Source organism: Homarus americanus, unplaced genomic scaffold, assembly GCF_018991925.1.
Source record: "Homarus americanus isolate GMGI-L3 unplaced genomic scaffold, GMGI_Hamer_2.0 scaffold50564, whole genome shotgun sequence".
NCBI lineage: Eukaryota > Metazoa > Arthropoda > Malacostraca > Decapoda > Nephropidae > Homarus > Homarus americanus.
This window is the reverse complement of record NW_024715014.1, coordinates 5,157,622-5,229,710: the sequence shown is the minus strand read 5'-3', so window position 1 is coordinate 5,229,710 and position 72,089 is coordinate 5,157,622. Positions and strand designations below refer to the sequence as shown.

At 37.5% G+C, this 72,089-nt stretch overlaps 1 protein-coding gene across 5 annotated transcripts; it reads right to left on the bottom strand.

Moving 5' to 3' along the window:
* Window positions 1-12,189: 12,189 nt before the first annotated feature.
* On the bottom strand, window positions 12,190-69,778 carry LOC121854017 (GATOR complex protein WDR59-like). Of its 5 annotated transcripts, XM_042348413.1 has the most exons (26): window positions 69,627-69,776; window positions 67,151-67,200; window positions 66,487-66,625; window positions 66,016-66,220; window positions 64,361-64,551; window positions 62,956-63,048; window positions 62,518-62,757; window positions 61,930-62,014; window positions 61,042-61,137; window positions 59,327-59,518; window positions 57,127-57,287; window positions 43,049-43,213; window positions 41,573-41,668; window positions 41,011-41,137; window positions 38,495-38,727; window positions 37,691-37,815; window positions 37,219-37,300; window positions 32,271-32,389; window positions 31,059-31,182; window positions 29,963-29,992; window positions 25,190-25,282; window positions 18,175-18,251; window positions 16,524-16,625; window positions 14,602-14,698; window positions 13,376-13,529; window positions 12,190-12,870 (listed from the first exon to the last, which is right to left on the bottom strand). In XM_042348413.1, exons 1-26 carry the CDS (start codon window positions 69,678-69,680, stop codon window positions 12,734-12,736), a joined length of 3,267 nt encoding a protein of 1,088 aa, XP_042204347.1. In that variant the 5' UTR covers window positions 69,681-69,776; the 3' UTR covers window positions 12,190-12,733. The 5 variants fall into 5 exon arrangements, with proteins under 5 accessions (XP_042204347.1, XP_042204356.1, XP_042204351.1 ...); XM_042348422.1 differs by lacking the exon at window positions 25,190-25,282; XM_042348417.1 differs by lacking the exon at window positions 29,963-29,992.
* Between the last annotated feature and the right edge of the window lie 2,311 nt (window positions 69,779-72,089).

Sequence of the window (72,089 nt, the reverse complement as noted above, 5' to 3'; positions counted from 1 at the left end):
GCAACTCGGCGGTTACAAACCCACTCATAACATACTCAAGATAACTTATAAAATTCTACACCTTTATGCTGTGTAAATCGTGGCCAAATCCCCACGGGGAAAAATCCCTGCGTCTCCCCTACCCCCTTGCCCTGGGATTCGTTACGGCCGATATATTTCATTTCAACGCAACTTTGGGCTGTAAGCGGTGCCGTCGGGTCTGTCGCTCGCCTAGTTGGCCATTTGGAGGCGTTTAATATATGTATGAGTTTGGTGCGCGCGACCACCCTGAAGGGACCATTTTTCATGGCCGTGTGGAAAGTTGCGCTATGAGGCTACGCCTGGCTGAGAACCTCCAGCTTATACCTCACTGCTAAACCGTCACAGCTTGTCCTGCCCTTCATCATATACCTTCTTAAGTTTTGTTCACAACGTAAGCCCTTCATCTTAATGCAATGTGTTTCTCCTGTACTTCTACCTTATCCCCATCCATAGCCGAACATTACCCAACTAGTGTGTTTTACATTTCCCGGCTCACCGCGCTCTTTTTCTCATATACTGTACATCACGAGGCACAAGATCGTTTTCTTCATTCCCGTGGTGTCACAATCCCCCACACTCGTACTTCAAGTGACCCTCGGCAATAGTGGCCACTCACGGCTCTTCTTCCCGTCAGCTTCACTTTTTGTGCATCGTAAGCCTCAGGAATGTGCGGGAGTTGAGAAGGTGAGCGCGCCGACACAAGAAACGGATGTGTGAATGAAACTCATAGTGGAGGAGGTCAATGTGTGGGGTCCGTAACACCTTCAGCGGTGGGTTTCAGACGCTGACAGGTTAGGAAAAAGGGTTTTTCTAAGGGCAAGGGTGGCAGTGAATGGTGTTCAAGAGGAGGCTACTGTTGTTGCTTGTTCCGGCAGTAGGGTCTAGGGTGGCGTCCTTGGGGGATATGTCTAGTAGAGTTTTCTTGACGGACCTTCATTGGACTTCCTTACAGTACTCCCTCCAGTCTCTCTCTCCCCGCTGATCACGAAGAACAGCTTTAGTAAACATTGGTGTCCTTGCCGGCCTCCAGTAATTGTCAGGCATTATTCCTCTCTGGGTAAGACTGAAACGGCAGGGAAACGTGAACCAGGATGGAGTGGTATATCCATTTGATGCAAATTGGGATCGCAGTGCAGTGACTCCTGACCTGAAACACCACAGAAGTTAGGTTTGTGTCGTGAGAGGACGGTTATACCTCAAACAGTGGATACTTGGCGGGTTCTGCTTACCGACTCACCATGCCTCCACACTCACTGGTCCCCCATGTTGTGCGTATATATATATAAAATCTATGGTATTGATCATTGCACTTTCTAAATTACGGTGTCCCTTGTCACACTACAGTTCGTTATCATGTTTTCATTACGCTAGTGTATCAATATTAAGGAAATATGTATAGTTTTACTGCAGCCCTTACAACGCTCACATTATCCCCCTTAAGTATACTGTGGTAATGTGATATACCCTATACTGTACTTCAATTAGAGAACACTGAGGCTGTATCACCTGACTATATCTAGCAGGGGATAAAGTTGTGACCTGAGATGGTCTTGTATGTAGAGCCAAGGTCAGAATCTTACCCATGTGAGTTAAGAAAAATCAAGAGAATCGTGTGAAATAAATGCAAAATGTGTAAAAGACAAGAATGGATTAATTACCAGTTACTGAACCACGGACCGGGCGAGTTATCACCCACCCACCCACCTTCCCTCATACAAAATAATACAACTAATTACGAAGAGGAGGCAGTAGCAAGGCACAACGCTTCCTCATACAGTAAAACGGTGAGTCACAGAGATCTTGAAACACAAGTCTAAAAAAAAAAAAACACAAAGAAACAAGTGAAAGAGAAACAACTGAAAATTCACCTTCCCAGGTTATTTCACCTTAAAATGAACCACTCTAAAGCTAATGCTAACCTAACCCTCACCTCTAGGTAGAGCGTTAGGGCGTTTTATTTAACACACGCTGTAATCATACCTGAATGGCGAAAGGCGAAACGAGGCCACCCAACAGGACTTTGTCACCATCTACAGAAGCGATGGCCACTGCGATGCACCTCCACTGTGTTAACCCAAGAGAAGCAGAGCATTAATAAGATAACAAAACTTGATAACGAGATATAACACTGAAATATCGCACACCTATAAAGTTGTTGAGCCCAAGCGTTCATGCACATACATACATACTGACATCACACTTACCTGCAAACATTCTTACAAGTCCAACCATATACAAAAATATTTAGTACCATAATACCTCGTTCACACACAAAAAACTTCCCTCACATACATACCAACACCTACACACAGACGCACATCCCTCACATCTGCACACGTACTATACCTTATAACACACACTCACACACACACACACACACACACACACACACAGGCTACAAAATTACAGTGCTGGATTTACTTTGCGTACTTTGAGAGTTGAAAGTACGGACGGACGGACTGCTGCTAATCAATATGCCATCTGCAGCACCCTGTTATACACAATAGCGACGTGAAAAAAAACACGTGTATTTTTGAGTTAACGGGATCAAGTGTGGGCAGTAGATAGGCAGTGAAGATCAGTGTACATCTATGAATAATGTGTGACAACCTCATGGACGCTTTTAAACAACACTTTACTAAAACCACCTTTATAGAGGCCAACGAACATAGTACACACATACTGCGGCCTAATGGGTCAGCATAAATGTTTCCCCAGCCATTATCGAGGTCTGATATATGAGAAGCTTTCGCAATACGGATAGACCGACAGACTGATAGGTGGAGGACTACACAGCTACGTATTTTATGTTGCGGGATAAAAAATATATATTCCTAATTTTAACACTCACAAGATCTAAAGAAGAGGCAGGAAACTCACATGGCATAGGGCAGAAGTGTTACTAAACGAAATGTTTAGAAAAGGATCAATATCTGACCGTCTTTTATACTGTGATAGGCGTTATAAATGGCCTGAGCGCTGAATATTGTGCGTCGCTTGTCATAAACCCTGACGAAACATGATGAGGAATACAAATCACAACAAGTCAAGAACCTGGGAGTAGGAGACAATTGCACTCATCTCTGTGCTTCTGCTCCGTGAATAGCGTAGTTTTATTAAGAGAGAGGACTTTAAACATTACATTTCTAAACGTTCACTCAAGGAAGCTTGATTTTAAAGTTGTGCGGGTGAGCGGCGTGTGTCTCAAGTGACCCCCCACACGACGGCCACCAGTGATGGCAGATAGGCCGTGACCCTGCCTCTCACCGCCCACCAGAGGACTCTTGCTGATGCTCCTTTGGCTCATCGCCTCTCAAAAACAACGGGGAGCCTTTTGTTTTATAACGACTTGGAAAATGTGTGGTCCTGTGGCTTGAACAATCGGTGGTCGGGTTCCAGTACACTTGGGGGGATCGTTTCCAAAGTGTGGAGTCTTGGAGTGGCGGTGTGTCGTAAGTTGAACAAGATAAGGTGGTGTGCAGGTGCTTCCAGCCAGCGTGGGGGGGCCTCCATTCTTACCCCATTGTTATTATTTATATATATATATATAAATATATATATATATATATATATATATATATATATATATATATATATATATATTATATATATATATATGATAATATCAGCTGCATCAATACTAATCCAACTCACCTTTTATTACATAACAATATTTTGACCTTTCCCTACCGCCTAGCATTAACCTTACTTCTAACTAATTTATTTTTATTATCTCCACTTATAATTTCTTCATATCCTTATATAACATATTCCTATTAGAAAAAATATATTTTTCTATAAGAAAAGTTACAGGAAATGTACTTGGCAACGCCCAATGGAAAATAGGGCAAGCGCCTTTTTGTTGTTTTTTAGCCAATATAAGACAATGTATTTAAGAATATATTGTGCCTAACCAGTTCACTACTGACAGTGACCACATTAGTGTGGCGTAAAGTTAAACCAGTTTATTGTTATGGCGAGGAAAGAGACACACTGCGTGGCATGGTGGAAGTTAAAGCTGGAAAAAATGGAACGGGAGTGAACGGGGTGGCCGGGGGTGAGTGAGGCCATCATCACTCACCCTGTCACTCCTCCCGATTGGCTATGCATCGACAAAATGTCCTGTGCTCTTCATATTTTGTTGCTTTAACATTTCTCGCCAAATTCTGCGTTGTACTTCCATCCATTTTAAATAATGATTTATGAACCCATTGTGTCTCACGAAAATAATTATCATCTTTTAAGAGAGGTTTCATCGGTGAGATACGCATATAAAAATAATAGACTGAGTTTACTGGAGGAAGGCTTCGGACCTGTATATGTATACCAATAAGATTGGTCACATGGTCCTCTCAGTGTTAATGGTTAGTGACGGGTGTTTACATGTAGACCGTCACAGCCCCTCATTATCCACTGATTGTTAGTGGTGGGACAGATGAGGTTGTCACAGAAGAGTCAGCCTCATCAGGGGCCTCCACGCACGAGACAGATGGACACTCACAACTGCTTCCCGGGCGCGATGCTCTCAAGATATTGTTTCCGTTGAGTCATTTACAGCAACAAGTTACCACGCTTGTTATTGATCAATGATATCGTTAAGGTTCTTGGTAGGTTCCATTCGTGGGATTATATGAGTGTTTAATGGCAGTGGTTATTTTGCCATGACCGGCTAAGTTCCTAATAACGCTATTTTACCGTTAGTGCGCTCTGATTGGCTAATCGTCCATTACCGGCGAACAACGCGAGAACTAGATGACAGTGACTGGCGGCAATTAGCATTTAATTCGCCTAGAGTCGATCGTCGTGTAACCACTGTAAACACATGCCCAACTATATTTCTGTTGTGCATGGAAACTTATCATTATAAAAGAGGCGACATTTACTAGAACCTAACCTGACCTAATTAACCAAAAAACCTACCTAACCTTACCTAAGTTCCTGTCATATTAAACAGAAAGTACTTAGCCGGTAACAGCAAAATATCGACTACGTTAATTATTAATAAACAAATAACATCTCCAGAATTTTTGGTGCAATTCTATACTTAATTTCTACTGCTAACCATCTCCTCCGCCTTTACCACTTTTTTTCCTACAATATACACCCAGTACAAGTTATCTAATACATTATTACATCATACAAACCCTTAATGTTGAGAAGATGGATTCCGCATTGTGTTTCCTCATCAGAAATCCTTGAGCCGTAGATAACTATCAGTAATTTTTGGCAGGATCACAACCTAAAAATTCGTATTTTAAATTTCGAATTTTCTGTTCACTACTAAAATGGGTCCAGTTATAGTAGATGACATGATAAGATATAGGGTTTTTTGTGCTTAATGATAATTTCGACAAAGACAATACGATTTTCTTCCATGACACTTTTGGCGCATTTTACCCATAACTGAGATATCGTGAGTTGAAAATCAGTAAACTACTAGAAAACGTATTATTGCATTTCTTGCCACCAACCAAATCTCGGGGATTTTATCTTTACAATCAGTAGCTTAAACAATTCTTAGACAGTTTCTTCTATCACGTTTCCTTCGCAAATGACCTAGAACATATATATTTAATGGTTCCATGACAAAACCCCAACGGACAAACCCCAACGGGGTTGTCATTTATCAACACTAACCTAACCTAACCTAACCTAACCTAAACATAAAAGTGTTTTATTTTATATATGAGACTGGGGTTTTGTCCGTTGGGGTTTTATCCGGTCACCATATTTAATATGCACGGGGTCCGTGGTGTTCGGTAAGGTTAGGTAGGTTTGGTTACTGTATTACTAATTAATTTATCCTAACCAACCAAATCTATCTAACCTTACATTATTTCCTAACCGTTTATAGTCACATGATTATGAGAAATATCAAGATTTGCACCAACTTACATTGGTTTCACTGCTTTAAATAGGAATATACCAGTAACACTATTTATGGTAAATTTGCATTGTCACACCGTTCACTTTTAGCAAGTAAAAAATATATTTTTCTAGTGTATTTCTGTGTGTTTAGACCAAATATGACCTTCATTTTTTGAGGAAATTAGCCGTTTTTTTTTTTTGCGTTTGACGTTTTCCGAAAAAAAAAACAATGGCTAAGCTACTAAAAAATACAAAAAACACTAGAAAAACCAAAACCTAACCTAACTTAACTGACTCACCATATGATGGAATCACTTATTTCTTACCTTATTGGCCTGGTTCTTGTTCGTCGTTGCATTCTGGGATTCTTACCCAACGCCACATATGTTGGTCTTTTCGATATTTACATTCCGTCTTGCTCTTAGTACACTTTACTGAGGTTGGAAGAACACCATGCGATCGAAAAAAAATGCTATAGTTTCTACGTTTTTTTTTCTCCAAAAACTCGCAATCAGCTCCATATAGGCTACTTTAAGTGACATCCATCCCAGACTTCCATGGTCGGAACTGAACTTGAATTTCAAAATATGAGACCCAAAATAAAACTCGAGTTTGATTGGGCCAAATATACTCTGAATTAGCAAAAACGCTTTTGATTGGCCGTGTGACGTGTACGGGTACGCTTGCACGACATGATTTATGAAGGCGATGGAAAGACACGCAGTGTTGGGTGAGAGGCAGACGATAATGGCGGGAAATAATGGAAAATAAAAATTTATTTGGAAAAGCTATCATCGTTATTATACATTTCCGGCGGTAATGTAATAGATGAAAATTATCTTATGATTAGACGTCTTATTCGAGTATGATAATAGATTAGTGGTAGGAATGAACGGTGTGTAAACGCAATAATACCCTGTTTACATTTGGAGTCGTAATTGACTGTTCCAATATGCGGCCGATCGTCTACTTGTCGAGTGCTAACTGTACCAAGAAAAGTATATCGGAGGAAGCCGATAGTGCGCCCTTAGTGCGCACGCCTGGCCACTAGATGGCACTGATTAAATGGTCGGAAAGTTGTGTGTGCCGTTTAATTCTTGGCCGCTGGGCTTGGTCTTGACCTGACACACAAACATGGCGAGAAAGAAAGGGCTTCACCCGTGTGTTGTGTGCGGCACGCTTAAAAACAACATTACAGATCTGAGGTTTCATTACTTCCCAAACAACAAAAAAGGTAAGTAAACTGAATAGTTCATCAGTTGTCAATCAAAAAGAATTTTAAAGGTTGGACATGGGCTGAGTCATAAACCCCTTACAGGCTGGCCCTCAATACTGTATGGACTTCCGTCCATGACCGGTACCTGCCACACAAGAGAAAATATGGCTTACTATGGTAATAGTTGGAGGAGACTGCCAACGCCAGACAGACTTCATGGATTTTCTTAATTTTTCTTGGTTTGTTTTTATGGTGGTTTAGAATAAGAATTTGGATATGAGAAATGTTATGTAAGTGGAAATATTTTTTCCTAATTTTTCCCACTCATGATATACGCGACACATGTGAAAAAGTAAACACGCCCAGCACATACAGTTCTTTGAACACAGTTAAATGACATTACCTGTCAACATTACCTTTGTGATATAAGTTGATGTTTCAGTTAGTGCAACTTTGCTTTAACATTAAGTTCTTTCTTCCGACATTAATGGTAATACTGAATTGACAATGCACAGCTGATTGCACCGATATCATTCATATTCAATATCATTATTATTAAGGTCTTATATTCACGTGGAATGTTACCGGCTTACCTAGCTCTCTCCGTGGTGACTAGCCGGAAACAACCATTGGTCAAACTATCGTCTAGCGTGTATTCGTTTATGTGTCGCCTCGTTGCCAGCACGCTGAGCAGTGTTTGCAAGGTCTACTCGGCCACATTTCCCTAACAGCGTCCTCAAATTTCCCCTTTTGACATGAAATTTCCCTGGGTGTCTCTACCATTCGCATTAAAATATTGTTAACACTTTTTGTCAAGAATTATTGATACATTCTAGTATATAAATGTCTAAACAATTAAAATTATCGACAATTAAAGAGGAGATACTCACATTTTAATGTTTGGGGTCTTTGGTCTTGTATATTTCATGTCATCCTCTTAAGAAGACTAGGACAAACTTGAAAGTCGTAGCATGAAGCAGTTTCAAAAGGTCTACACATTCAGGGTAGATGTACTCAACTGATTTCTCACTTTTGTTTTCAATTGAGATTAATTTGAGAAAACACTCGCACTGGAGTGAGGCAGACACAGCAGTTTCTTCATAAAGTTTCCAAGTAATGTAAACATTAGTAAGTTATCTCCCTTTGTCATGCTTCTCACTTTACCCCAAAACTTGCACATACTAATGTCACTTTCTACACCCAAATCCACATTGCGTAGCAAGCGCCACCAGGGCCGGATTCAGGAGTGGGCAAAGTGGGCAGCTGCCCAGGGACCTCCACATATTACAATATTTTATTTATTTGTTTATTCATTTGGATTATTTTTATTTTCATTCTTTAAAATTCATGTTTATCTATTCCATTACGTAAAACTATGTTCAGCAAGAAGCGTGATAGAAATTAGGCTAGCTACTTGAAATTTTTGAATACCTGGTTTTCCTATGAACCGTATATTTTTAATGAATGCTAGTGTTTGTGTTGCTAATAATATATTTAGAATTCCACAAACATATATTGATTAAAAATTAACTACATGGAATAACGAAATTGAGATTAAAAAAAACAAATAATTGTTTTTTTCATTATCACTTCCATTACGAATGCCAATTGTTCGAATTTCAAAATTTTCCCCGGGGGCCTTACAGCGCCCCCCGGGACTCCCAGATGTTTAGGCTCGCTTCACTCGCCACCCCACCCTCTTGGGTAGTTATAATGAGGGGGGCCTCCACAAAGAGGCTGCCCATGGGCCTCCACAGGTCTAAATCCGGCACTGAGTGCCACTCACTGTCAAGTCCACAGCAATGCAGCATACTTCCTCCACACAGCATCCTCCACACAGCATCCTTCCCACACACAGCATACTTCCTCCACACAGCATCCTTCCCACACACGGCATACTTCCTCCACACAGCAGCCTTCACCCACACAGCATACTTCCTCCACACAGCATCCTTCCCACACACAGCATACTTCCTCCACACAGCATCCTTCACCCACACAGCATACTTCCTCCACACAGCATCCTACCCATACATAGCATACTTCCTTCACACAGCATAGTAGGTAGTAGGCAGCTACCAAAACAGGGAGGTACTACCGCCTGGGAAGACATTGGAAGCATAATGTGTTGTCTAATGGTAGACCCTGCTGTCATATGTGACCAAGTCCCAGGTTGCTGACTTTCTGCCTCATTTACACACAATTGTAGGGTCTCAATTGTTTCTCTTACTTGACAACACAATATACAGTACATACCCGGTATATTGTTTCTCACTATTGATTTTTTTTTTCATTTATGTATTTCTTTATGTTTCTTTATTATTATTATTATTATTATTATTATTATTATTATTTTATTATTTTTATTTTTGTATTTTACTTATCTGAATTATTATTATTATTATTGTTACATTTTCACCCCCCAGGCCCAGATGTGGGTCTGACCTGCGCCCAGATGGGCTAATCCCCATGTAAAAAAAAAATCCCCACAGTCATGTCCTAAGTATCTTTGGTCAGGTTACCCTCCATAGCATTGCGCAACATTAGTCGACTGAGATTTGATGTGCGGTTATTATTGATTGCAATAAATCTGAAACTTTTATTACTCCCAAATTCTGACCGACTTCCAGAAACCGTGTAAGACGGTCTGTATCCAGCACTGCGAATTTTAGTTTTGTTCCTTTTTTTAACGTGCATGAAAATGCTTCATTGCCATTTTCCCTTAGTTTTATAGCATTTTTTATTTGTATTCCCTTTTTCCCTCAAGGTAATTTTTCCCTAGAAAAGGGAATTTTTTCCTCGACTTGTCACACTGGTGAGCCGCCGTCCAGAAAGGCCACCGAGCCTCACCTCCCATTCGAGAAGGGTGTCCTCTCCTCGTTATTATGACTCGTGACTGAACAGTGTGCCTTTTTAATTTAATGATGTTCATGTTCTTTGTAAATGGTTCCTACAGTTGCTGCCTGAACTGATAAGATATGTAACAAGTAAATGTAATTTTTAGACAATAAAAGTAGCATAGCTATTAAATTTAGTGTAATTAATTACTGTAGAACACATTTAAACAAAAATTAAGTGTTTTGTAGTTCGTTAGACAATTTATAAATATTGAATAAAATACTTAAAGGGACACAATAAAAGTTTCTCTTCAATCAATCCTTACATGAATAGAATACCCATGATATATAATACGTGTGTACAGATCAAATACAGTACAGTACACTGGCATAGATAATTTGTGATTGAAGAAGAGGTACTTAAAGAAATGTACCTTTGAACATAATCATAACAAAAATCATACTTTTTCCTGTTACTTTGTTCTGACCACAAAGAGGTTGACCTTAGCAGAAGTACATGTATTGTAGGGGGATGATTATAATTATAGGAAATACATTAACTTGATTATAGGGGGTTGCATTCCTCCAGGATCTGTGCTCTTACGACCTGCCTCAGTCATACCAAGATTTGGTCAAATTACGTATTTTCGAGTCCCAAAGTCAGTACACATACAAAATTTCCATCTGTAATTCACTTAATAATGGCTGGCAAGCTTAAAAGTGAGTGCTTTGTGGTGCTGAGAAGAAAAAGAGACCCCCATTTCGATTTTCTATGTGTTATTTAAGCATTTCCGACTTACGACCTGGATGTCGGTCCCTAACTCCGTCGTAAGTTGGGGAGCAGCTGTGTATATATATATATATATATATATATATATATATATATATATATATATATATATATATATATATATATATATATATATATATATATATATATATATATATATATATATATATATATATATATATATATATATATATATATGCAAGTAAATCACTGTAGGTGCGCATGTCTAGGTATATGCTGTAACCACAAGGAAAGAAGTTCCAAGCTAGTCTGTACTCACGAGATGCTTTCTTCTAGGTTATCACTTAATATATATATATATATATATATATATATATATATATATATATATATATATATATATATATATATATATATATATATATATATATATATATATATATATATATATATATATATAATCAAGTAGATCCACAATGGAAATGTGGATAAGATAAATCTTGATAAAATCACACAGAAAAAAGGGAAACAATGGAGAGAACCTTAGCTTTTGTCTTTATTCAAGATGTCTTGAATAAAGACAAAAGCTAAGGTTCTCTCCATTGTTTCCCTTTTCCCTGTGTGTCATGTCAAGACCAAGCCCAGCGGGCAAGAATTAAAACAAAGAGCAGACACAACTTTCCCACCATTTAATCAGTGCCATCTAGTGGCCAGGCGTGCGCACTAAGGGCGCACTATAGGCTTCCTCCTACAGGGGCTGTATATACTTTTCTTGGTACAGTTAACACTAGACAAGTAGACGTTCGGCCGCATATTGGAACAGCCAAGGTCAACAAAGAGACAGGCTATTTCCATTTGCAGAGAAGAGGACTAACAGCTGGGTAGAGGTGGAAGAGCTCTGCCAAGTGCAGCCCCAAGTATGTACTCTACATTTATAGTTGGAGTCTTTGTAGGGGTTTTGTTAATAAGTCTCTTCTTCAGGAAGAACTTTATGGTGATTTATGATGCAAACTTCTTGTTCCACCATGTACATAGTTGCTATGGGAACATGTATTACTATATACAGCTATGCTTTTGGGGGAGTATTTCGAGACAGGATTCTAGTTTTGTCTGAATCTCATACAATGCATGAATCAAAGAACCTCCTGGTGCTGAGAAGTTTGTGAAATTACTCATGGAGGATAGACTTAATATTTTTCCATTTGGATTTCATCAGTGATATTTGAAATCTTTATTCAAGGTTTGAATAAGAAGAGGGAAACACAGATTTGGTGTTAACTGTTTGCTCTAATGCAGAACTTTCATGAAGGATTTCCAAAGAGATTATACAGCAGTTGTAATTGAGTTTTTAATTTTGACTCTAAAGAATATATATATATATATATATATATATATATATATATATATATATATATATATATATATATATATATATATATATATATATATATATATATATATATATATATATATATATATATATATATATATATATATATATATATATATATATATATATTACAGTACTGTATCACATAGATGGTGCTATTTTCCCAGAGCACATTTCAGAAAAAATAGTTTAAATCAATACTCTATAGGTACCACTTTATCAACAAAATGAAGAAAAATAGAACACAGATAAAGTTGTGACCGAGTAATGACTGAATTCATCAGACATTCATTATATGGCTGAATTAAAGTTACTGCAAATTTAAGAGCCAATTATATATTGTCTGTACAGTTAGGCAAACATGAATACTTTAATTTAATTTAGTCTTAAGACTGCAGTACGGATTTACTGTAAATCCTTTCTATAATGTTACAATTTAGCTACAAAGAGGTTGTATCAGCTCTCACCTACAGCCGTACAACACTCATAAATGGTTACCAATATTGAAATAGAAATCAAGAGATAAGCTCAAGCCCAATGAACCCATACAATACTGTACTGCCAACTGACAAACCTCATTATAAAAATATATGAAAGATATGATTAATAAAGAGCATTTTTAGTCTAGATGCTTGAAGTTGTCAAATTGATCATCTGAAGAGGTGATCCATCTCCTTGATACAGTCACAACCACACCCAGTCGGGCACTCACTGTGGTCACGGAACCACTCCAGTATATGGTATGCATGACCACCGTGACCACACACTACACAGAAGTTACTGGCACCTGCAGGAAAAACACCAAATTTTAACAACAACATCTGAACATAGATACCTCAAAAGTAATTGATTAGCTCAACATGACAGAAATTTAAAAAAAAAGAGTTGCTCTTAAATGTCTAAGATGATACAATATGAAAAATGTCATTACACAGTAGAATCCCTTGTTATCCGGTATTCGGGCAACTGGTAGATTCAACTAAGTGGCACCATAAAGATACAATATATAATACAAAAAAAATCCTCCAAAATCAGCTAAAATCGTAAGTTTGAATACCACGCTCAACGGGGATGAACTGCCATATTTATTGTTATGATAAACAATGAAGTCGATACATAGCATATCATAAAATACAATAGGACATACCGTACAGTATTTTATGTAAAAAAAATTGCTTCTTCCATGCTTAAACCATCCTCTGGGTAATGTGACATAGTTCAGGAAGCCCCTCCCCTCACATAAAATAATAAATACTTATCATAGTAAAAATATCTCTGAAATCTTTACATACCCTTGACAGCGACATGGCATATTGCACAGCTGAAGGAAAAACGTCGACAATAGAGACATTGTGGGCCTTTAGCAGACTGACCACAGTGAACACAATCAGTCTGAAACTCAACTCCTTTGTGTGCTGGTGGTTGTCCTTGTAGATACTTTAAAATCTGTAAGACATTTATAAAGAGCAGTCTAGTCATTTAAGATATTGCATTAGTTTCTGGTGAACAGAGGAAAGTGATTAGTAAGAACAAGGTAGAATTTTGTCATATATTTATTAAATGAGGAAGAACAACAATGTTTTTTATGGGAAAGGCATCTATTTCTGTTGAAAAACAATGAACTATACACAACTGAGTATTTAAGAAGGCCTAAGAAAAATATCAATGATTTCAAAGTCTATAAAATGCTGCTGACACACTGTAAGGTACCATATACTTTATTGAGGGAAAAAAAGTTAATGCTCAGATTTTGTGAAAAGGGTAATACAGTACAGTACAGTACAGTATAATAGGATCTCAGAGTAAGTGCAAATTTACATATACAGTATTTGGGTTCCCCCTATACAGTACAGGTAAAGCTTGATTTACGATGTCTCAATTTTCGATAATTTGCATTAATGATGTTGATATATTAAGACCACTTCCCTATTCGCAATGTATTTTTTATTTTGTGTTATTTATGAGTACAGTATTAATTTTGTTTATTCCTCACTTTTACTGATACAGGTGTACATTACATATTATTTTATGTACATAGAATAGCTCTTTCTACACTCAATCCATCCACTGGGCGACGTGACACAGTTCAGGTACTCAGCCGGGCAGTCACCCAGCTGACTCACATCAGGAGAGGGAGGGAGGGAGCATGGCTGGAATGGTAAGTTGGCTACCTAGTTACAGCCCACTGCCTCCACACATACGATCACTTCACAAACTTACACACCCAAGCTCTTCATTTTTCTTATTTTATAGTTATATATCGTATTTTCTTAATTTCTAAGCCACATTTTATCTTGATTTTTTCTCAAAAGAGCAAGGGCAAGTGACAAACAGGCTGAGCTAGCGAGATATGCCGGGTGGGTTAGCGAGCGCAGGAGTGAGACCCAAGTGTAAGGACAGACGCGTATAAGTGGGGGTCTCTCACTATGGATACCCATACTATAAGACCCTACTGTACACTAATGGTGGTTAAAAATAAATAAAAAAGAGATATGACAGGAGATAGAGAAATGCTCACCATTGCACGCTGTTCTAGTAGACCCCAGCGATAGAGGATGTCAGCATATGCCCGTTTCATCTCATCAAACTGCTGACTTCGGTTACAGTCCAAAAACCTGGAAAATACATTTAGTTCACCATATTTTATCAGGCACAGTACAGTAAACTCTCGCCAACTCGGGCCCATTTTATCTCTCATCCCGGAATTCTCTGACAGGAGGTCGGTCTTGGACACGTTTTCATCCATCTTGGACAATATCCAAAATGGATGGGTGAGCTCAGACAACTGTAAATTTCCCTGAAGGTTTTAGAAGTTCCCAAAGATTCTTGAAGGTTCACGAGGCCCACTGAACATACATACCTACAGGTTGTGTAGTGTGAAATGAAGTGGATGTGTAGTGAATACGATGTGGATGTACATATATAAGATGATGTGGGCGTGTTGTGAAGATGAAGTAAATCTGTCGTGGATATCATTGGGATGTTTAGTGGAGATGATGTGGATCTGTTGTAGAAGTGTGGATGTATAGTCAAGGTCACGTAAGCCGCATCCATCATCAGTCTCACTGTATTTGTGCATCATCGTAACTTTAAAGGTAGTTTCATATACTGTATTGATTAGTTTTTCATAAACATTTCATTTATTTTTCATAAACATTTCATTACTTCCATATGTTTAACTAATTATTTCTCTCATTTACATTATGCTTCATAATTAGTAATATGTTTCCTATACACAATGCATTGTCGTTCGTCCACAGTGTCATGATATGGTCTTGGTATCCATGTGATTGGCAGACGATGAGCTGCTCATGTCGACCTTTATTGACAGGAATCTACGTTTGATATTTATTTATTAAACCTTTAAAACTTATTTAACAAAACACACAGTATTAATAACATTTAATGATTCTCTAAGAAATGAAACAGAAAAGACATAATTATTTTTTTACACTAAGATACACAACAGTATCTTAGTTACTTTAGACAAACGACCCATGAGGAATACATAAAGTAATAAACTCTTAAAACAAACACTTTTTCTCACTTCAACACAAGCAATATGCATTATCGTCCATCAATAATGTCTTCATAGTCATTGAGTCAGAACATGTGATATGGCAGCTGTGTTCATGTGATCATCTGGTGAATATTCTCAACAATTTTCTGTAGAAATTGGCTAAGTACAGTAGATTGTATCTATGCATTGCTCTCTATATTAAAATCTTTCAAGTACTTGATGAAGACTTTACCTTCCATCTCACACTATTCCCTCCAATGGTTTGTTGCCTCAGTGACTCAGTCTACTTCTGATTGTCCTCTGGGTAATACACATACAGTATTACAGTACAGTAAGTGGCTCTTTTCTGTTTCTTGATTTTTCCTTATTAGCCTACACCAATATGACTGCTTGGTCATATTGGCAGATTCAAAACATGCCAGACCACAGAATACTTGACTAGAGAGGTCCAGCCTGTACTAATATAGCAAGAGATTTGTGGAAATTGATGCTGCTGCCTTCTGGGCTGCAGATAAGCATATCCAAGATGGCTGGCAGAGGACTCTACCTAAAGTACTCAGACATGTATGAGATCTTTGTATCTATTAAAAATAAAAGTTCAGTTCAGTGCGTCCAACATTCATGAATCTTTAATTATCGAGTGGAACTTTTCCAGGGATCTATACCATACTTGTATGTGTATTTATACATTCATTGAAATACTGTACTCATTTATTTTTTTTTTTTTTTAAATGACCATATATTGGTTGTGGAATAATGTGGTGATTATGTTCAGTATTTTGCTAACTTATTACAACTCTGAAAATCCCCACAATGAAAAGTTTCTGGTCTCAAAGACTTTCAGGTTTGTAGGCTTGTATGTACTATATGAATAATTTTACGTTTAAATATGAAGGGGAAAGATAAAAATAAAATCATACTTGGCAGAAGTCTTCTGAAATGTGTCAGTAGCCTCCAATGCTGGCAGGTCCACTTCTTGGGAAGGTCTGGCAGCCTCTGACAGTGACCCCTCAGAGTTTGACCTGTAAACATAAAAAAGGTGATATGATAAACAGTCTGTTTCAAAGATTGTCCTGGGAAATTAACAATGAATAATTGATCCTCCGACCTCTGTATCACTTTGTATCATAAAAAGGCAATTAATCTTCCCATTAGCTGGAATAATTGATGCACAGCAGTTCTGGGTTTGAGATATTTCTGGGTATTGAGACAAATTTTCTGGAAAAAGATTTCTGAAAGTCTAAACTATGCATCTCACATGGAGCAGCTTAACTCCAGTCTGCAGTTGCTCATTGCATATACAGTATTTCATAACTACCCTGTACACTGAGTAGTTCTGAATTCATTTGGATAAATAGCTATATGGTAGCACCGGAAACACAGGGTTCTTGGTAGTGATTAAGTCTTGTCAAGGACTGTTCTCGATTCTACAACTTGAGCTGATAGAATGTTCCTTAGGTCTACTACCCTCTGTAGAAAGAAACAATCCCTTGTATTCATCTGACATAACATCCTACCGAGCTTGGAGCTTATGTTCCCTCATGTTGGTGGTTGTGTGACATCACAAAAAAATGGTCTGGGATTACATTTTCCATCCCTTTCAAGATTGTTAGTGTCTATGAGATCTGCCCTATGTGTCTTGTCTGAAGAGATGTTAGTCCTAAGGCCCTCAGCCTATTTGGATAATCAAGATGATATTGATCAGGAATCCTCTAAGTCAATCTGTGTTGCATATTTCTAAGAATGCTAAGTTTTTCTGGATGCATGGTTTCCTTGCCTGTATACAGTAATCCAAATTGGGGTGTCTGAGAGACTTATAAAACTGAAGAAGCATTTTCTTACCTTTGTATTTGAAGGTAAGACTTATAATTTCTAAATTCTGGTTGGCTTTTTTCACTGCTGCAGCTGCCTTCAGTGACTAATCTTTTTCCTTCTCAACAGTATCCAAGAAAGTGTTACAGAATGTAAGCGATTAGGGTTGTAGTATCCTATGTTATGTGCACAGTCTTACATTTTGTAATGCTAAAAAGCATTTGCCAGTCTTGCAACCATTTGAACAACTCATACAGGTCATTTTAACATGGTTGTGACATCATCTTGACTTGCTACCTTCCCAAATATCTTCCTGTTGCTCCTGCTTCACTTTATATTTGTAACTTCACTTTTAAGGCATGCTGATTTTTTTTCTAAGTAATATCATATAATGTATCTAATTTTTGTGAATATATTTTCCTTAATAACTTTTTCCAATAAATAAAGCCAATTTTCTTCTCATGAAATTTATTTTAGAAATCCTTCGTGGTTTCAAGAGGAAATTGCTGAATCTTCAAGTTTCCATTTTGGAAACTCTCAGCCCAAACACTGTTAAATTTGCAAGGTTATACTGTACAGGAGTCTTAAATCTAATTTTCTCTTTTAGAATAACTTTCATGCTTTACTCTTTTTATAAGAAATTACGATGATATTTTGCATAACTGCTGAATCAGCTGAAACAATAATTACAGTAAATTTCCAATATAATACATGATTGCCACAATGCTATAATATACAATACTTGCATTGATAACATACCTGTTGTGTCTCACCATGCTTGTGTCCCAACCTTCTAAATTCAGACAGTGAATTGTGTTGTACGGTGACCCACCCGTCTGAAATATAAAGTGTCAATCATTCTCTATTACAATAAATGAAGGAGTTAGTGTCTCACAACTGATGTAATATATACTCTTCAAATAGATCATCACTTAATTGAAGTAATACAAATTCAAACCATGAACCATCTACATACTGTGTGTAGAAATAAAAGATAAATATAAACCTTGAACTCGGGCTGAAACTAGTGATGTCAAAGCAAGCAAAACTGCAGCAACATTAGTGTTTAGGGCATAAATCTGCAGCCAGTTTAGGATAATCATAGCCTCATATTGAACTTTCTCAATTAACATCTTTAACACAGTTCAAATACCCCTGTACATCATATCAAATTTGAAACTCAATTTAACCATAACAAGCTAAAGCTGCTCATGAAAACTGAATTGCAAACATAATATAGTATTATTAATTTCATATAATTTGTAACACACAAGTCAGATTACTGTGCAGTATTTGAATTAAAGTACTGTAGTATTATACTGTAGCAGAATGAGCACCCTGTACATTATTTCATCCAAGTGATTGCACACACACATTCACTGGATTACAATCATGTACAGGTAACTGTTTTAGCCCAGTGGACGTTAGGTAGTTCGTCTAGGTAAAAAGTTAGCCTTGGCATTAGAATAGGTTGACTACTGCATCAAATAATCAAAAGGAATACAGTTTTCACAATTCAGGCTTTGGTTAAATAGTCAAAATTATATGTATTCTTTAATTTTTAATGTGAGCATACATAAACTAACAAGATAAACCACTTAGCCGAAAAGAATATGAATTTGAAATTCTTGATACATACTGTAATAATTAGTAAACAAACAAACACACACATAAGAAACTTTTTCTTTTTCAAAATTAAAATCCTCCTAGTAATATCTATGTTATTATACTGTACAGTATCTAACCACACACCAATGACAATTTTGTCTCACTCTCATAAGAACACTACGGGGTATTCTTAATTCCAGAATGGTACTTTAGATCCATTAATAAGAATGTCACTTAAATACGAGTAACAGAATTGTTGAAATAACAGAGAATTGATCCGAGAAATCCCATTTTATGACTGAGTCTGAACTAAGTTACTCGTGTATTATCTCATCATATCATGGGTCTAAACCCAGGCAACCATTAGACAAAGATGGTTAATTAGTTAACTGGGTATAGCATTCTGCTCACACAAGAGCCCATAAAAGGGGTCTGGGATTCAGAAGTTGTCATTCAAGACTGAAGGCTAGTGAGTCATGGCATCACATCAGCTGAGTGCACCTTATCTGTCACTTGTCATAAGTTGTGATTTCAGGATCAACTCGTCAGTTCCAGTCACGTTTTTCACATACCCCTTGTGGGAGGGAGGGAACTGAGTCACTTAGGTCATATATGGTCAGAAAATTGGATTTCCAGAAACATTCCATCAATTATGACCAATTATCTGTTCTAAGCAACCCACTTGACCAAAGCCAGCTAAACATTGGGAAGAGGTGGCAGTACAAGCTCCAAATGCTATTGTGACACACACCTCACTATGGGAGAAAAATATAGTTATAGCTCCCTAAAGCCACACAGCCTCACAGTGTTATTCAGGGTACAGTATTGGTTCATCATATTATTAGCCCCATTTTCATTATATGATGTTCCTGAGTCATGGTTGTGCAAGCCAGTTGTGACAGTTCATAGCTCTTAACAACCAACTCTGAGATATGCCTATCAAGCTCCATGTTTTGATTTATGAACCCAAACTCAAGACTCTGTATTGTTTATAAGAACTAACTTACTACAAACTTAGAAATGCTTCCAAAAAGTTACAAAAAGCTACTTGTCCTAAGAATGGGGCAACCTAACATTTCTGATCTACCCAGTACAAATATAATCAACAGATTAGTTCCAGCCACCACTGTCTCGGTGTTACCTGGGTTTGGACCCTATTAGCTTGGTGTGATAATACACGAGTTGTTTACAACAGGTGTAAGGTCATAAAATCAGCCTTGAACTTCAATTAAACAAGCATAATGCATTCATGAGTAAGAATTTCACAAGAATAAATCACACACAGAACACAAATAGTGTTGAAATAATACACCACATCTGTCAAGTAAGAGGGCACAACAGATTAACTTGAAACACACCAGGGTTTCGTTCATGCTAGGGGACTGAAAACAGGATTGACCAAGAATTATAATAAGCTGCATCCAACTTGTCAAAAAGTGCTCTCAGAATGTCAGTCAGTCAATTAGGATTAGCATTAATAGAGTTGGCCAACACTTTAAAAAATAAACAGTTGAACATTTTAAAAATTTTCCTCAAACTTCAAGGATGTTAAGGTTCTAAACAGCTTGAAAATTCTGTTAATAATAAGGAATATTTTTTCAGAATATTAACTCCTATGTTTTACCATCTCTTTACTAATCATATATTTGATATCTTTTTAATGTTGATACATACAGTACTGTACTATCATATGACAAGGCCTTTCCCCTTCGATGTAAAAGGTGTTAGTTTAAATAAATGAAGCCTTCACTTTCCTTCATTTCTCATTGAAAAAATAACTAGAGATCAAGAACTAAAATATGAAATTCCACTTTATAGAGCCTTTCATGTCCACGGAGCTTGGTGTTCTAATGGCAGGCTCCACTATCCAGCCGGATCAGTGTCAATTACTGTTTAAACATTACTGTATTTGCCTAATACACCCGGGTTAGTGAAGCAGCACTCCAACTATCACACCTCTCACACCACCACCCAAAACACAATCTTATATCACTATTGACATCACCACCCACAACATGACATTGGGCTGTATTCACAGTCAACATGCCCAACGGTGTGCCCGACCATCAGGAACCTGAGGCTCATGGTGGCAGGCCTTATTCAAGAATGTGCTTTGGGCACTACAATGGATCAGAATTCAGATCCATTGGGTAAGGCTACCAACATGAGCAAATTGGCAGGATGGCCGGTGTTTGGTGTGCCCCAAGTTAACTATCACATGTAAACAAATGGCATTTTATTTAAATCATTTCAGAATATTAATACATTCTGTTTTATTTCATTTGTGTTACAGATCTTTGATTCCTGTGTTTGTTTGGTTTTCAGCTGTAGAGTGCCACTTAAAAATAATTCATAAAGATTTGAATATAGCCTTTTCCTTTGTGATGAGGCTGACTGGGTTGATCTTAAGCATCATCTGGTGCTTTGTGCTTGCTATATGAATTATTTTTGGACCCTAACCATCCTTTTCAATAACTTGCCCGAGAATTTTATATCCCAGCTACTTGTACTAGATATTTATGGTACTGTTAACCTGTAGGGTAGCGGCCTTAAAACTGATTTAACGGAAGGCTGCTATAGACGAAATGTGATTTAGAATGTGTAAAAATACATTTCATGTATTCTGGTGTCCAAAGTTCAGACACCTACCTTCTGCAATGTACACAAGAGGGTGAGGGAAGGCAGGAGAAGCTTCCATTACAGCTCACACTAGGGATAAGACTGCCAAATGGCAATGCAGTATTTTTTCTTTTCTTTTATTTTTAATTATTATTATTTATATTTATTCCTCACATTTACTGGTATAGTATCCAATTACTATTACTATTATTATTATTATTCTGTACAAAGAATAACTTCTTCCACTTGCAAACCATCCACTGAGTGATATGACATGTTCAATTGCTTGGCCCAGCAATCACAGGGAATGGCTAGAACCTTCCACGCATCCCGTGGGTCACATGTGTTAAGTCTATTCCGATAATACGTCATGATATAGTATTGGAATATTGCGAGTTATTGCACATCACTTTTTAATAGCAGTGACAATGGAAGAAAAGCATTTGAATAGCGACCATTGTAAAACTGATCTTTAGCCATCGCATAGTGGTAAATTGTGTTAATTTTTTTACATTGTAAAACTGATTGTGCACATATTGATCATTGCCTGTACATGCCATCTCCATGGATATTATTCCTCATTATCCCTTTGCTCATTTCACTTAACGATCGATTTTTCAGAAACATCCCAATTGTTAAACGAGGGATACGTGTACTGTATTTTATTACACTTTAAATTTAGTTACAATTTATATTTAGTGGTGTACTACTGTACGTCATGGAGCCCCTGACAGCCACCACTAATGACGAGCTAAACAAAATGGGATCATTCGAGTCTATTTGGTGTGATTTGATTGCTTAAAACAAAAGCACGCTGACAGTAGGTGTGTGACTCAGCCTTGAGGTAACAGATCCTCATAGAGTCATCCTCATCACGGGAGACTTCAATAATGAAATAATAGACTGGGTGAATCTTACTACACAAGCCGAGGAAGAAGAATTCCTTGATCTCATTCAAGATTCATTCCTCACACAACACATGTCAGAACCCATGAGGGCGACAACATTCTAGATTTAGTCTTGATGACAAGGTTCACATCAGGGAGACACAAATTCTGACCAGCAACCATTACATACTAAAATGGAATACAATCTTTGATAGTTGAAAGAAAGTTGCTGAGAAGGAATACTGTGACCTCAACCATGGAAATAACCAACTCGTGAGAGATAAACTACTGTACGAATAATTAACTGGGAGGAAATCATTAAAGAGGAGCCAGACATAGATGAATCAATGCAAAACTTCATGGAAATTATTGAGTTAACAGTAGAGGAATGTGTACTCTGGAAAACAAAGAGAAGAGGGAATAAGACCAAGTGGATGAAACACAGATCTAGAAAGACTGCAAGAGAAAATACAAGTTATGGAAGAAACACTAGAGTACTACAGGGCATCATGTAGTACAATAACCCCTCGATAACTCGGAATTTCATATAACTCAGCATGAATACACTCCAGGAATGCATTAGTATAACTTGGGAAATGCCAAGATATATAAAATTATCTGGGAAAATCTCAGCATATCTGGCCACCTACATCACCTACCATGCCTCTGTGTCACCTACCATGCCTGTGTCACCTACCATGCCTCTGTGTCACCTACTATGATGCTTCATTCTTTGCCTGCAGTGATGGTAAGTGTTACTTTATTTACATTTAGTAATTACAGTACATGTACACATATGTGGGTCGATAATTTGTTATTGTTGTATTTTTGTAGGAGGGGGGAAAGTGCCTCAATAAGTCGGAATTTGGGATAACTCGGCAAGGCCAGAGCCCCATATGTGCCAAGTTATCGAGGCTTTACTGTACTGTACAGAGTGAAAACGGTGGATACCTGAGTCTACTGTACTGTACTTTGCTAATTTCTTCTTTTTTGGTACAATTTATTCCCTTAGGCATAATTTTCCTTATCTTTCCATGGTGTACAAGAACACACTATATTTTTTGTGTTTAATTACCAAAATTATATTTTTGTCATGGCGACGAATATTCACTTTGTAAAAGTTCTCAGTCCCTATCTTGCGAAATAACCCAAGCCAACTATAATCTGAAATAATATGGGGAGACAAATTCATCTTATTTTATTTCAGGCTTTTCTTAACTTCAGAAAACCTGGAATGACTTTCTAATATCAGGTGGACAAAAGAAAGTGTACCCCAAACTGTCTCCTCACACCTCCATCATACAGTCAACCCTCACTTTAGACGGTTAATTCAACCCACAGGGTACCGCGGAAAGTGAGAAACGCGTAAAGTGAACAACATAACATATGGGATTAATTGAAATAGAGACCGGGCCGACCCCCAAACTCCACTTTTTGACGACACACAACTATGTTGTAGTAAAAATATTATCTTAACTTTATGATGGTATACACACACAATTAATAATTAAGAGAAATATCAATAATATTAGGTTTTTAACACTTACATTAGTAGAAAAGATGGCTGGGCACACGGGGATGGGGGATTGGTTCCGAGGCAGAGGGCAGATTATTGGCCCTCACCTGTATCACTTGTATCAATTGTATCACTATCCACCACAGAGGCTTGAAGGGCCTCTTTGTCAAACCCCTCAAAGTCCATATAAGTCCATATCCTCACTATAATTATCACTATCACTGACTTGGGCCGGCTGTGGTGGGTGGCGGGTGATGAACTCGGTAATGTTTTGATGACTGGGCGACCTTGTGCGCACCATGCTCGCGCCGCTTACACAACATGGCGGATGGCGGGAGAGGGCGGGAGAGATGACGGGAGGTTTGGATCCAAAAATGGCGCGGCTCGCCAGCCGCTCTCCGCGTAAAGGGGTACACGCACCGCGGAATGTGTGACCGCGTAAAGCGAGAGTTGACTGTACTTTTATTTAATTAGTTTCTAAAGGACTAAATCAGTTACATGGAAAACAGTGCACAATAATTCCACTTTAGGAATTGAAAATACTTGTACCATATAACAATCATGTTCAGCTATGGTTATTATTAACATAGTGTTATGGCTAAATATCTATTGTACACAGAAACTCACAGTATTTCATGATTTACAGTTATAGAGAGAGACTGTTCAAGCCTTATTGGCACTGCAAGGGGGTATGTTAAGTATTATATAAACAAAAATTCTAAGGAAGGATTGAGAAGTGAAGAAAGTTGGCCATATAAAATTAAAACAATGAAAGAGGTAAAGACATGGAGTTGGGAAGAAGTGATTGATAAAGCGAAGGAAAGGCACCGAGATGTTTGGGGATGTTGAGTCAATACTAACACAAAGTTAACTACAGTGCATTATCTGACATAGTAAAGCAGCCCAATCCATATTATCAAATCACACATCTCAAATGAATGATATATTGAACTAGGAGCATAATGTTACACAGGTACTTCAACAATCTTTCATACAGCTGTTCTGACTTTCAACTGTGTTGCAATTGTAGTGCTTCAACTTTTAGTGATGATATGAAGCCCCTAAAATTAGCATAGCTGTTAAGCAAAGGTGGCTAACTTTTCTTTAGCATTATATTTCTACATTAGTTTTTCTGCAACATTACCTTACCACCCCGAAGAAGGCTAAGGCGATCCAACTTAGCCCATACAAACGATTGTCTCTGGTTTTGCTTCAGAGAACCATATTCAGGAATATGCTGTTAGGGAGACCCAATAATGAGGAGCATAAAAAAATTCATATACCCAATTTTTTATGCAATTTATAACCTGAAATACTTATTTTCTGCTACAATATATAAATACCTGTACATCACAAAATGTACTGTATAAATCAGCATAAATACACAGTACAATTATTTATATATAAATGAATAAGAAATCAAAGAATAAAAAATGTACAGAACATAAAGACTATTTCAGTTTCTAAAGTTCATAATGTATTTTTATTCAACTTGGATTTGCCAAGCCTAATGAGCTAATAGTCCAAGTTGGATCTAAATATTTTCTTATCTAAAGAAAACTATAACTCCATGTAAGACGGCTTTATTTCACAGATAAATCATATCTTTCTTCGGCATTTATGACCTTATACAGTAAGACCTCCCTAAGTTGGACTATATGAAGCTTGAGGCTGTCCGACTTATCTAGAATTCCGACTCATGTGTAACCTCCCCTCAGGTGCTTTTGACCATCATTTTGCTGAAAAATCCTTTCCCAAAACAATATCTAAGTTGACAGTTTACATTTACACTGTCCTCACTCATATTGTAGCAGGTGAATCTTGAAGTAGAGGACAACAGGAGGCTGTTTACACTTACAATACAGTGGGGGGTCTCATATTACGTGGGTCTCGCGTGTGCGGTTATAATTGATGTGGTTGGTTGAAATATGACCACAGTTATAACAACAGAAAAAACTTATGAATTATGAAGGATTTTGAAATGCGGGGGGACGAATTATGGGGGTTTTACTGCAGAAATCTTCAATAGCTGGAACAAATTTTTTAGCCTTTTGAGAAATGTCATAAAAAATCTTTCCATTTTGGGCATCGGAACAAGTTTCCATGGATGGAATTTTGTGCATTTCTGGAAACTTCTGAGAAAACCTATCCGTTCCAGGCAAGGGAACAAATTTCTGAGAGATTGCACCATGTTTCCAACGAGAGGATGTGTGCTAAACACGTGGGTGAGTTGGCTCAGAGTGCTTGTGAACTACTACTGGCCACTACTGTCATCTCATCTGCCTTCAGCACTTATTCAATAGTACTGTAGTGTTGTAGGGGACACCCTACAAAATCACGTGAGCATGCACTCTTTCCTGGTCCACTTGCTGATTAGGCATCAGCGTTTAGCTAACCACAGGGCCCTGTTCTTGGTCCCAGTGCGCTGATTGGCTATCGGACCAGCCGAGCATAGACCGCCACTGGACCAATCACAGACCACCATTGGTTTACCACACGGCACCTCACAGGGATAAATGGCGTGTGCCAGCATTCAACTCCATGCTCTTCCTCACTAGGCACAGAAAGAATAACAATCCACTGAACATTCTATAGAATAAAATTTATTTTTGAAAGATAAAGTTTTTCTTTCCCCATATCCTAGTACAAGAGCATCACTGAACCGTAGTGTGTTTTTGTAAAAAGTAGACAGAGAACTAAAGCAAATAGACCAAACAAACTACAGTAAATAATATTGTAGTGTATTATGACCCTGCATTTCCCTGGTTTATTCATTAAACAGTTGTGTAAGTGTACAAGTAGCTAAATTGAGCCATCCCATGTCACCCGCAGGTAATAAATAATGTTGTTAAGAAGGTAACTCCTTATCAAATACTATACAGTACAGTAGTCCCTCGCCAACTGCAGATTTGGGGTATCCACAGTTTTTACTCTGTACGTACACCATTTCACCAACTGCACCATTGAATTTCGAGTATCCGCGGTTTAGCACCGCATTATTTTCCCTCCATTTTCCAATGCATTTATCCATGCAGTGTCCAGCATCCTGCCACTGCTTTTGCCACTCTCTAAATGTCGTGATTCGTACCGTGCAGACGTATTTTACTGCTCCGGATACTGGAAATTTATTACATATTTTTTACTGTAATAACATTGGTTTTACCTTTAACTATGACCCCTAAGTGTGCACTGAGTGTTAGTGATAAAGGTGTGAAGAAAATGAAGAGGGCAAGGAACGTAATGACTGTAGAAAAATTAAGTTTAAATATTCAATAGACTAGTTCGTGATGTAAGTGTAGGATCAGTGGGACCCACCATGGGGATAAATAAATCCTCGATTCATACGATTAAGAAAAGTGAGGCTACACTAAGGGCTAGTGTCAACCTCATCCACCATTATCCTCAATGAAGGTAAATACCCCTTATACTATTTAATTTACAATATGCTATTTTACAGTATGTGTATTTGACTAAAACTTAATGAAATGTACAATACAGGTATTGTTTTGCAAAGTAACAGGGAACTTAGTTAGGCTTTGACGAGTGTTATCAGTGGCCATGGAACCTAACCCCCTATTTCCTGTAAGCCTTTAGTCGTTCCAACTGCTCATTAACCAAACACGAGGTTTTCTAGGACCCTAACTCCCATGGTTGGCGAGGGACTACTGTACATTATAGTGACACTGTTGAAAGCTGATTTGCTGCTCCAGGAACATATCCTGAGTAAACACCTTCCAATACAACTTACCTTTTATTTTCCATTTAAATTACAAATTATATATTTTATTTTTTCTTATTGAAGATGTTTTATTAATCATGATGAGTCACACACCATAAGACGCTGATCATACAAGAATATATTATTAAATCAATAAATAAACTCGGCGAATGCCAAGTATTCAGTGAACAAGTGTTGTTCTTTTCATAATCATTTTTTTTTAATTTTACCTATTACCTAAAATAGGTATTCTAAATATATTTACCCATTTCTAAATAGACAAGTATCCATGTTAAAGACAATATGTAGTACAGTATACATAAAAAGTTCATGTAAATGAGTACTGTACAGGTAATGAAATCTGGCACACCAATATGATATGTCTGAAGGCAGGACTCAAGACTGAATGATTAATTGTGGTAATTACATCCCTGGCAACTTTTTACTTTTACTTTTATCCTCTTCACCACTGATCGGCTCATTAGCCGGACTGATGTTAATTTTAATGGACCTTTTTTCTTTCTTTTTTCTGATTAATAGAGTGGTAGTCAAGAGCACCTCAGAGAGTCCAAAGAAAGTGAATTCCGGTGTATAGAGGTTTTCTTGTACAGTATACTATACTGCACTATATTTAAATAAAACTTGTAATCATAAACAATGGCAAATGAACAAAGAAAGAAATGTTTCTCATTTTCCAGGGGGTAGATGCCTCCCTTGTTCCTTCCTGTGGCTGCCCATGTCAGTTTGCTATGTACAGTATGTCTACAGTTTTGAAGATAGAGTTGAAATTTAGCTTGAATATATACTATACATGCACCCAAAAAGTATCACAAAGGTGAAGTTTTTGGGGTTTGGCCCTAGTGGTTGACCCCTACCTCCAAAGATGTAACCCCCTCACTGAAAACACATCCATTTTTTTGTTTCTTTGCTCTACATGACTACAGTTTTGGAGATAGGGAGTTATGAGTGCCTGTTCCATTAAGGAATGAGTATTATTAGCCTATCTTGCTCTGTATATGCCAACATCCCATGTCAACTTTCTTATACGTTGCAATAATACTCTATCTGTAAACAATCAATTCATTATTTGTTAATGAAAAGAACCTGGAAGAACAGATAGAACACGATGACTCAACTTGGTCACCATACTTGAGCAAGTCACAACAATTCTTCAAAAGGCAAAAAGGAATACAAAATGGAGGGGGTGGGTGAAACTGCACCCAAGAATATATGAGGCGCCGAGTGTGACAAGGTACCAAGCACCACCTCCCCAAAATTGAGTTATATTATTATCTGTACTTCCCCAATCTTTCCTCTATCTGTAGAAACACAAACTGTTTCAGTAGCACAATACTGTACTTGTAAGGCTGAGAGCCATATTAGTGAAGGTAGGTAAAATCGCCTCTACAGTACGTGATCTGCACCTCGAGGCGGACTGGGGGGGAGAAGAGGACAAGAGCCTGCAGCCCCTAATCGTAGCTCTCTCGCTCATAGCGACTCATTATTTTCTGGTCTATTAGCTAATGGGAGTCCATGTTTCTACAAAAATGTCCTAGGAATGCTATGTAATAACACTTGAACCTTTTTATTTTCCAACTGGCAGAAAGGAGGGAGTGAGGGCCATTGAGAGAAAAATAAACAAAACAGAGAGAAGGAAGGGCGAGGAAGGTGGGAGTGTGGGCTGGTAGCACGTGGCGTGTCATGTTCTGTGTCGTCCGAGTGACGAGTCTTATCACACTTTTTGGCGCTTGGCCCCCGGGTCAGAATATTGGTAATACCTGGTACAGTATTGTTTGCTTTTATACAAACAGTACAATGACGTTTGACTTTCTGGTGTGATCTTAATACATTATTGCTTCTATGTAATGAAAATTACAGTATACCTCAACAATGTATATTAATGAAACTACAAACACTACCCATCGAAAACAATGCAATTTATACTATAAACAATCGTTTCAATTAATATTATTACTTTTGTATCTGTGAAACCAGCTTTAAGAGCTCTACACACTGCCACTTGAATGAACTCAATATCTTCATTGGTTCAAAAGTTACATCATTTTGAATTTTTCCAAACTTTAAAGAATATTTTTCTTAATTGTGATTTTTGGCGCTTGGTACCTTGTCACACTCAGTGCCTCATATGAGAGGTAAGGCTGCACAGGGCATCAGTGGAGCAGAACAGGCAAGACATACCTTACGCCAAAAACGGTCCAGCAAGAGATGCTAAAAGAAAGATTTAGAAAGATAAATAATGATACTTGAGTGCTGATAATTGAAACTCAATTTCTTAATGCATACACAGTATAGTATTAAAAAAAACTGACACTGGTACCAGAGAAAAGTTCCCTAAAAACACAACTATTTCTACAGAACTCATAATCATTGAGAAGAAAATAATAATAATAACGGCACAGAACTATCTAAGAATTACACCAAAATACAGTTGTCTTTAAAATATGGTTAATACAAGTCATAACACTGAAAAGAAACATATTAATTTTATAAATAATAACGTATTACCAAGAGTATGTCATTTATTTAATAGTGTAGGTACAGTATGAGCCACAGTAATTGGATCTGCACTTAGTCCTTCATTCATCAGTAATAACATGCCTCACTGATGTAACACCAAGGCACCACCAAAATATTACTTAACTATTGCTTCATTCATAATTGGTTTTAATATAGTATTAATTACCTTAGAGATGTTTTCCCATCAATAAAATGTACAATATAGTGAAGCTAATATCTATTATTGTCATGTATAAACCAAGATCAAAATAGACCTTGTGTTTGAGTCATAAAGTCTATCTATCTATCTATCTATCTATCTCTTATCTATCTATCTTACTCTACTTTCTAATTAACCCTCTCAGCCTCACACGACGCCATTGTGGCATCAATCCTTACGGAATTATTCAGTGTCTGACTTATCTGAAGAAGACAGAATTCTTAATACTCTGTAATGTAATTATCCAATTTTTTTGGATTAAAATTGTAAGAAACAGTTGAGGGTGCAGTGAGCCCAATAAAACCCAATTTACTGGGAAATTAAGTTTGAGACACAATCTCAATGTGTCAATAAATTTGAGGCCCATTAGGACAGGATCACAGGGGACCTAATGAATCCTAAGTCACAACTGATACTTGCAAGAATGAAGACAAATATAGTAATCTTGTACCAAACAATACTCATAAAATCAATGATAAACCAGTAAACAGTCAGCATCCATTTCATATACTGTACACATAAAAAATGCAAACTCCCAATATCATAAATAATACTCACACTACTAGCCTCAGCACGCCCTTTCCTTGGATAAGCAGTACTCTGTGGTTCAGTTTTTGTGCCAAACACACAGCAGAGCATTGTTGCTGTTTGTACATCATTCAGAGTGAGGTAGTGATCCAAACTGTTGAAAAACAATTAGTAACTAGTTCAAAGAGAAATATCTTGCCAAAAAGATGATTAAAGAATAATTTAAAAATCTACAGCTTTGCTTTATGCAATTTTTAATGCATTACATATGGTCTTTCCGTGGTTTTAATATACTGTATTATAGTGTGTCTTCATAATATGTAAATCAGTACACTACATACCCAGTAATAAAATTTTCTTACCCAACTATGCCTTAAAAACCAACATTTGGTGAAGAATGATGTTATTAGAGGAAAGTTATTTTGTCATATATGGATCTTAGTGACAATATAGTACAGTGGGGTTTCATTTTTTATGCAGATCTTGAGTGCGTGGTTATTGCTTACGCAATTGGTTGAAATGTGACCATAGTTGTAGGTCACGCGGGTAGTGGTATATTGTAGTATTAATTTAGTGATCTTTTGCTTATTTAGGTTAATTTGACAAAAAGGAGGCTATGGATCACTCAAATTACCAAAAAATCCTGTGTTTGAGAATTAATGAGTGGTGGCAACATTGTTCGGGAGAGCAGGAACAATCAGCTGATACTGCTATGTTCTGTAAACAAGAGACCACAATAGCCCATCTGGGATTGAGTGTTGGATTTTGGGGGGAAAATTAATTATTTGTCAATAATGTTTTATTAACCCAGCACCAAATGAACCTGAATAATATGTGAATTATTGTGAAATTGCACGCTGTCCTTATAAAGGGATCTTGGGCTACCGAGCAGGAGGTGGTGAGTTGTCCATCTTCCCTCCCTCTTCTGCCATCCCTCACCGACTAACGCACCCAAACATAGTTTTGTACCTTAATATACGTAATTCAGATTTTATTCCTATAATTTCATAATACTGTATATTCCTATAATAATAATCAACTTTTTGGAACTGCACGGTTATTTCAGATCCAAATTAACAAAGGTACAGTGTACTGTATATTACTTTCGTCTTTATTCAAGGCATCTTCAGGCCATGAGATCCAATAATTCTCCACCCTAATAATGGTTTAGGTTACATCTATAAAAGACTAATAAGTTAATTTTTCTTAAAAATTTTAAACACATTACTGTACTGTACATACATAGAGTTAATCAGCTTGCGGGCAAAGGGGTGGTGAGTCCATGGAGAGTCCGTGTATTCAGAAGTATTTGTACCCAAACCAGGACCAAGTGAAGCTGTAGCTGCTGCAAGGGACCACACCTGTCATAAATAAAATTAGCTAACAAAGGAAATATAAAAAACAAAATACAAATCACAAGGTCCAAGATAACATGCATACACTACTGTACCTCCGCACAGTACACAGGACATCTTCTAATTGCTTTAGTCTCAAGGTAACAAATTTTTATATTTAGCAGACAGTTCTGGTTTACAATGAGAAGGACCGCAAAATATTAGCAGCAGATACAAACAAAAATACACTTATCTCACTGAAAACAAGTGCAAGCATACAGTACAGTACAGTACAGTACAGATGAACACTCACTGTCATATTTGACATAATTTTTAGTCAAATCAAACCACAACCTCTCAGTCATTTTTTATGCATGGGTGTAATAAGAGTCATACAAACACCTACATACTCCTACAAGACATTGAGTATATGTGTCTCCATTGTAAATAGTGCCTGTTATTAACTGGGAAATGTGATAAATTACAATGATATTCAGTCACTGATAGCAACAATATGTTGAAAATCAATACAGAGCATTTTACAGACCTGTATGTACTCAAGCACCTTACATCACTGATAGTCTGACTACATGTGTGTGTTGCTTGCTAAATCTTAACAATAACAATTATGTAGACTTTGTGATGTACGATAATAGTGTACAGAAAAAGCGTCACTGTGATCACTACAATATACCCTTATGTGTTGTGGGCTAAAAATAGAAAAAGCAGTGTCATTGAGAGTATACAGTACATGTACAGTATAGTCTTGATTTACACGGTCAATTGAACCCGTGGAGGTCTGCATAAAACGAGAAACGCATAAACGAAATAACAGAACATATGGGATTAATTGAAATAGAGACTTGGCCGACCCCCAAACTACACTTTTTCCAACACAATACGTACGTTGTAGTAAAAATAGAATCTTAATTTTATGATGGTATGCACACACATAATATAGAAGAGAAATATCAATAAGAGAATAATATACTGTACCAGGTAAAAGAAAAATCAAGGTTTAACACTTACATTAGTAGAAGAGATGGCTGGGCACACGGGGATGGGGCTGGTTCCGAGGCAGAGGGCAGATTACTGGCCCTCAGGTGAATCACTCTCACTATCCACCACAGATGTCAGGGCCTCCCTGACAAACCCCTCAAAGTCATCATCACTGTCACTATCACTGACTTGGGCTGGCTGTGGTTGTGGTGGGTTGCGGGTGAAGAAGTCGGTGGTGTTACGCTGACAGCTAGCGTTGATGTGGTCGTGATACATCTTGATATACGGCTCCATAGTTTGGTCTAGATGGTTATTGGAGACTTCATATCGGTGATTGAGAGTGTCTTTGGAAAGGATGAGCTTGAGTTTCTCGGCAAACTCGATGGCATCCTTTACATCACCATGTGTTAACTTCTGTTCTCGTTCTGCCGCACCACCTGCCTCCTCACTGATGTCATCATCTTCCAACATCTTCCTGATTACCTCCATGATGTCGTCGTTGGTGGTCTCGGAGAAGCCTGCAGCTGTAACACTCTGTACAGCCTCTCTTGCAAGGTCCACTACCACTGCAACAAACTGAGCTTCACCAGCCACAGGTTGCCTCTGCCTCCCACCTGGAATACCTTGCAACACATACCGCCACGTGTGACGAATCGTTGCCACAGACAGCTGCCCCCATGCCTCCACCAAGAAATCAACAGCTTTCTTGACGTTAAACATTTTCCAAAACTGTTTTACTCGCACTTCATGCTCCACCAACTCTTCTTGTGGATCCTCGTCCTCTCTCTCGCTATCTGTGCCACTCAGAAGGTTCCGCAACTCATACTTGGTGTTAGTGTAGTCGTTCAGGAGCTTAAACTTCTTTGCGGAGAAAGCAGCCTTAACGTTGCATATCAACTCCTGGTCCATGGGCTGGATTAACGACGTAGTGTTGGGAGGAAGGAAGACCACTTTTACACTGGGGTGACGATCCAACAGTAGGGGCAAGTGTCCTGGTGCGTTGTCAAGGGGCAACAAAATGTTAAATGGAACATTATGTTGCTCGCAGAATTTCTTAACGTCGGAAACGAAACAGTCGTCAGACCAGGAGAGGGACAGACCAGTGAACATGCACGCCTTACGTGCGGTTAGCCAGTGGACATTTAGCTTGGTCATGTCCATGTTTTTGTAGGCGTGCGGCTTGCAGGCTGTGTGGATCACCGACAACTTGAGCTTACAGGTGCCGGAGGCATTGGTGGTGAACAGGACGGTGATGTGCTCCTTCTGCAACTTCCGGCCCCGACACTTGCTGGCAGACTTGACAACGAAGGTCTTGGAAGGTAATTTCTTCCAAAACAGCCCTGATTCATCCATGTTGAACACCTGGTCATCGGTGTACTATCCTTCCTCCATAATTTCTTGTAAGAATGGAGGAAAATCCATCGCCGCAGCACGGTCAGCACTCGCTCCTACACCAACAATGTTAATGTTCGTGATCTTGTTGCGTTTTTTAAACCCTTGCAGCCACCCAGAGGAAGCAGTGAAGGGTTTGGGCTCTGCAATTCCCATCTTTCGCGCCACTGATTCGTAGAGTTCTCGGGCGTAGTCCTGCACTGCCCGCGTGTCGACCGCCACGTTCCGTCTTGCCTGACGAATCAAGTAGCTCACCAGTAAATTCTCAGTCTTGAGCAGCACCTTATTCTAACAATACTTCACCATTGAAGCACCTGCAGACTTTGTGATGCTCATGTGTTCTTTTATCTTGGCGGCATCCTTTTTGATTGTACGAATCGTAGATTCGTTAACTCCATGCTGGCACGCGAGATCAACTTGTCGGGTTCCCTTTTCTAATTCCTGGACGATTTTGTATTTTACTTCGTAACTTAGGGCGCATCGTATCTTCTTGGGCTTGGGGCGGCTTCGTCCAGGTAATTCAAGGTTTTTCTGGGGTGGTGGGGGTCCAGCGGAAGCCATTGTTGAACAGATTAGCGGGCACAAGAGAGAACAGTATACGCGGAGACTGAGAACAATGAAACTGGCCCGGCTGGGTCAGTGACTCCTTACCTCCCGTGGCTGGGCACGTCATATTACATAAGACCAATCACAGCTAGCGGCAGAGGGAGGTAAGGATAAGTGGCCCAATCACAGTCCGATACGTCATATGATGTCAGCGATAACGCAACAGCGACATACTGCGCACCCTCCCCGCGCCACTTCCTACGCATGGTCAAGAATGTACCGCGTGAATAATAATTGGCGCATCTGGACCTCTCGCGCCGCTTGCCGTGTAAATGATGCAATGAACCGCGTAATATAAAATTGTTATTCTGGCAAGGTGCCGCGTAAATGACCAAACGCGTAAACAAAATCCGCGTAAATCAAGACTATGCTGTACTCATATACAATACAAAGAAGGTGCATGATGTGGCAACAGTGTATTGAGTACTAGCAGGGAGAGGATAACAGCTGGCAGCCGTTCCCATGGTGACGGACATAAATCATGCCAAGAGGTCCCTATATTGGGCTACCAACGCTCAACAAGAAATTTTTGTTTTGTTTTACATAGATTGTTAAACATTCTGAGATGATTTCTGTAAGAAAAAAAAAACATTGTTTTGGCCGGCGCTGGCCTGTCATTTAACTATAATATCTTGTGGCAACGTACGGGTTAACACTTATTACACTCCATATAAACAATGTGGATCTGAGTTTGGTGATTTAGTGAGCTCAAGGGCAGCCTAATTCGAACAAACTCTAAATTGCATACATAAAAAATGAACAAAAATTGCTCTGATAAACAATAAGATTGACACATAGCTTATCAGAAAACAGAATAGCACACAATTACTTTATGTACAAAAAATGAGTGCCAGTGTAGCAGGCCAGTTCACACTCCTGCTAGTTTATACCCGGGTGTATTCTGACCTTTACCACGGATGTGTAATGAACTTTTGAACAGAACTGTACCTTTTCACTCAACTCCTGTGGTGATCTTTGATGCTGTGTCACTTGTAAGCAGATTATGACCAGTTACTGTAGTTTATCATATGTAACCATAATAGAGAAGCATTTAGAATGTCCTGAGATAATTTAATTAATTGATGTTTAATATACAATTGATGGTATATGTGGGAACAATCCAATCAAATTAGGATGGCCAAGACACACCATGACTGTCCTGACCACCTGTATCTCCACAACACTTACTTGCTCAATTATTTGCTACCGTTAAAAGCATAACTTTTGTTTGGTTACAGAAGTAGCATAAGGTCATCATAGGTGTGGGAGGTGGTGTTAGCAGTAGCAAGGTTGTGTTATGGCTGAGTGAGATCATACATCATCAAGACATCACAGCAAGGTGTGGCTCACTATACCCACCTGCCATGACCTTCCTGTTCACCAATAGCACCATCACCACAATCCACTGTATCAGATAATTTTTTAACTGAAACTATTTGTTTGTAGTGTAATTTATTTTGTTCCTATCATTTTAATGTAATTTTTACAGGTGCAAGGTGATAAAATTAGGTTACATATGTCTCAACCCAGATTATATGAACACACACCAACAAGGTTTACCTCGACATATTGATGCATAAAGTGTTTACTATTGAATATGCTGTACTGTACTGTACTGTACTGTACTGTACTGCAGTAAAGTTCAGATTATTATTTTTTATCATCAATATTTTTTCTTCTTTTTTATCTAATTTTACCACTTGCCTTGGGCTAACTGTGAAAGGTATGAGGGTACATGCATGGTTAATAAAATAACATTTAAACTGTTTGTGAAAATATATTCATGAATGGTAAATTCATGAAACACTCAGGAACTACTGTAGACAGATAGTAAATATGTTTCTTATTACAGTACTAACCTGAACAAGATCTTTTCGACCAACTGCAGCAGCCACATCCCTGTTACGTGTACATGTGCCGACAACATCATTTTCATCTAACCTGTCAACAATGATGACAATCAACATGAAGTCGATAAAAATAAAAATGACAAAATTTCTAAAAATATTAAAAGTTCAACCAATCACTTTTCACCCGAAACCAGTAATATGTCCTGAATTTTTCTCAGCGAATCGAGCATTGCTAATCCGAAATAAAGCTACACGAATGATCATTAAACGAGGGATAATTGCAATTTCAAACTCTACTTGTGGCTCTCTTTTATATTATCTGTTAACTTACCAGGTATACTACACCTCATTTTACACTATACTGTACTGTACAGTACAGATTTACTTTCATTCTTAATTACCAGTACCTTATCAATTTTTGTAAAGAAAAAAGTACAGTATAGTAGTTTAAAATATTGTAACAAAGAAGCAAGAAACTTACACATAAGATGATCCAAGATCTTTTGAAAAAGGCATCAGGGATTTAATATCATAAATTAACACAACTCCTGCCTTAAAGGATCGTCCTGCTTCATCCTCACTCTTGCCACGTTTGCTCTTTACTTTCTGAAATGAAGAACATTGAAAAATAATAAAATTGTTATCAAGGTTAAAGTCATGCAATGAATATGGTTACCTTGACTAGTTGCATGTTGAGGTTACCTGGTAAAACTTTTGTTGTCATAGCCCACAATATATATCCAAAAAATATATAACTATAATTAGTCAAAAAGGAATTAAACTGCCACCATTTAAGAAAAGCGGAGAATACAGCTGATGATCAACAAGGTGATAAAATATAACTGCTCATAATCAGGTCTAGTACTGTACAGTACATTCAAATGGCTATACTGTACAGATGTATTACTCAAATCACTAACTACTGTACCTGTAGCATACTGGCCTCTCATTATTGCATCCCAGGTCAGATTTAAGAAAGGTAATATTCAGTGTGACCTTACCAATCATCACAGGAGTCCTTCAGGCACTCTGGTTTCCTCTAGTAATAACAATGACTCCATGATTGAAGACAAAAAACTCATCGGGGACAATGGGGGAATTAAGCAAGCCACTGGCATCTTTCCCCAGTTACAACTAACTTAAGCCTCACTGAGAGAGCAATTTCCCTGTTCACTGATTACTGACATAACCAATGTTTGCTCATTCTGAGACATCTTATTGTGTATAACAGATGTTTTACTGAAAAAGGGCCTTATATTCTATAGATTATTAACAATAAACACACCTTGTCTTGGTAATAGTAATTGGAAATAGAGATGCTTTGCTCTGCTGATGGACTATGACTCATAGCAGGATACATGTAGTTGTACTTTGGAGAGGTTGGTACTGTGCCAGACATCTGAGGCATGAAATTGGTAATGTATGCACCCAGAGCTGACAGGGACCGTGGTGTAGATGACTCAGTACGAGAAGAACCTTTCTTCATAAATGTAGGTCGTGAAAAACACACCAGAATTCCTGTGAAGAAGTTAAAACTTCTAAATTTGGTCATGCATTTACTTTTTATCAAAATAAACAAATGTATTGATCAGTTATATGAAAGTGTGTACACTACAGTATAAAAGTTGTAAAAAAATCATTACAATGCTCAAATGTAGCTTAGAAATAAATAACATATAATATAAAACAAGAAAATGAAGAGCATGTATGGAGGTTGTTCTAGCCCAGCCGCCTCATATATTGTTACGTGTAATGAAACTTTAAAAGTTGTAAAAAAATCATTACAATACTCTAATGTGACTTAACCCTTAAGCCCTGGGTTAGGGTGCTGTTGGCAGTAACCCCCCAGCGAGGTTAAATCGAGAAAAAATCAACTTTTCCAAAAATAATAATAAAAAAATAAATACCAGGTTGACAACCCTTTATCCGAAATTCCGAAAACCGAAAAGCTCTGAAAACCTTAAGTTTTTTTTTTTGTGGAGATTAGCCCACCCGGCACAGGTCACTGACCCACATAGGGGCCTGGGGAGGAAAATGTAATAGTAATAATAATTATAATAATAATTATAATAATAATAATGATAATAATATAATTATTCTAATTATTCATAGTAAAAAAAATTTAAGAAAAAATACATACAAAAATAAAATAACAATGATAACAATAATAATACAGGTTGACAATCCCTTATCCGAAATCCTTGGGACCAGATGCATTTCGGTTTTTGGAATTTTTCGGTTTTCAGAATGGTTAGGTTTTTTTTTTTTTTTATACAGGGATCAGCCCACCCGGGCACAGGTCACTGACCCACATTGGGGCCTGGGGGCTAAAATATAATAATAATAATAATAATAATAATAATAATAATAATAATAATAATAATAATAATAATAATAATAATAATAATAATAATAATAATTCATAGGTGTAGGTCGTGTTTCTCACTTTTGATCTTTTTTCATTCTTGTATTTCTTTATTATTATTATTATTATTATTATTGTTATCATTCTTATTTTATTTTTGTGTATTTTTTATTAAAAATTTTATTCACCATGAATAATTATTATTATTACTGTATTATCATTATTATTATTATTATTATTATTACTATTACATTTTCACCCCCCAGGCCCCGATGTGGGTCAGTGACCTGAGCCCGGGTGGGCTGATCTCTGTAAAAAAAAAAAAAATTTTTTTTTTTTTTTTTTTTTATTGGGCACTCCCCTACATCCTTGTGTAAGGTGAAGCGCAGAAGCGTTTACAGCGCCCAACAGGGAAGCATGCTAAGTTCATGCTTGCCTTTATGTCTCCCTTTATGTCTCATGAGTTAAGGGCATAGAAGCCTGAAGAGTCAAGGGCATAGAAGCCTGAAGAGTCAAGGGCATAGAAGCCTGAAGAGTCAAGGGCATAGAAGCCTGAAGAGTCAAGGGCATAGAAGCCTGAAGAGTCAATGGTTTGTGTCATCAAGTTATTGGAAGCTCCAACAACTTGTCCCTGAATACGAATTCGCAACTTTCGACTTACAACAGGTACCTACTTTACTGCTAGGTGAACAGGGACTAATGGGGGCTAGGAAGTGTGTCCAAACAACTTCCACCGGCCCGGGAGTCGAACCTGTGACATCTCGCTTGCGAAGGCAAGAGCGGTACCACTCTACCACCAGCATCCCCTAATAACCATAATGAAATCCGAAAAATTTTGAAAACCGAAATGCATCTGGTCCCAAGGATTTCAGATAAGGGACTGTCAACCTGTAAATAAAAAAAATGGCGGGAAAATAGGCGGACGTTCTGGAACGTCACCCAGGGCTTAAGGGTTAACAAAAAAGGGATTAAACTTTCTGTGTGTTAAGAGGAGGGGAGAGTGAGGGATCTCAGCTGCTCTGAGCTGTCTCCCTGAGTAGTGAAACTATTGACAAATTATGTTGTCTAGCAGCTAAATGGCAATACAGTACAGTAATTTTTGTTGTAATTTATTTATTTGGTATTATCTGTAGTATTTATTTCTCACATTTACTGGTACTGTCGATATTATTTTAAGAAAACGATGACTACAGGAGGGAAACACACACAAAAACCCCCAATTAAACTTCTTTACCTACGTAGATGTTGACTCTCCCATTATAGGTGAGCCATAATACAGTACAGGTGTGAGAAAAATACTTCTAACCTATGTTCTCTTTGACAAGTTAGTAATATAATTAACCTCCTTAAATTATATAATTTACTGTATTGTAATGTAATAACAATAAACGTAACCATGCTATTCATATGTACAATATACTTCTTTTACTACCAACCCGCACTGGAAAATCGAGCACCAGACGTTCTAGGAAAGGGAACTCTGTGGTCTTGGTAGCTTCCATACACCTGCCCTGGGTAACCACTGCCCAATTGAGCCTCAACAGAATTCATTCTATCGTCTCCCTGTAATAAACACATAAAACACTGATACTGTACAAAAAAATTTATATGAAGCAATTAACATCAATGCAATAAATGAATGCTGGTCTTTTATATAACATGTGTGCCTTCATATCAACTGTAATATATGTACTGAGTTACCTTGTGAGGGTTCAACATTAGAGACCTTTTAGGACAGTTGAGGTTGTTTTGAGAATTTTAAGGAATGCAGTAACTTTCACAGTTTATATATCTCTGGTCAGGTGGTTAGTGCTGATGAACACGTAGCACAGGAAATGCCCAACACCTTGAAAGTTATCAAACTGGCCTTTTTGCTATCAATGTGCAAAAGAAAACTGACTTAATGACCACTTGACCAGCCAATAAGTTGAAAAAGAAGTGAAAAGGGTGAGCACTGAAGTAAATACAAGGCATTAATTGTATCATAGGTATACTTACCAATAAGGCCTTTAACTGAATCACAAAAACCCTTATGCAGGGTTCCAAGCAAGCTTTATGTTTCCGTTGGTACTGACTTGCTGTACTTTTCAATACCTGAAATAAAATCCACAACTTAACATACAGGATACAAGACAACAACAACATTTGTGTGGTTATGTTCCCAGCTCCATGCAGAAATAGAAATTCTAATGAAAATGGCTTAGCAACTACAGCACTACAGTAAAATCCCCTTGTTTTCAGTGGTTTGGGAGTAAATGCATTCCATATACTGTACAGTATAATCCCGGATATCCGGAATCCATGCAACCGGTAGATTTAACTAACCGGCACTAAAATAAAATAATAATAATAAATATCAAAATTCCTCCAAAATCAGCTAGAATCGTAAGTTTGAATCCCGCTCGCAGCGGGAATGAGCCGCCATATTTATTGCTATGATAAACAATAAAATCAATACATAGCATCTCATAAAATTCAATTGCACATATTATATGTAAAAAAAAAATAGCTCTTTACACACTCAAACCATCCTCTGGGCAGCACAACACAGCTTAGCCAGGCAATCACCCAGCTGACTCACAGACGTGTGGCTGCCACTCAGGGAGTGTGTAGGCCGTGACATCACATTGGGAGGGAGCGCAACCACACAGTTATAGCCCAGTAACCCACCACCTCCACAAATGTTCACTTCCTTGCATACAATCCCATGCGCCTCATTTGTCTAGTCCAAAAAACTCAGGGTGACAGTTGCAGTAAGGGATGATAGATAGACAAGGGCCACTAATGTCAGGTCTTATATGTGTAGACCAACTGGTGTAATGTGTATAATATGGACACGAAGTAGTACCTTAAGCTGTGTATTCTTATATTACTCTATTAATTATGTATAGTAAAGTATTACAGAACATGTATTAATCCTATGTAATATTTCCATATATTATGCACCATGTTATGTATGTGAATTATCATATTTACATTTTATGTATTCAGCTTGTGAATGCTGGCATCTGTACATGCCAGCGCGGAGTGATACAAAGAGTTGAGACCACCAGTCCTTAAGGTGTGGAAGCGCTCTGTCTTATTAGTTCCCCTGTATATCTCCCGTACAAGAATAAGAACCTATTTTCAAGATAACAAGTGTTTGTGTATACCCTCAGTAGTGTAGAACATTTTGGGGGTACCAAAGACAAACATAGATAATGAACCGCATTACATGAGCTGCCTAGTGTGGAATACTAGCAATAAAATGACTGCATACTGAATAATACTGAAAAGAAGATATAATTTATTTTGTTTTGTTTTAAATTTACAAAATGAAACAATTGCTGTATCACATGATAATGTGGAAGTGGTATCAAGCATTACTTTTGTCAGTTAATATATAAAACATACAGTAGTACAGTACTGTACTACTGTATTTACCTTACTTACTATACAGTATTACAATACGTAATTTTGAGACGATGATCTTACTTTTAATAGCTCTGCCTTGCAGGCATAATCAATAGTGGTTCCAAATGAGAACCTGAAATTGGGCGTGTGTTGTCGAGGATAAGTGAGAGGGAAGTTAATGGTGAGGCACACTGTATGGCTCCTGTGCTTCGCTGTTACCTGGCACAAACGCTTCTCTATCTCTGTCTGCAATAAATACAATAATTTATGTTAATCAAAAACAATATCATTAGTATTCTCTGAAATATAATATGAGAAAAACATATTTAACAGCTTCAAAATACCCTGTGCAAATCTGTCACATTCATAAAACAATTGATACAGTTTATATCAAGTTTTAATACAGTATTATGTCCATTAGGGTATATTATCTTTTTGTCTAAAATTGCACCCAATACAGGTATTCACAAGGACCTATTCTTCCATCTTGTAGATGTTAGGAGGCACAGTACAGGTGAATATACAGGGTGGTCAAAAAGTAAAGGAAACAAGTGTGAACTATTATAATCTTAAAGTAGTCAAAGATTTCTAATTATGAAGAACTAAGAAAAATATTTGAATAAATTTACTGTACAGGTGTATATAGTAATTTCAAAATCCTATACCGTTATTACAGGTATTATTATTTTTGAATGTACTTCAGAGAATCCCTGACAAATGCACGTCTCTCTTGAGGGCAGGGACTCTTAACCTTTCTTTCTGCTTTTTACTCCTTGGTTCCACATGACCAGTCCAATACCCCCACCCCATGACCTATTTAAACTCATTGACTGGCCAATGCAATTTGGGAAAAAGAAATGGAGAGTGAAAGAGAGGTAGAAAGGCACAGCATTTATGATGGTGGTATTGTATTATGCAATAAACTGTGACCAAAGAGAGAACATATGACACTCATGTTGATCAATAATACACACATTTAAAACACCAAAAACAAGAACATTGCTGATGCCTCGCCTCAATCACTTTATCTGCTCCAGGAGTTTTGTTGACAACTTAACTTGAATGTCATTGTCAGCTTTCAGGTAGTTCCTGGCCTTTGTCTTCATTGCTACTAGGAAACCTAACCCAGTCTCACAGGCATACTGTAAATGGTGACAAAGGGAACAACATTTCTGGAGGACACATTAAGTGAAAAGTAGGAATGAATTTGTCAGTTTCATCCATAAAAATCACTCCCACTATATCAAATTTGTTTTTCAGATTAGTCGAGTTTTTAAGATTAATCAGCTTTTCTTTAGTTGGGTCATCATCATTCATCACAGTCAGATCAGCGGGGAACATTCTCAAAATCCAACTTTCTGTAGGACTCATGTCCATTGCAGACACCTTCCCACACATGACACCACACAGAAAATTTTTTGGAGCCTAAGGCATTTCTGTTATTTCACCAGAGTGAGACTATAAATTTTCAGTCAAAATACAGATACAGTACTGTACAGTAATGCAATTTTGCCAGTGAAATGATTAAAAATTGCACTACAGGTATTTTGGAATTGGTATATGCTGTACGGTATTTATTCACCTCTAGCCATGAATTTTTTTACCTCATCGGGTAAAGATTTTCCGGAAAATAACCCTTCCATAACCTGAGGATGCCTGTATTAGAATAAAAAATAAATCTTATCTCTCTCTCATGCTCAAAAAAGTCCAAGTGGGAATACCCCGGTTATCACAAGGAATACATTCCTAAAAGCCATTGCAATTAATGAAACTATAAATATCGGGGCAATTTTCCCAATAAGAATTAATGTAAGTAGGGAGGAATGCATTCTCAGCCTGCAACTTTCAACATACTCTTCTGTATGAAGAGTGTGTGTGCATGTAACAGAGTAAAATTATGTAAAGTATATCTACCTAAAAATAGGAGATGAAAAATAGCAATTAACAACTCCTAGCACGGACGTGGGAAACTTCACCACTGCTCACAGACAGCCACACACCCAACCTCACACACACACACATACACACACACTCCAACACCACCCACACATCCCAACATCACCAACACACCCCAAAATCACACACACACACACACACACACACACACACTTTTACTTTTATCCTCTTTGCCACTGATCGGCTCGTTAGCTGCTTGGGCATTCAGCCACATCTTTGTTATGCGCTGGTGGCAAATACTGGGCTTGCACCGGCTCCTGAATGTATCTGAACCTGCTCCAGTGTTAGTCAAGTCTGGTCCTGAAAGAGTTCACACTCAGTGCCATCACAACACTCTCAGGCATGCTGTTCCAAGAGCTCACAATTGTCACTCCGAAAAAGTTTGCCCTCACAGTTTTCTGGACTTGTGGCTCCTTCAACCTTGAGCTCTGATTCCTTGTCATTTCCAGGTATGGAAATTAGGTCACCCCTTGCCCGGCTGTAGTATAAGCTAGGCAGTTGCAGGCGCTATAATCTCTCTGGAAAACTGAGGTGCCAAAGTGCAGGCACCAGTCTGGTGGCCCTCCTTTGGACATTTTCAATCAATTGACAGTCTCTAGCATATCTCGGGGACCAGACAGGGTAACAGTACTCCAGGCAAGGAAGCACCTCACTCTTGAAGATCATTACGAGAGACAGACCGTCTAGATATCTGAACTATTTTCTTATAATACCTACTAGTCCAGTTGCTTGATTCACCTTCTTCTCACAATGGTCCAAGAACTTCAGTTCATTGTCAACATACACACCCAGGTCTTATTCGCATTCGGTCTTTATTAATGCAGTTTCTTCATCCCGCTGGAACATGTGATACGCCTCCTGACCGTTGGAACGACCCAGGTGCATCCTCTTACACTTTGTGACATTAAATCTTAGCAGCCATTTCTTCGACCATTCTTGAAGCTCACAGAGATCTTTCTGTAGCTCTTCACAGTCTGTTTGGTTCTTAATTTCTCTGAATAATTTGGCATCGTCCATAAACATTTGTATGGAGGAGTGTATAGCTTCCAGCATGTCATTGATGAAACAAACAAAAACGGGTTCAATACTCTGTACCTCGCTTGTCACGGGTAGACATGAAGATTTTGTAACATTAATCACCATACACTGCTTGCAATCATGCAGAAAGTCCCCGGTCCAAACTAGGACACTTCTCCCAAATCCCATAACCTTCCAAAGTAAAGAGCTATAACTTCACTCTCCTGTATACAAACAACAAAAAAGGAGAGCAGGCCACAGAGAGAACACATTTCCTCTGACAACAATGCCATACTTACCATCTAATAAACTTTTACATTCATCACTATCATTTATCAATACAGTGACCCCTCTTTTAACGAACACCTCGGTTAACGTAATTTCGATTAAGCGAACTGCCTTCCATAAGGATCTTCAATTCGGTTAACGAAAAAAAATTCGGTTAACGAAGTTCTTACGAACCGACCTCAACATGTTTTCGCTTGCACTGACCGGGCAACCAGCTTTAGTATCAGTCCGCCAATACATTAATCGGTTCTAGGGCTTAAATTCCTTACTATTTTAGTAAATATCAAGAAGTTTATACTATTCAATAATTTTAAAAGTATAATATTCAATTTTTTAGTCATTTTAACAATTATTGAACATAATTGAAGGTAAAGTGACTAGTTTAATGGGCGGCATCCAGCCTCTTAACACAGCAAACAGGAGTTAGTCTCTCTCTGTTTTCACTGGAGGTAACATCTTGCTTGAGACTCTCTTCAACTAAAAGCTTTTTTTCTGTGTTTCCAAGCAAATTATTGGTCATTTTGAAATATATTTTACATATTGACAATATATAATGCAGTGCAGTGTTGATTTAAAGAAAATAATCTTTAATTACACCAAGAGAGCTAAGATTTTATGGGTGAAATGGCGCCATGGGGTGACTTCTCTTCCACCCCAATGCCTTCTCTTCTTCCTTCTCCTCCACCCCCATTCTAAATCCCATCATCATCATCATCGTCCAGGAGCCTTCTACAAACACACCTCAAAGTAAGTGAACTTTTCTACCATTTTTGTTGAATTTAGGAAATTTTCGGTGAGCTGGAACCAATTACCCAAAAACCCATTGAAACAATGGTTTCGGTTAACCAACTTTTCGGTTAACGAACGACCTTCTGGAACGGATTGAGTTCGTTAACGGAGGGGTCACTGTATATTCGAAAGCATCATTCTCATGGTGAAATAAAAATGACCTTAACTTTGTTTCAATGAAGACTTTATTCATCTACAGTATATTCAATATTATGTGTTATATACAAACATTGGAGGCCCAATTGATACCTTACACAAATAACAGAGGCATACACATACTGTACTGTTAATCAATTTATATCTGTTCCTGTAACACTCATATACCATCATTTACTCTAGTACAGTGCTCTTCAATATCTTTAGTGCATTGCAGGATTTATTGGGGGATCCTAAGAGTGACTTTCAACTCACCGGAAAACTCTTTATCCGGCACCTCTCAATCCTGTAATTGAATGTCCTGAAGCATTCTTGAAATACCCATTTAGAGGAAAATAGAAACATAAATAAATAAATACAGTAAGTAAGGCCAAAATCATACAGAATCTGCCATACAAGGAATATCCAATTATACATATCATCTTCATCCTCATACTGAGAGTAAGTGTACTGTACTGTACTGTACTTACAATTTCAGGGTCTCTACAATATTTTACAACGTAATGTAATTTATAAAAGTAAACATTTCTTTTTCTTCAACAGATTCGATCATTGCTGCAAAATGTGTTACCTCGTGTTCCTAACCTTAGTACTGTACTGTATTTAAAGGCCTCCAAATTATTTCCTCTTCCTTATTTGCATACTTTCCTTTACTGTAATCATAAAAAAACTACACCACTTTAAGTACATGTTATAAAATCATGTTCAGAGACCTAAGGCCAGGTAATTTTAGCATCCATTAGAGAATTTATGTCTCCATTAAAAAGAGTGGTATAAGATCACTTACAGGACATTATGTAAATTCTTTGGTTTGTAGACTGTAATCATCAACATTTTCTGTTCCACACTGAAAATTGTACAATAAACTCTCTAATTAACAAGATACTTAGTGCACATTACAAAGTACAGTATACCTTCAAATACTGTACAATGCTTTTATTAATAATAATAAATAATGAATTATTATGGCAAAGTAGTAGAGTACTGTACTGTATTAATTCTGTAATGATTATCATTACATGTACAGTACAGTACTATAAATCTGTGTATTGCTACATACAGCCTAGTCATCACTGTAATCACTCACACAAATACTATAACAAACCAAAAATGGCCACAAAAAGACAAGTCCATATCCTCAGAACACATGGGAGACATTGCCTGCTGAGGAATGAAGGCCAATACAAAAGGCTTTGCTCCCCTTACAACTGCCTTGACCAACAAGCACAATACTAGGAAAGAATGTGTGGAGCCTAGTGTGGGTTACAAATGCAAGGGAAATGTCAGGAATAATTTTTAGTTTGAAGAATACTTTCCAAGACAAAGCCATCTCATTGTGAATAACAATCATGAATCAGACACTTGTTAATTACATAGAGTACTATATTTCCTAATATCTGTATGTACAGTATGTATAAAAATTATAAATTTCAGTAAAAAAATATTCCAATTAATCTTCATAAAAATATCACAGTACAATTTTACAAATATATATATATATATATATATATATATATATATATATATATATATATATATATATATATATATATATATATATATATATATATATATATATATATATATATATATATATATATATATGTCTGCTTTCTCATTTATGAGAATTCAATCAGTACAGTACTGTACCTGTATGTTAACAGGCATACTGTACTGTACTATATCTCTATCAGTGATCCAATCGTTTATGAAAACTGAGCTCGGCTCTCGTTTTGAAAGTCATTTGACACTGCTCACATTGTGTTGCCCGAGACCCGGTCACTACGCTACTTCTCGAAGGTCTACTCCTTATCTGAAGTGCTTTGGAAACTTCTTTATCTAAATGTAATTCCATTTCTGGAAGCTGATCACATGATTTAGTTTTATTAAATGATTTACATCTTTTTCCTTTACTGAACTTTCCAGTGACCTCACTTTTTTCTATTTTGCCACTTGACATCAGCAATGACTTTGTATTTGAATGTAATTTTGTTAACTCCCTCTCTTTGGTGATACCCAATTGAGTATTGAGGTCAGAGAATTTAGGTGTGATCATTTCCACCTTGACATGTACCCCTGGCTGCCCTAATTCACTTGCACTGATGGTTAAAACTTTTAAAATGTCTTCACTATTGTCTTCATCTAAAGAAGTAACAACAATGTCTTCAGTTACATTATCACTGACATGTTCCAATTCTTTTTTAACAAAAAAATTTAAGTTTGAAGTTGGTGTTAATTCACTTTTCTTAGGTTTCCTATTTCTTTTTGGTGTGTTTCCCTCGTCAGACTCGTCATCCTCTGGTCCCGATGAAAGCTGATAATTTTCATCAGTATCATATTCATCAGTGCCTTCTCCTTCACTTTCCGGTTCTTTTTTAACATTAGTAATCTCAAAATCACAACAGTCGACATCAGAAAAAAGAGAATTATGTTCCCTGTACTGGCGTTTGCTACAGAAAGATATGCCACATCTCCTACATCTATATAACATCTTCTTTACATCCCTTACTGACCCTATGTTGTTCAGATTCATCTCAATCGACTTCTTAGTGGTAGCAGGCAATGATTTTTTCTTCCTTTCAGCTGACTTTAATAATAAATGTGGGCTTACTTTTTGTCCATCATTTAGAGAGGGGGAAGGTGTATCATCAATTGTTTTTATTTCCTTCACTAAATCATCATCTGAATCTAATTTTTCATCACAAACTCCTGGGTCATCCAGATCGTCTTCGTCGTCCGTTTCACTCTTAATATTAACTTTCTTTCTAATTCTTCTATATTTATTATTTGAATTCGTGACAACTTCAATTGCATTTTTTGGAAGACGTCCACGACGAACAGCTTCTACCACAATTCTTTTATTTATGTATTGTTTTGCGTCTTCATTTTTAACACTGTGGGCATTAGAAAGATGTTCCAGAAGCATTGCCATATCATCAAACACACTCTGACATTGGTCATCAAAGTTACAATCAAAGAAAAGCAGCTTCCGCTTCCTCTTTGATGGTACACTTGTGTTACGAGAGGGTTGATCAGGAAAATGATCCCATTCTTCATCTGGGTGCCACTTTTTGTAGTGGACAATGAGTGGTCGCTTACAACGGTAAGGCATGGAACAATATCGACAACGGAATTTATAAATATTTTTCAAGTGAGTTCCAGCATTTTGAAGCTGTTTTTCAAACATTTGGGCTTTTTTCTTCATTGCTTTTTCATTCCTGAGAGGATCTCTACCTCCTGTATTCGAGTACTTGTGATACTTACGGTTATGATTTTTTGACTCTACATTAGACTTCAAGAAGATGTTACACTGAAGGCATTTGTAAGCTTTTTCACCAGGATGCTCCCTTAATATGTGTCGTGTCATTGAATTCTTAACAGGGAACTTGGCCTCACAGTAAAAGCATTTAAACTTAACCTTTTCTCTGAAAACCTCATCATTTCGAAGATGTTTGGGTATGTAATAGATAATTACATTACCTTCAACAGTCATTTCCACTTGTGACATGTCAATATTGAGAGAGTCTGTCTTATCTCCTGAAGCAGGTACATGCCTCGTTGCCTCCCGATGCATAGTCAGCATCAACATTTTCTCTGGGTGTTCACGTTTTTGATGATAACGCAGCTTGCTTGGATCTTCATAGCTACTCTTGCAAAAATCACAATAATAAGGAGTTTTGTCTGCTGGATGTTCTTTGATGATGTGTCGAAACAAACGATGCCGTATCTCTGTTTTAAAATCACAGTGAGGACAACTGTAATTTCCACGAACAGTACGACAGCTATGTGTATTCATTTGTCTACATGTTTCAAATGTTACATCACAGTGCTGACAAAACCACTGGGGATCATGTGGGTGCTCTTCTCTTACATGATGTGCCAGAATAAAGCGATACATATAGGCCTTTTTGCAGTACCGACACTGAAATCTCTTTACCGCTGCATGAATCTGTATGTGAACTAACATCTGAGGTTTACTTTGACAGACCATATTACATATTCCACACTTGTGTGTGTAATCAGATAACTTTCCCGGAGTTCCTTGAGATATCTTTTCTATACGTTCATGATTAGCCATATGAATGCCATAACTCTTTTGATTGGTTAAAGTTTCCTCACATCTCTCACAAAATAATATTTTATCAACAGAAAATTTATTATGGGCCTGACCAAGGTGAGAAGCAAGATTTTCAACAGAGTTACACATAAGCCCACACTCATGACACTTCATGTTCATAACATCATGAGCCTTCTGCCGATGCCTTTTTAACGATGTGTAATCCTTGAACCCTTTACCGCACTCACGACATGTTATTGGACGCTCGCCAGTGTGCAATCTCTCATGGTATCTCAGATTAGCCTTGGATCGAAATGAAGCAGCACAAGACTGACATCTATATGGTCTTTCATCACTATGAGTGCGTTTGTGGATCTGCAGTGGTGTGCTATAATGGAAAGCTTTGCCACATTCATCACATTTATACATTTTTTCAGTATTATGGGTTACTTTATGGCTGTTTAAGGATGAACGAACCTTATAGGTTTTATCACACTTATCACACTGAAAGAGTCCAGGTTCATCACTGTGGGGTGCATTCTGAACTGGAAATTTCCTATCAGGCAAAGCATCAAGGTCTATCTTTAAAAATTCTTGTGTAGAATTAGAAGACAATGCTATGGTCTGTTCCAAGCTCCTTGTTATCATTACAAAATTTCCTCCCTTATCTTGGTAAGACTCCAAGGGTTCTGGAACGGGGGAAATAGAGATCTGTGTTTGTGTTTCCCCATCTACTAAAACAAGTTCAACACTTGTAAGAAATGAGTGATTTCCAAGAATAATAATGTTATCTCCTGGCACCAGGACACCACCCTCAAATAGTTGTGGGGCAAAGGTTACACACATTTCCTCAGAAAATTCTGAGCCCCCATCTTCTGTTGCAGGTAAGTAGATCAATTTAGCTGGGACTTGAATTGGTGTATCATCAGAACTTCTGATCATGAGGGACCCATCCATTATTACTGCATTTAAGGCATTCTGTGCACCTATAAAGGGCAGAGATGGTGTTAGAGAAGCACTATCCGGCATTTCATGCTTCGGAAGTAACTGTATTTGGTTTTCATTACTGGCAAGCATCGTCTCTCCAACAGGAATGTTTGTCTCTGTAGTTACTATTGGCTCAGCAATGGTGAAACATGCTGGATTCTCTCCATCACTGCTCATATTTTCACTATCAACAACATGGATAACAGCTTCCTCCTTTGTAATATCTACATGAGCACCTATTTCGTTCATCCCTTCAACATATGATGGTGCCTCATGTGCCAGACTTATGACAGAAATTCCAGGAGAATCTGATGAATTGTGCTCTTCTTTTGTATCTTTTAACAAACATGAGTCAATTTCATCTGAAGGGAACATGAATGAGTTGTTTTCCTGTGTTTCTGACTGTAAAGAAAATAAGTGATTACCCTCACTCCTCACAGTAATTCTGAATGGTGACTCCTCTTGTTTTATATCTATTTTCTCTTTCCTGGGAAAATTATAAGGTTGATCGTCATTTGAAGATTTAACTTTTATGACACACATACCGCCATTATCGAATTTGATTTTAGACAGAAAATCTTTGTTTGAATTTTCCAATTCTGGAAAATAATTTACTGCTACTGATAGCATTTCACCACTGGTCACCTCTGATGAGAGCTTCTCTCTTGTCATATCACATGTGGTATTTTGTTCAAAGTCATTTATTTCTTGGTTGAATGTTGTTTCAGCCTTTATATGGCAAATATTACTCTTATGATAAACATCCAAAACTCTTGTTTTACTGTCCATAAGACTAAAATGACATTCATCTAAATTACCATTGTCACCTATATCCCTTGCTAGGTTCTCTACTTCATTAGCCAAATCACTTCTATTCTCATCATCTAATCTTGTTTCTTCATATGCAATATTTTTCAACTGATTCTCCAGGCTCCTTCTTTCGCCTTCAATGTTGCTGACTTCTTGATTACGTGTTCTACTTCCTTCATCAGCCAGTATCTTCATTTCCCCAGCCTGTGAAATTACAGTAGACTCTAGTTATTCTGATCTGGTAAAGACTTACACTGTATCTTTAATTCACATTATTTACCATTTTCAAGCTTGTTCTCTAAACAGTGTGAAACATAAAGGACTAGATACGTATCTATCGTTGAAGGGCAGTTGAGGCAGCATCCTTTGCCCCTAAGCAAAGTCTGTCCCATAATAAAGGCCATTCTATGAAACTGCCTTAAAAGCAGGGTTAAAGACTGAACGTACAATCGATAAAATTCCTATTGACAGAAATTATTGATGTGAGGCTAAAAAAGTACTGTACTGTATTCTAAGATGGCATGCTTAAAAAACTTCAATGGTCAAAGGTACAAATACAGTACATATATCTATTTAGATCATTCATATGTCCAGTGTCAGTAAAACAAAGCTTTATGATACATATAGTGGTTTGGGTCTAAAAATGGCCACAAATTGACAAGTCTGTGAATATCATTTGCTGACCAGGGGGAGGGGTTATAAATTTCTTTACTCATACAGTATGCAAAGAAATGTATATTCCCTTTATGAGTTTGCCCTTAGGACAATTATTTATTTTACCTGTACTGTATATGTGTGTAGTGCACGCACGCACGCACACACACACACACAAATAAATAATAATGGGAAAATCCTCTCACAAATAATCAGAAACAAGAAAACAAAATGTATAGAAATGTAGAAAAATGTGAGAGTCTACCCTCAAGTCAACTCCAATCTTTGTTATTAAAGTCGGGTTGGTTGGGTTGCCATAAGGCAAATTTTTCCCTTTAAAAATCACTGTCTCTTGAACGAATGGCATCTGAGCGCCAGCTGGGATGATACGTAAAGAAAACTTACAGAATTTCTTTCGTAGCAACCTAGCCAACCCAACATAAAGGAGTCAGTAATTGCGGTGTAATACTGTGCTTTTTCACAATATGTATGTAGGATGGGATGTGCATGTAATTGAGTAAAAATAATTGAAGAAAGTTATGTATATCTACCCGAAAATACGAGTTGAAAAACAACCATAACACCTCATAGCCATAGTTTTCTTAAAATAATATATACAGTATCAGGAAATGTGAGGAATAAATAAAAAATAATACCAATAAATAAGTTACAACAAAAAATACTATTGGCAAACCAGTAAATAAAAGCCAAATGAAAGTTTAACACAGTCGCCATTTGCTCCACCACAGTAACGAAGATCAGCTGGGACACCGATTCCCTAGCAATGCTCCCCACCAGCTACACTGTGCTCTCCTCCTGTTACGTGTTTGCCGTTAGGACAATTATTTCTTTTGCTTTTTTTCACAATATGTATATAGGATGGTGTGTGCATGTAACTGAGTAAAAATAAATGAAGAGTGTTATGTATATCGACCCTAAAATACAGGTTGCAAAAACCATAACACCTCACAGCTTGGCCCAGTAGCCTGACGAGCTAACCTGGCTACAATGCCATGATTAATCACTATTAAACACTATTCTATCAGTAAACACTAATAATAACAATAAATCCAGAGAAATGTGGCAGGGAGTGAGGAGAGTTACAACTGCAGACGACGCACTAGCTAGCAGTCACCAGCTCCCGTTGCCAGGCGTACGTATGGGAGATATACACGACCTTCGTTTCTCTCTTCACTTGTTTGGGCACCTTCCTGCAGCTGGATGAAGGTGGTTGAGGGCGTTTGGGAGCCATCACAAGCACAAGGGGCGTAGTTGTTAAGAGAGCAGAGTAGCACACGCACAAAATGGACAAGTGTTTAACCTGGACTGAGGCAGAATGAGTGTGCATGGCCCAGCTGCCTGGGACTAGAGATATCTTGCAGGATGCCATAAAATTCGCGGGCTCCCCATCCCAGCCACGAAAATGAAGCCAACTTTAAAACTACCCGCAGACATTATTGGGTATATCCAGGGTTTCATTGTAATATTGTTGGAAAAAAATGAAAAGGATAAATATACGGCAATTTCAAAAATTTGGTACAAAGGCGCTCAGCGACTGATTGTGATAACAGCCCACTGTGTAAGTGACTAGTGTGGGCGTCATATTTGTTTGTTATTGTTCAGAGGTTGGTTGATGCTCTTCCACCATTCACTTACAATCCAATTACGGTATAAATTTATTTGAGCCCTAGAACAGTGAGTGCTAAACATACATTATGCACCACTACTGGTTGTGGCCACAGAAAGAAGAGGAAAAGTGTTACATTAGAAGTTAAATTACATGTGGTAAAGAGATTTAAAGAAGGACAGTGAGCTGTGGACATAGCAAGAACTGTTCGTTTACAGCCTATAACTGTATGAACAATTTGTGGAAATGTTGAAAATAACAAATCATGTGCTGAACAAGTGGATCAAGGATCATCATCATCTAAACTTTCCTTGTTCGTTACTCTCCAAACAGGCGAAAGCTCTAAGTTTATTTGAAACTTTAAAACAAGAGGAAGGTGATAGTGATGAAAGTGAAACATTTGTGGCAAGTTGTGAGAAAGTTTTGACCAGAAATGTACCCAAGGAACATTACCCCTATTTATATCATTGTGTGTTTGGTAAAATCATTTTCACTATACTGTACATCATTTCACTTAAAGTCGTGGTTTTCAGGAACCTAACAACGACACTAATGGGAGAATTGGTGTACTGTATTATGAGCACATGATGTATTAATTTTATTGTTATACAGTATATTGTACTTTTTATTAAAACTAAGAAAAGATTCACCCGGCAACACCAGTCAGTCAGTCTGATGAGCTTGTGATAGTGAAATGAAGTCTCAGTGCTTAACTAGCCCATATGGAGAGAAGACCTATGCTGCACGTCTAGTGAACCCCATTTCCTTGTACTATTTACTGTATGCAGTTTCCTTAGTCAATTTGGGACCACATCTTATATATTGTTCCCCCTTGTGTTTGCTACCACCAGTCCTTCCCTATGACACTTTGAAGCCCGACACCACCAATGAATAAGACAAGTAGACAAAATTTAGAGTACAATATGAACTAGGTTACTCTGATGAGTTTTAAACCTGGCAACAAAGAGAAAGGTGGTGGCTTTTGACATCCTTGCTCTCAAGCAAGTAATATGCAAAATCAGGAAGGCACCAGGTGCCATGAACTTGTAAATCTTCAAAGATTTGTAATCCAAAATAAAAATTTTGCACATAAAATTGTAACCTACAGTACTGTACACTGTTCCAAAAGTTCTTGGATTTTCAGTTTTCAAACAATAATAGAATCACCAATGATAAGAGAATATTCAATCCTAAAAGTGATGCACACTTTAAAAAATTACTATACTGTACCTAATATGGAAATGCCAGCAATGTTTGAGGATTTTTATGGGTTATTTTAGGATTTCTTGTCATTGAATATAAGTGTTTGATTTAAGTAATGAAGTATCATCAGTCCATTTTCTTTTTCTTTATATCACTAAAATCACAATAACTTCCATCAAAAGTGTTTGCTGTACTGTAATTTCATTATTAAAAAATTTGTAAAAAAAAAAAAAGCCAAATTTGTGGAAATTGTAATGGAAACACTGTTAGATGAGCCAAAATATTGTGTTAAAATTTCATATAAATCCATCCACAAATAAACAGAGGGGATTCCAGCGGGATGATCCCCTTAAGAACTACAAATGGTACACATTGTAGGAATCGGTACAAGTGATACTGAACTTACCACTTTTCATACCTCGCCATATCTGTCAAAATTTTCCTCTAAATACACTTCACATTATTACAGAGTATCCATTATAAGACGATATTTCCCTACCTTTGCAAGTACAGCATTTATCCAAGCATCCTCATGCTCATTTCTCACTTGGCAGAAAATATTAAAAATCATATAATACTCATAGCATGCAAACATGAAAAGATGGGCTTACTTACCACCACCTCCACAGAATTTACTTGGCTGTTATCAAGGGAAGTGTTCAGTAATGAAAATTCCTGCTGTAAGCTCATGGGCTGGCCAGAAGATAAATTACCAGATGGCAATGTGGAAGACATGCCCACAACAACATTATTTACTTTGCTCGTTGTTGGCATAACTGTGAAAAGAAAATTAATGTTATTTGATAAAACAGTAACATGTACATCTAAATATGGTCACACACTTATTACCAAACTTTTCTGAGATTTTGCCAAGTTATACCCCCATACAGTACCAAGTTTCATATAATAACTACAGCATTCTTCTACTAAATGATTAACGAATGAATGACAAAAATGAAAGAGAACGGCAAGTACGAGGTGTTAAGGATATTGGTGACGACCTCAACAATCATGCAAAAAACAATTACTGTGATAAGAATTTCTTCACTCTATACAAGTGAATGAACAAAAGTACCATAATGATAAAGGAAGACCGGTGTGGTCACTCACGTAACCTTGGTAGCAGTCTACATAGAAGCCAGATCACACCGACCTTGCTAAATGTGCGTCTTGCGTATCTGGCATTCATACCTAAACATAAAATTGTTCTATTGCATTTTTTTAGTTCATACACAAATTTACATATGAAAACCCCAAGAGTATTAAGTGAAAAATAAAGAATACACGGTTTTGTAAATGCCCCAGCAGGCAGCAGCCTTTTTTGAGCAGCAAGACATATGTGAAAAGTAGAAACTTCATATACCTGTATAGTTAATGTTTAACTGAATAAATAGTCTAATGCTTTGATTATCTTTAAGCACTTTTATTTGTACTGATAAAATATTAATTGTTGTTCTTACACAGTTTTAGATATTAATGTTGGTTAGATTAAGCCAAAGATTCAAGGTAACTTATGCCAGATGCTGCTTGTTGTCACATGAAATCCTACAGTGATACGATTATGACACATTGATGGTAATGGCAGGATTTTGAAGGCATGATCATTCCTTGTCAGTAACATTAAGACTCGTCTCTGATGCTTAATAATAACTGATCCCAGTGGGACTCCAAACTGCAAAGGTCTGAAATGGTTCCATCAACCATCACACATTGATTGCCTTGACAAATATGACTTAAGCAGTGACCAAAGATCCTGAAGTAACAGATGATGATCCACCTTGTCAAAGGCTGCAGAGAGATCCAGTAAGACCAGGAGGGAGGACTTTCCCATGCAGTGTTCATTACCAAGTCATTATGAATTTTACATAATGCAGTTTCAGTAAAATGATGGTTCCCTTAGGCTGACTGGACCAGAGGGATAACTCCATTTTTCTCAAACAGAGGAAGTAACTAATCCAGCATAACACACTCTATGATCTTTGATAAGAATGAAAGATTGGAGACTAGATGATAATTTGACATATCTCGTTTTGTTTAAGGTTTTAGAATTCTTCACTCTTTAGCTGCATTCCTTGGCACTTTAAGTCACTTTCCATTTTCCCCTCTAACACTTTTCTTAAATCATTTTCACTTTGACCATTTTATGATCACCATTAACAGTTATATTACAGTACTAACAATAAAAAAAGTAAGCCACCTTCTCATCACTCCACTAACCTTATACACAGTACTGTACAGTATGTAATCACATGTTTCCTTTGAACTAATCATTCATGCTCTCTAAGGTCTCTAGATCTACTTTTCATATCAATTTACTTTTTTGATGGGAGTGGGAAGGAAACCAGTGGCTTTTTTAATCCCCACATTGCCCCTGAGTCTATCCTTTAAACATTGGTTATTGTTAGTACATGAGGAAACTGGAGTACTGTACCCAGAGAAAACCTGCAATATTTATTCTTCACCTTAGATAATACACATCTAACTCAGGTCAAGAACACTATCTATATACATACTGTAAATATTAAATGGCAATACTCATCTCATACTGCAAACATTTTACAAATTCCTTGATCTCTAAAAGTAGTGCATTGATTGGTCTTGGTCCATCTCAGAAACACCAGAATTTGAAGAGTAATGTGGATGCTCTTTCTTTCACCGATGATTCTCTTCTTTAACCAAATTCTCTTTGCATCATCACACTACTCCATGGATTAACTTGTTAAATATATTTAAATAAGAAAATAAATACAGAAAAAGAAAGTTAGTGATAAGGTTAGCTTACTATTATGTACACTTCCAACAAATATTTACATACCACTAGGAAAGTTGGTCAATGGTTGAGAGCCAGATGATGCATTAATTAGTGCCGAATCTCCCACAGAATGATTATTCGTTACAGAATTTAGTTCATTTGGTGATATCTGTGGGGCTTCATTGGCTGATCCAATCTCTGGTGAATTTTCATGAGAAACTTTCTCTATGCTTTCTGTGGATGCTTGTTTGCACCCTGAAAAAAAAAATGCAAATAAAATACATACAGTAAGCCCCCAGTAAATAAGCCTAATAAGGGAATAGGGATCTGGATTTTGCAATTTTCTTGGTTTTACAAGACAGTTTCTCCCAGGACATAAATTAAACCACTTACAGACACTTAAGTATATGCTTACAACTGTTTATGAAAATTTACAGTGACCTGTTGCATCTTTGTTCCATTATCCCTTTTAACTTTGAATACTGGCTCCAAGGATTTTGGATAAGGGGTTGTCAACCTGTAATAAATTAAAAAAACACTTAAATTTTACTTACCAGAAGCAATATTGAGTGCTGCAGGAGGTAGTGAGGTGAGGTGAGGTTATAGGATCAGAGTTACTGGGAGTTACCTCCGTAAAACATCAAGTTTAATGTACAAAGCAATTCCATTATGATACCTCTTATCACCACTGCTTTCATTTGTACTTAATGGCCTTTTTCCACTCATTTTGAATAAGGGTACACAGTAACACAGACACAGAACTGAACACTAACTGGGGAAAGAATTCAAACTGAGCAGCACCATTGTTGTGGTGGTTGCTGGCAAATGGGAAAGTGAGCGGCCTTCCAACCGCCTTGTGGCTGCCACAGAGAATCCACACAAAATAGTTTTTATAATTTTGGTAAAAATTTTGGCTAAAAATTGAGATTTACTTTTCTAATTTACCAAAATTCTGTAATGTCAATTTTTTTTCCCGTAGCCCGAAATTTTGGTCATAATTTCACAATTCCATAACTAGGGATTCCGTAAAGCAGGGGATGCCTGTATATCTACCATAAATTACAAGTTTAAAAATAACCATAACATAGCTCACAGCTAGGCCTAGTAGGGAGAAGGCTCTGGAGATGTAGCTACAGTGATGAGTCTAACTTGGCAATATACCAACAGCAATGTAAACAGATGCAATTAAAAAATACAGATTTTAATTTTCCAGCTGACTCCGAGATGTGTGCGTGTGTGTGTGTGTGTATGGGGTGATGTCACAACAGGGGGAGGAAGCATGGCTCGGGTGGTGTGTCAGCGATGCAGTTACAACCCATTGCCTCCAGTCTGCACATACATTCACACCCATGCTATTTATTTCTTCTTTATTTTATAGTTTTATATGAGATTTTCTTTATGTCTAAGCCACATTAGTATACAGTACTGTCTTGTAATAATTTTCCCACAACTTTTATAGTCTCATTACAAGTAACAACGGTAACATGCCATCTCACAGGCCACTTCATCCCTACTTTTTCCCCTTCCCATATCCTGCAGAACACAATACTGTAACTATTTTCTTTTTTTTGCATTAAGTAAATTGTTGGTAGAAGTAGGGTGCTCATATAATTGCGAATTCGCATACTGTATAGCGAGTATGCATAAAGCGAGGGTCAAATGTATTTATAATTTTTGGCATATATTTTATTTGCAGGCTATATATTATGTTCAGCAGATTCATGTTGATAAGAGTAACTTCACTCACACAAATGTTACTTCCCAGACAACACACTTACTCTGTTTTATATCCTTCTTCACCTCTGCAACATCCTGTTCATCATCCTTCTCCAGGTCTTTTTCAGTGCCTTTCTCCATGTAACATTCTGATTCACCTGAAAAACAAAATTATTAACTTAACAGAAATGAAGATGTAAAGCAAAATCCAGGACATTAAACCTAAAATTTATGCAGTATTATATTTTTGCATGGTTTCACTTATGCACTGTTCAGTATGGTGGCATAAATGAATACATCTATGTCTATCCAACTGTAGTCCAATGATGAAACATTCACCAGCGCCCAGAAAAATTCTGAGGAGAAAATTCATCTCAATACCCGAAAATCTCTCAAACCCAGCACCGCTCTGCACCAACTATTCGGGCTAATGGGGAGATTAAGACTTGTTGAGCTCTTAGTCCGGGCTGCCAGGCACTCCTAATCTGCACAGCCTGTAATGGCCTCAGTCTCAGTGTTGGACTTGTTGGTCTTGACTACATCACCAGTACCCATACACCTCAGCTGTATGAGGTTCCCATTCTTCTTCAATCCCTCCACTGTCACCCTTATCTATAAATACCTACCTTGTCTCAGTTATTTCTTCAAAAAATTTTCAGTTACCCTTTTCTTTCTTTGATTCATATCTTTGCATAACCTTCTTTTCACTTCTTGGAATATCTTTCATTTGAACCATTAATTCACCATTAACTGTATTTCTGTCAAACAATGGGAGTACATTCAGATCAATCACATTCTTGTATCCGCCGACACACAGTATATCCTACTATCAACCCTCTCTCGGTGGATATTTCAAGCAGTCTCTCTCCATTTCCTTTCACTCTTGGGGCTCCATAATTCACTGCAAAATTCACTCTTTATATGGTTGACCAAAAATCTTCACCACTTACTTTGAGTTGGTGCAGGTTCATGGGCAAATTCACTGTCTGTACTCTCTGCAAATGCCATTTCTTCCTCTGTATCGTGACCACACAGCTGGAAATCCACAAAACATACTGAGCACAATACAAAGATACATACTGTAATGTATTATACAGGTATTATACATAACATTAAATTCAAGTGTATTTAAAACACATGTTAGATGCATAAAGACAAAATTTTCCTCCTAAATGACTATTAATATATTCCTTTCTTATGGCTTGAAGATGGGAAATTGGAATAATTTTTTCTCTACATGTTTCAGATTTTTCCCAGTGAGTTGAAGATCGATAAACCGGAAACTGCAGATCATTAAACAACAAAGGGTGTTAAAAGGTTTAAATCATTAAACCAAAATATTGTTAAGTAAACGATCGCTAAACAAAAGATACCTGTATTATATGCATTCGGCAGCTACCAAACAGGGAGGTACTACCACCTGGGAAGATATTGGAAGCATAATGTGTTGTCTAATGGTAGACCTGCTGCCATATGGCACACGAAAATTGTGACCAAGTCCACAAAATATGACCGGTAAAGCACTACCTCAAACTTACCCTTTGTAACTGTTGATCAATTTTCCAAATCCGAAGACTGTAGTCACGTGCCCAGGTCACCAGCTGGTGTTCTCCGGGGTTATTTGTGTTTTGACGCCATTCAAATTCTAACACTACATCAGAGTGTCCTACAAAAGTGTGCACAGGTGAGCTCATATCAGTCACTGACCACAACAAGAGAGAGTTCTCACCACGGCGCAGTTGAGGCACCACTACTGTAACTACACCCTCACCAAAAGGCTGGAAAAAAAAAAAGTGTTATTGAAACTTCAACCTAGCAATTAAAGTATAAATAATCATTAATACTTAATTTTAATCTTTAAAAATAAAAGCAAAAGATCAACAGAACATTAAAATGTTTGTGACAATATAACATATTAATCCTATTATTGTATTTAGAAAACTAAAATAAGTTAAGTATAAGTCTCTCACACATACCGTATACCGTGCTCGCCAGACTGGGGACAGTGTGTTAATAAAATTCTCTGCCTTCCGTGGGTTAGTGATATCGAAGAACTTCACTGTACAGTCCTGGACAAAGAATAAATCAATATTGGAAGAGTTACAATAACTAAGAAAAATATACACACTCAGTGACTGCATAGGACCTACAAACCATTTTATGAATGCCATTGAGAAAAGAATAAATACTTTGTGTATTGTGAAATTTGAGCCAAAGAAGTAAAAAAAAAGAAGAAAGCATAAGAAGAAGAAGAAAGACTAAGAAGAAAAAGAAGAAAAGTAAGAAGAATGAAGAATGAATAAGAGGAGAAAAAGTAAGAATATAGAATGAGTAAGAGGAGAAAAAGTAAGAATATAGAATGAATAAGAGGAGAAAAAGTAAGAAGAATGAAGAATGAGTAAGGGAAGAAGAAAGAGTAAGAAACAGTAGTACTGTATTTCAAACACTTTTTCTATGGGTTAAAAGTTACAAGAAAAGAGTGAAGGATGATATGAACATTTGGAAAAAGTTAACATGCAAAGACATACAGCTACACTCAGTGGTCAAATGGTTCACTCTGACACACTGGAAATTCAAGCTCATTTGCTCGAGAAAAATGACAAGCCAGCTAGTAACAGCAAGATTCACAGCAAGCCAAGGCTGGCTTCACAGTTTAATCAATAACAGAAAGACATATGGATGTTGCTGATTAATATATTTTGAAAATGATCAGTGTGTCCTCACTGGCTTTCCATACAACTGACTCTTTCCTCAAATTTCCCTACCATAATTGTTGGTTAGTTATGATTCCCTCACCTGAGGAAAAAAAGGAAAAAAGAAACTTTTTGTCTGGCACATAATTTATGAAAAACCCTGTAAAATTCTTCACTCCTCCGGGGAGTTCCTCTCTGAATAAGTAGCTTAGCCCAAAATAAACCATCTTCATGTTAAAACAGATAAAGTAAAAACTAAACTTATCTACTGTTCTCAGAACTGAGTGCTGTTAAGACAAATATATTTGTACTCTGTCAGAAGGTGGCTACAACTGAGCTATGGCTGTTACAGTTAGTTGTAAATGTGAGGTGTGCACTGTATAATGATGTCACGGCTCACTTGCCTTCTACTTAAAATGGAAACATCTATTTCATAGCCTACTTTCTAGGGGTTCTGATCATAATGGAAGACCTAATTATTTTTGCAATATGTCATGCCACTGATGCTATGGGGTTTCCTGGGTTTCAACTCCATAACTTTCGTTGTACAGGTATTAATACAAGAGTCACCAGGTTCAGCTATGGGGGTTTTAAAATCTCATTTATTTTACATATCCATTCTATCAGTAAGGTGATCATCCTCATCACTACATCATTTCCTTTGAAACTTTTCAAAACCATGTCTTACATTAGATGAAGTCACTAAGTGGTTTTCATGATTTGGTGACCAGTCCAACCCTTGGATTTTTGACAAGTGAGCAGCAATATACTGGACTGGCTGGCTGGTCTTGCGGTTATCCCACACACGGATATCACAGTCATGGCCAGATGCTAATAAGTTTTGGTTGAGCTTATTCCATTTTACTTGAGATGCCCCAGCTGGAAAAGTAAACAGAAAAACAATAATTAAGGTAAATAAACATATGACAGCATTCCAGTTCACCTTGTTAATTATTAGATTACACTACGTACTATATATGTAAAAAAATTGAATTGTATGACCTGTTTTCTATTTCTGTATTTGTTAGGTATCAGTATACAGGTACTCCTCGACTTACGACCTACTCGACCTACGACCACCCGGACATACGACCGCCGCAGTTATAAAATATTTTTCATATTACGTATTTTCGAGTCCCGACGTTAGTGATCGCGCTGTGTGCTGACAAAATTTTCGTTTGTGATTCCCTTTAAAATGGCTGGCAAGCGTAAAAGTGAGTTCTCGTGGTGCTGAGAAGAAACAGACACCCATTTTAGATTTTCGATGTATTATTTTCGCATTTTCTACTTACGACCTGGTCATCGGTCCCTAACCCCGTCGTAAGTCGAGGACTGACTGTATTGCTTTTTTATAAGGTTAAGAGTTAGGGATGCACAGAATAGTGAATGTTACTATCAGGCCCGATACCAAATATTCTGGAGTTTAAAAGATCTGGCCTGGATGAACCGGCCAAATTCAGTAGAATCGCAGCTATTCGTCAGTGACAGGCACCTACGAGGATTCAGAGGTGCTGTCTAAAGAGATTTTTCAGTTCGTTGACCTTACAATGCATAGTGCTACAGTCTGACCTCGCAAATTCATGTCACAGATAAATGGACTTTTTACCACTTATTCCACTCTATATATGCCATCTGGCTTAGAAATAAGGAACTTATAACATAAAACTAGAAAATAAGATGTGTTAAAGGGATCCCAGATCACTTATCTCCCACACACAATATACCCCTACACTATTATTTTTATCTTTATAGTACTGTACAGTATACAACCAATTTTCTTGAAACAATCCAGATAAGCAGTGTTATGTCCAGCACACACCCCCACCCCCGATTCGCTTTCTTTTTTTTTAACTCGCATTTTCCAGATTGGGGTCTGCCCCAATTAGTCCGGTGTATCAAGGTTTTACTGCACAGTACTTGAAATGTACAGAAAAAAGAAAAATTAGATACTTTGGTCATACAGTATAATTAGGGATGAGGGGATAATAACAGAAATATTAATGGACAAATTAGGGGAAGGAGGGCCAGGCGAAGGGAAAGACTGGGATGAATGAATGGAATTAAAAACTGGATACAAGGGAGATACATAATCTTGGATGATTGGTAAAAACAGCCCCAAAACATTTAGAGTGGAGGACTGTAGTTGCCAACCCTCAGATATTAGGACAGTACTTTGATTGATTGATTGACTTGCTAATATATTTGAAAATTAGCAAATACAAATTCAATTATACTAATCAAGATAAAACTGAAGACGGTCTGAAGTGCAAGGAGCTCGGGAACATATAATAAACAATACAATTGTAAGTAAAGTTTTGTCAATATACAATATTCAGTATTTACCAATAGCAGAAAGACAGGAAATTGGCTTGCGAGTTTCTCTGGTGTCCCATATATAAACAAATGTGTCTATGGAACATGTTGATAAAAGATTTGGATCAGATCGATGCCAGTTGAGGTCTGTGATAGTTCGTGTGTGAGCTCGAAGAGTGGTGGTTCCATTAAGACTTCCTTCAGTCCACTGGCAAATTTCAGCTCGTTCACCAGACTGTAACAGAAAAGAGATTATACTTTCTATGGCACCTGTACAGCATATATCATGGGATAACTATACCATCCATAAGCCTTGCATTAAGAATTTTGTATTGCAGAGTTGCAAAATAACTAAATAAATTTACTTGAGTACTGTACTCAAGTAACATTTTTGAGTATTTACTTTACTCGTAGTACATTTATAGTCAGTACAGTTTTATTCCTACTTACTCATGTACTTAGTCACTAAGAGTCATCAACATAAACATGTTAACCACCTACCGCAAGAACAAAGGTGTGTCCATGAGACTGTGTTGGATTCCACTCTGCAGCTGTTACATCATATTTCTGCTGAGTCCTGCTGACCCTTTTAACAACCTCCGTTGGATTATCCAGGGAGATTAGTGCAAGGTTCCGACGCCTGTAAGAAAATTGTGATAATTAATGAAGAAACACTAATCAACTACAATAGCTATTACAGTACTGTACAGTTGCGGAAATGTGTTCCTACACCCCGTGGTAACCCGTATCTCCAGACGGTCAACCGATATGACCTATAACAAACGTATCCACCAATTATGTCTGTCATTACACGACCAATACCCAATCATTCATAAATAATGATACTGTTCAGTACTACTACTTCGACATTGCCTTTTGGAGCCACAGTTTACCACAGGAAGAGTAGTAAAATACACACTATACAATACTTTACTAGACTATACTATACTGTAACGCCTGACATTTTGGGTTCATGATCCACAGGTCCAATGTAGCCATGTTATAAGTCACTCAATTTGCAAAATTCACATGTTCACTAAACAGTCAATTCTAAGGGTGTGCAAATTACAGTACACAGGTTACACTGTATACTGTACTGTACAGTATATTGTTTATGCATGCAAACATCATATTTACTGTACAATATAATCGTTGGAATGCTTACCCCGCAAGAAGTGTGTATTCACCACGCCAATCCAGAGCCATAGAATTGGCCTGCAAATAGAAACAAAATTAATCAATAAAACAACATAATACTTAACAAGATGCTCAGTCCTTCTGGATGTTAAGAACTAAATAAACCCGAGCAACAAATAACAGAACTACAGCAAACAATGTAGAAAGATAGAAGGATTTAAGAACTTACAAGAAATCATGGCCAAATCATCATCCACAGTGGATCAGACTGAAAAACAAATAGGGCTAATGCAACACTCACAGCAAGATGAGAGAATAAGCAATGATAAACAAATGCACGGGCAACCTCATTATAAAGAAATTGGTGAGAAAGGAGGAAGAGACAGACGAACAATCAGTCAAACAGCTGCTGAGGTACGGTGAGTCAACTGGATGAACTGATGAGGAGTTATGATTATTTTTCAACTCATAATTTGGGATAGATAAACTAACTTTCTTCACTTTTTACCTTGATTTTTATAGCAACTCTTTAGATTCTGAGATGGGGGGGGGCTTACCTCTGAATCTATTGATTTGTGCCAGAAATGAAGGTCAAATTTGTTCATAACACATCGAAAGCCATCAGAAAAACATAGTTTCAACTTCAATTTCGTGTAGTGGCAACAAGTGAAAATTTACCAATAATAATACTGTAATAATATGGCAGTGGATATTTTGCCGTGAGTGCACTCTGATTGGCTAACCATCGGTTACCAGTGAGCAACGCAAGAACTATATTTGACCGTGACTCTGGTGGCGTTTGGCATTTATTTCGCTGTGAGTCAATCGTTGTGTAGCTATAAACAAATCTAACCATATTTTTGTTGTACATGGAAACAACTTACAAATATACCGGGTAGAGGTAAAGATTTGTTTTGGGTCAAACATGTTATTTCATATTTCTATTTATATAGGGAAAAAGCAAAAAACATATATATACAGTATTCTATTGTTTCCGGCGCAAATTTAAATTTGTTGAGTATTTTAACCGATAAGACCTCCTGAATTACCAACAATACTGGTTGTTCAAAGTGGACAGTAGAGGGAAAATGTGGGGTAAAATACTTAAAAGAACACCAAACAAGCCTTTGAAAACCTGACCTAACCTATCGGATACACCCCATTTCGTCACCAATCCGTTTCGTCAACAACCCAGTTGGTCACCAAAACCCCATTCGTCACCACTAACAGTCGCTGGTATTAGTGACAAATTGTAAGTTATTATTTTGCACGAATATAAATTACACATGTATACAGACGACCCGAGAATTATTGTATTATTATACATGAATATTAATTATTTAATAAAGAAAACGATTATAATATTGGTAAATAAACAAAATACAGAACAAATGAAGGTGATTTGACACCAGAGCATAAACCACCGAGCAGCAAAGAACAATCTCGCTCTTCCCTCTTCTTCACAGAGAAGCCTCAATGGTTGATTAGCATTTACAACTAGTTGCTGAGCACAAGCTAAAATCGTGCATAAGAAAAGAAAATCATGACACACAAGTCCGTCTCTGGAAGCTGTAGGATGAATATGAAGAAAAAAATATCACCACTTCTAGTTTCCAAAATTGTCAGTGTCTTCTTCCAAGCTTGCCCTGAGTATTAACAATATTTTTACTTTTTTTTATTTTAGTCTTTCACATATTGCTTAAGTGAGATGATTGCTGGCGAATTAACAATGTTTTTATTTAATATTTTTATCTTTAATAAATTGTCTTAGTGTTTTTTATTATTTTCTATCCAAAGCAACAGATATTTCCGTGTATATAATGATAGGAATGAACGCAGTGACGAAACGGGTAAAGTAGTGGTGACGAAATGGATTGAAAACAGTGATGACGAAACAGGTAAAGCACTTGTGACTGAAGAAATCTAATAATATTTAAAAATTAATATCTCGGTTATCCTTAAATTCTAGCAGAAATATCATAGAAGGAAAACGTCTTAGAATTGTCTAACATTATTAACAGCGTATTACTAAAATTCACCAAACAATACGGTAATGTCTGAGAACACCACTACCACCAGAAGGAGTTGTTTGATCTTGTTAATTTTTTTTCCACAGATATTCTTATCATTATAAGAGGCAACATTTACTAGATCCTACTAGAACCTGACCTAACCAACCAAAGAAAACTACCTAACCTAGGAAGTACATAGCCAATCAGAGCGCACTCACAGTAAAATAACATTGGTAGGAACTTAACCGGTCACAGCAAAATATCTCCACTATGTTATAATAATTAATAAAAAATTCATAAAAAATAAAATAATATACAGTGGATCAGACAATAACCGATATACAGTACAGAATGTTTATTGTGTTGTCAAAGTAAGAGAAACAATTGAGACCCTGTGACTGAGGTAGAAGATCAACGTCCTGGAGCTTGGTCACTCATACACCTCACAGGAAACTTAATTAATTTATTCACATCAAAGGTTAATGTTAATACCTGTAAATCTCTGTGTTCAGCAACGACATTTTCGCTGCTCCATCGTACTGCCATATCCTTTTAGTTATTCACCACTGAGCGAACACCTCCAGCGACCACCACTGAGCGAACACCTCCAGCGATCACCACTGAGCGAACACCTCCAGCGACCACCACTGAGCGAACACCTCCAGCGACCACCACTGAGCGAACACCTCCAGCGACCACCCAGGAACATGTCTTGGGTCGGTTATCTCTGTTGTATATTTGACAGGGGCACTTATTAGATATGTTAAGTTATTCCAAGCTAATGAGAGGTAGCTGTGTGCATGTGAGAGAGAGAGAGGAAGAAAGATTATTATTCAATTGTTATGCCAAATAGAAAAGTGCATTACATCTAGTAGGAAGTTTGGTTATAAAGGAAGTTATCCCAGGAACGGGGTGATTTTTTCCAAGGAAGTTTTCCCAGTGTGTTCTGCGTTGTTTCAAGCGAATCTGACCTAAATTTCCTTCGCAAATGAGCCGTTATGGAGATATTCCCCCCCCCACCCCCAATTACTACCAATATTGGTTGTTCAAACTGGGCAGGGCTTTGAAGTAAAGGGTAAATGTAGGGTAAAATACTATAAAGAACATACAAACCTTTGAAAACCCTGCCTAACCTAAAGATATTATTATGCCAAAGCATAATTTAGTATTATAACTTTTGTGAACTAAGTGTTCTGATTATTTTTTATTCTAAGCAGCAGTTATGTTGGCAAGTTTTAAGAGATTTTCATCTATATAATGATGTATAACCTATTTAATTTTTCTAGAATGTATTGCATCATTTTTGTTATGATATGCTTATGTATTGTAAGCCTAGATCATTCTAGAATTTTCCGGGCATATCTCATTCTGAACTGCAATGCCTGGATGGTACTGGGATGCTCTGGGCACCTGAGAATATAAACAGCCAGCAAGGTGTCTGGTTGGTAGTCGCCTGTTTCTGCCCAGAGTGTGATGTACAAGCTTAATGACAGCAAAAGATAATTCTTGTTCAAGTATTGTGGAATTATCGTGAGTGATATAAAGAGAAAAGACTAAAGAATTGTACATTGGTAGTGTGCTGACTGTATACTGTATATACGAAGTGAGAAGCCCAGTTCACATATCTTGTGAACAGTTTTGTGAAGATTTAGTGATTATTAAAGCAGATTACAGTTCACAAGTGTGTTTCTGTGACCTAATGGAAATCTACCTGGCTGTTGTTTTGTCTGCATACTGATACCAATTGTCGGGCAATTACTGGAGGCTGGCGAGACAGCTAGTGGTAATTCGACGACACTTGATATATCTATTGCTTCTATACATACGACCTGGCCACTGGTAACCAGCAATGGGAGCTGGTAAGCGGCAAAAGGGGTTCATAACACCGGTGTCAGGAGTGGGATGGCCTAGCAGTGAGATATTAGTCAAGATGGAAGGTGATGGTGTCCAGACCAGAAGCCAGGCCAGGCAAGGGGAGATTTCGATGGCTGATCAGATGCAATTCTTACATGCACAACGAGAAGAACAGGAGTAACAAACAAGATTGCAAGAACAGCTACAATCACAAGAAGAAGAATGGAAGGAGCAAATACAAGGTTTCAAGAACATGTACAATCACAATGAGAGGAACAGAAACAACTACTGCAGGAACAGGGAGAAGAACAGAAGCAACATCTACAGCAGCTGCAGTAAGAGATTGACAAGAGAATTCATGAATGAGATGGGGCTGTACAAGTGATGGAAGTTCTCAGCCAGTTGACAGAAGAGTGAAGCAGTTACATGTCACTGGTAAAGGTACTGGACTGATGGTATAGAACCAAGCACCAAAATAAGGTTTACAGAGCCAGATTCTGTACTCATACCCATAATCGAGGTGAAACACTGCAAAAGTTGTTGAGGGACCAGTTTGTGAATGTATTGGACAGCACACAGCTCAAGATTTAGGTGAAGCAGTTTCAACCTGTAACTCCACAGGAAGCTTTGGCTAGAGCCTTGGAGTTTGAATTACAAGAGGTCAAGTTTACCAAGCTTGAGAACAGAGACTAGCTCTGGGTTTAAGGCACAAAAGGGTCAATTAGAGATAGAGATTTAAAGGAACCTGCTGGTATTGTGAGAAGATTGGACACAAACAGGAGGACTGCTACAAGTGGAAACGAGAGTGAGAGAGGGGGGAAACACAGAGAATATGGAGAAGAGAGAGAATGTTGAACATGTGGAGAAGATGGAGACAACACTTCAAGGCTAATTGCCCACAGAATACCGAGAGAGGGGAAGAACAGCCCAATACGACGGGAAACTAGAGATGGCCAGAGCCGAGGGGCAACGACCAGCCTGTCTCACCAGAGCCCCAATTATGACGAAATGCATCCGAGACAATGTAAGCAGTGTCTAGGTTGAAGGTGAGATCGATGGCATAAGGTGTCCGTTGATGATCGACACAGCCTTAGGGCAGAC

What these genes read in the sequence shown, in the direction of transcription:
- LOC121854017 (XM_042348403.1), bottom strand. Translation starts at nt 69,680, where the DNA reads ATGGCAGTACGATGGAGCAGCGAAAATGTCGTTGCTGAACACAGAGAT. An exon ending in TCTGGCGAGCACGGTATACG is followed by an intron (nt 62,758 to 62,955) that starts GTATGTGTGAGA and finishes TTTTTTTTCCAG; the next exon opens with CCTTTTGGTGAGGGTGTAGT. An exon ending in TGAACCTGCACCAACTCAAA is followed by an intron (nt 61,138 to 61,929) that starts GTAAGTGGTGAA and finishes TTTGTTTTTCAG; the next exon opens with GTGAATCAGAATGTTACATG.